General features: G+C 36.8%; 7 protein-coding genes across 9 annotated transcripts in view; 1 reads left to right on the forward strand and 6 right to left on the reverse strand.

Moving 5' to 3' along the window:
* LOC133314553 (LEC14B protein) overlaps positions 1-2,577 on the forward strand; it is a 6,502-nt gene extending 3,925 nt beyond the window's left edge. The window contains exons 8-10 of one of the 2 annotated variants that reach the window (XM_061516044.1): positions 1,190-1,348; positions 1,657-1,717; positions 2,069-2,577. In XM_061516044.1, coding sequence (XP_061372028.1) covers positions 1,190-1,348; positions 1,657-1,717; positions 2,069-2,269 — 421 coding nt within the window. In that variant the 3' untranslated portion in view covers positions 2,270-2,577. The remainder of the gene's footprint in view (positions 1-1,189; positions 1,349-1,656; positions 1,718-2,068) is intronic. The other variant, XM_061516053.1, reaches the window with a different exon arrangement.
* A 2,045-nt stretch (positions 2,578-4,622) lies between these two features.
* On the reverse strand, positions 4,623-6,197 carry LOC133314620 (leucine-rich repeat receptor-like kinase protein FLORAL ORGAN NUMBER1). Its single transcript, XM_061516124.1, has one exon. It carries the CDS (start codon positions 5,938-5,940, stop codon positions 4,753-4,755), a length of 1,188 nt encoding a protein of 395 aa, XP_061372108.1. The 5' UTR covers positions 5,941-6,197; the 3' UTR covers positions 4,623-4,752.
* Positions 6,198-12,044: 5,847 nt separating this feature from the next.
* Positions 12,045-16,344, reverse strand: LOC133314584 (histidine-containing phosphotransfer protein 3-like). 2 transcript variants are annotated; one of them, XM_061516089.1, is made up of 6 exons: positions 16,072-16,334; positions 15,563-15,693; positions 15,392-15,460; positions 14,982-15,053; positions 12,723-12,795; positions 12,045-12,371 (listed from the first exon to the last, which is right to left on the reverse strand). In XM_061516089.1, the coding sequence occupies exons 1-6, from the start codon at positions 16,135-16,137 to the stop codon at positions 12,321-12,323; spliced, it is 462 nt and encodes a 153-aa protein (XP_061372073.1). In that variant the 5' UTR covers positions 16,138-16,334; the 3' UTR covers positions 12,045-12,320. The 2 variants fall into 2 exon arrangements, with proteins under 2 accessions (XP_061372073.1, XP_061372065.1); XM_061516081.1 differs by lacking the exon at positions 12,045-12,371 and adding an exon at positions 12,379-12,605 and having other exon boundaries at positions 16,072-16,344.
* Positions 16,345-28,048: 11,704 nt separating this feature from the next.
* Positions 28,049-31,130, reverse strand: LOC133314536 (uncharacterized). Its single transcript, XM_061516022.1, has 3 exons — positions 30,681-31,130; positions 29,831-30,576; positions 28,049-29,738 (listed from the first exon to the last, which is right to left on the reverse strand). The coding sequence occupies exons 1-3, from the start codon at positions 31,128-31,130 to the stop codon at positions 28,049-28,051; spliced, it is 2,886 nt and encodes a 961-aa protein (XP_061372006.1).
* A 1,040-nt stretch (positions 31,131-32,170) lies between these two features.
* LOC133314546 (26S proteasome regulatory subunit 6B homolog) lies at positions 32,171-33,215 on the reverse strand. The gene is made up of 2 exons (XM_061516032.1): positions 32,800-33,215; positions 32,171-32,278 (listed from the first exon to the last, which is right to left on the reverse strand). The coding sequence occupies exons 1-2, from the start codon at positions 33,193-33,195 to the stop codon at positions 32,171-32,173; spliced, it is 504 nt and encodes a 167-aa protein (XP_061372016.1). The 5' UTR covers positions 33,196-33,215.
* Positions 33,216-47,832: 14,617 nt separating this feature from the next.
* Positions 47,833-53,278, reverse strand: LOC133314569 (autophagy-related protein 18g-like). The gene is made up of 9 exons (XM_061516059.1): positions 52,825-53,278; positions 51,994-52,452; positions 51,434-51,856; positions 51,079-51,324; positions 50,136-50,969; positions 49,901-50,058; positions 49,077-49,213; positions 48,323-48,826; positions 47,833-48,201 (listed from the first exon to the last, which is right to left on the reverse strand). The coding sequence occupies exons 1-8, from the start codon at positions 52,996-52,998 to the stop codon at positions 48,324-48,326; spliced, it is 2,934 nt and encodes a 977-aa protein (XP_061372043.1). The 5' UTR covers positions 52,999-53,278; the 3' UTR covers positions 47,833-48,201; position 48,323.
* Positions 53,279-57,004: 3,726 nt separating this feature from the next.
* Positions 57,005-60,065, reverse strand: LOC133314489 (receptor-like cytosolic serine/threonine-protein kinase RBK2). The gene is made up of 7 exons (XM_061515976.1): positions 59,056-60,065; positions 58,722-58,973; positions 58,467-58,621; positions 58,127-58,206; positions 57,910-58,045; positions 57,666-57,815; positions 57,005-57,482 (listed from the first exon to the last, which is right to left on the reverse strand). Exons 1-7 carry the CDS (start codon positions 59,405-59,407, stop codon positions 57,375-57,377), a joined length of 1,233 nt encoding a protein of 410 aa, XP_061371960.1. The 5' UTR covers positions 59,408-60,065; the 3' UTR covers positions 57,005-57,374.
* Between the last annotated feature and the right edge of the window lie 3,766 nt (positions 60,066-63,831).

A 63,831-nucleotide genomic window follows, 5' to 3' on the forward strand; every position in this document is an offset into this window, starting at 1 on the left:
ACTAATGTGGAGTTTATAAGGCCTTGGACACTCCCACCCTTTGAGCTAACTTTTGGGGTGGTGTATCCCAAGGTTCTTTACATGGTATCAAAGCCTCGCCGTCCCCCACTTTCTCTTGTGGCATTTCTTAGCACAGGTAGGCTGGGTCTGTTGCATTGTCCACTCTTCAAGCCCAATGGGCTCTTGTGTGAGGGGGCGTGTTGAGATATATAGTCCCACATTAGTTGTATGTGCAACTAATGTGGAGTTTATAAGGCCTTGGACACTCCCACCCTTTGAGCTAGCTTTTGGGGTGGTGTATTCCAAGGTTCTTTACAATTTTTTGAATAAAATTTAGAAAAAAAAACTTAAATATTGGTGGTATTGTTTACTTCTGCTGATGTCAGCAAATTTTCATTTTACATATTTGACCATGACATTATATTACAGAAATGGAGTAATGGGAAAGATAAAGGACACGTGTGGGAATTTAATAAGGAAAAAGAATGTTTGTAAACTGCCATGTGAAATATGACATGTCTTGCTATGCATTGAGTCAGTGGGAAAACAGCAATCAAGTATAGAAAATCGAGATGGTATCTTGTTCATGACTCAATTCTTGATAACATGTCTCTGGATTAAATAAGACTACTTACGGTCTAATTAGGATGAACTATAACTGATGAGTATTGCTACGCTGCTAATTGCAAGAATGATACTGGTTCCTTTATGCCTACATTTCCGTAAGGTATTGCGGTGGAGTTTGAATTTATCTTACATCTTAAATGAGTCAATCAGTTTATGCTTATGAAATTATCTTAATCAGATTATGAGGCTCATTAATTTTATTTTATTTTTTGAAAATGAGGCTTATTAATTTTGAATTATCTATGAAGCACTCTCACTACATTCCATCACAAAAAAAATGAAAAATACAGTTTTACAGAATTTTATTTTCTGAATAATGTGTCGTGTAGGACTCATGTTAAACTAACCTATCACCCATAATTCTTTGTCTATTTGTGTCTGCATGTCTGTGTGGAAAACTGAAAGATCTTATAATGATTTTCGGGTTTCATGCTTGCATGTGATATTGCTAGATTTCTAGCCTAGCTAATGATGCGTGTTCCTTTGTGGTATTATGTTATTTCTAGATGAAGTTGTTGCCAATGCAATTACATAATATAACATAATTTTCTCTTCATTCCAGCAATCCTGGGTATAGAACTTATGAGTGGGATTACAGGTGGATGGATTACCCACCTCAAGCTAAAGATTTGAATCACCCTTGTGATCAGTCAGTGGCTACATATAGAGGCCATTCAGTCTTACGCACTCTTATCCGCTGCTATTTCTCCCCAGCTTTTAGGTGAGCACTAAGCTGGCCTTGCTCTGTAATTATTCTTCATTTTCGTGTCATGGTCCCTTTGATCCTTTTCTTTCTTAAAGCTCGGCAATTGTTTGAGTCAATCGAACTATTTGTAAAAGTCTGCTTTGTTAATCCAAATTTAAGATTTTCTAAATACGTTAAAATGGTTTTAGTTACTTTAATAGTTTATTTGTGGTCAAGAAAGAAGTTTTTTTTTTTCTGGGGAAGAAAGTTCTGCCATGGTCATATTTTGACCAGCATGCAGCTTGCTTGAGCATATTAGCCTGATGCTTTCTTCAAATTTACAGCACTGGACAGAAGTACATCTACACTGGATCACACAACGCATGTGTTTATGTATATGATTTGGTATGTATTTTAGTTACCGCTGCTTTAGCTATACCTCCATGTATTATAATTTGGACAATTGTATTTAGGTACAAGTTAACAAATAGTATATTTTATGACATTATATTTCATTATATTAAAGGGGAATTCTCCCTTATAATTTTGTTATTCCGTTCTCTCTCTTTTATGCATGTTACATTTTTTAGAGGTAAAAATGTGGACTATGATATAGTTGAAGCATGAATTTTTGGACTCGAGCGACAGGACTATAGGGGTTTCTGTCTCCTTTACCCGTAAAAAAAGTAAAAAAGTAAAAATAGTAGTTTATTTTGGTTCTCTCTTATTGATGGTAACTTGGATATTTCAATACAGGTGAGTGGAGCTCAAGTTGCAACACTGAAGCACCATAAATCACCTGTAAGAGATTGTAGTTGGCACCCGTTCCACACTATGCTTGTTAGCTCTTCTTGGGATGGGGATGTCGTGAAATGGGAATTTGCTGGGAGTGGTGATATACCTGCCTCTTCGACCAAGAGGGTATTTAGAAGGCATTTTTATGAAAATTACCTATGATGTCACTCAAGTCAGTTATGAAATGATCTGGGAGAACCATACCATGTTATGAAGTTGTAAATGGAGTTTGACATAATAAGGTAGGATATGAACTACCACAAAATCTTGTACATAAATAACCACATTAATCGAGATTGCGATTGATGCATCTGTATGCAGTGTCTGTATTAATTTAGTAATATTGCAGCAGTGCATCAGTTATTGGTGTTGTCTCCATATCTAGACTTCTGCCTGGTGCTTTTGCTCAAGCATTCGCGGGTACACTTTATGCCTAATTATTGTGCAGCACATTTTTGTAAAGATCAGGAATAAGGTCAATAATAATACTTTAGTTATAATACAATCCTATATAGATTCATCAACGGTGTTTAACTCAAAAACTAAATTTTGTGAGTTAGTGGATAATTTTTGCACAGAACAGCAAGCTTTCACATATAGAATATAAGCAAGTATTTGGATCGTAAATGTTTCACGTGTCCATTTATTTCAGTGTCTGTAATAATTTAGTTATATTGAACCAATGCATCAATAATTGGTGCGGTCTCCTTCTGGTGAATCTAGACTTCTGCCTGGTACTTTTGCTGAAGCATTTACATCTACACTGTATCCCTAATTTTTGTGCAAGCACATTTTGTAAACATAAGGAATACAAGCTAATAATGCTTCTTTTTTCTTCAAAGTTAGGCTGTTCTCCCTGAAGCATAAAAGAACAGTAATAACATTTCTTTGCGTAAACGCCAGTCCCAAGATGCCTATATTGACCTTCATGAGAATCTATGTTTGTAGTCTCATCATTTGTCCTTGTCTTGATGACTTATTGTATTATATTCTTTGTCATGATACCTTGGTTCCTTGAATTTGATAAATCTCATAATAATTATAAAAGAGGCATGCTGATTATGCCTGTTGCTTAAAAAGCAAAAGTGTTACAAAATAATAGTTTTTTTTTTTAGTAAGAGAAAAATTCTCACATCAATGGCGTGAGATAGCTGCTTCTCCCTAAGGACCACCCTTCCAAAGATTGTAAAAATTTTGGGGGTCCTTCTGTCCTGTCTGGTATGCGGCAATGAACCGCAAAGATGTTACTCTAAGGAAAATGACTGAAATGTCTAGTAAATTCGGTACACACAGGACAATGAGGAAGGCAACAAAACATGGAGCGTTGGGACCTCTTAACACATGGCTGTAGTATTAGTTTTAAGAAATGCTTAATTTGGTTAAAGGCTGATTGAAATTTTAGTTAAAGGCATACGATTACTATTACCCAGAAGATTATCCATGTCAAGATTAGGGGTCACAAAAAATTCCCAAAGCATTGGCTAAAAAAATTAAGAGAAACTAGACTTCAAACTTTGTGATGATGGATCTAATAAAAAATTAGCAGATACAGACATGCATTGTGCTAAAACTTTTGACGTGTGATGTGATCTAGAGCATCCTATCTAACAAGGCAACAACCCGAGACTTACAAATGAATTAGATATAGTAGTGGCATTAGGTTGTTGCCGATGTGTTAGGTTGTTTCAGTGCTTCACTCATTTCACCTTCCATGTGACCCATCATAGTAATTATAATCCAACTCTACCTAAACTCAGTTCTTTTTTCCATGTTTTTTGTTTTTCACATTTGCTTTTTGTACTATGCTTCGTTGTCCCCACACTGAGAACAAGAAAGAAAGAGTCCAAGCCACAAAAGGCTTACAATTAACAATGCAAAAAGAGATCTCCAAATGAGTGAAGTATGCCAGTTCACTCACTTTCCATTGCAGCTGTCCCTACAAACATCTTTCCATTGCAGGGAGCAGCACCTCGTGCTCATGGAAAGCTAAAAAAGCTGAAGAAACGGTGATTGTAACCAGTTGCCACCACAACCCTTCTCCCAAAAGGATAGAAGCTGAAAAATTGTAATCATGTGTTAAAATTCTTCTAACAATTAGCAAACTAAAATGGATGAACTATCCATCATCCATTGTTATTGATACGATTCGTTTTTCGCTGCAAGTTTTACATCTATCCATAATAATAATAACAATAAAAAGCGTCCCAATGCCAAGGTATTGATGATAATAACTTAATAATGAAAGATTAATTCATTAGAGAAGGCACAACAGAGTTTCAACCAACGAAGATTAAGCATCATAATAATGATACGAAATATAATGATCAATCAATTTTGGTTTCATATTGCAATAGTAAAATTTATAATAATAATTGTTATCAAAAAAAAAAAAAAATTTATAATAATAATAATATAGAGAGCATCATAGTTTACATAACCTCGTCAACCAAAATAGCTACACAGTTTCTAAGTATTCACAATCTTCTTATTCATCCTATTCATATATCAACCTCAACAACACATTTATCGCAAAATTATCACAAAATTAAAATAAATAATGAATCAAAAGGCAAGAAAGAAGAGAAGAAAATGAAATATTAGAAGCAAGTGTATATGAATATAATTTTTTTGATATTGAAGATTCCTCAGCCCTTCCACTGGTTGCACTGCGCAATAGGCCTGGTTTTCTGTTTGCCAGCCCTCAAGGGGCAGGGAGTCTCTACGGGCGGGACCATACAATTATACTGTAGACACAGTGAGCTTCTCATTGGAATCACAGCCGTTGGGCTTATCTCAATTCCTGTCAGATAATTGTGCTGTAAATAAAGTATCTGTATGCTCGAGTCCAGTAACCGGTCCACGAAGCTAGCCGGGACCCGACCCGTGAACCGGTTGTTGTTTAGGTAGAGATTCTGCACGCTCGCCAACATTGGCGATATTTGACCCGACAACTGGTTATAACTGATATCAACGGTTGGGATTGAGACCTGATCCACCGGTTGGACCGGACCGGAGAACTGGTTCCTCTCTAATTGGAGATTGGTCAGCGGGAACGTGAAGATCCGACCCGGGATTGGGCCCGTGAACTGGTTCAGGCTAAGGTCCAGATAGTTGAGCTGGTCGAGCCGGGTCAGGAGCTGGTCCATTGGGCCATTGAGTTGGTTCCACGACAGGGAGAGGTACTGTAGAGACGGAGGGAGAGAGTTTGGAGCAAGCGAACCGGAGAGAGTGTTGTGCTTGACGTCGAGCCGGGTTAGGCTCTGCGACTCGAACCGGGGAACCGAACCGGAAAGGCGGTTGTGACAGAGGATCAAGTTTGTTAGCTCCGGCAATGACGCGACGGACGGAGGAATGTGTCCGGCGAGCTGGTTGTAGCTGAGATCGATGGTTCGGAGACTGCGCAACTCACCCAACCCCGCCGGAATGTCGCCGGAGATGAAATTGCGGTTGACGCCGAGGAACCTGAGGTTCTTCAAATTGGCTAGGGATTCTGGAAGAGGGCCATATATCCTGCCAGGAACAACGGTGAACTCGGCGAGAGAAGAGAGTTTTCCGATGGCCGCGTCGAGACGGCCGGTGAGACCGGGAGAACCGGCCCTGGGGTCGCCGAGGTTGAGGGCGATAACCTTATCGGAGTCGCAGTAAACGCCGGCGAAGTTGCAAGGGTCAGCTGTGAAATCCCATGAAGCAAAGAAATCAGAACCCGGCATGTCTTCGAGAGCCTTACGAATGGATTGCAGAGCGAGGAAATCAACTGGGTCCAAAATAGCGAGGTGAATGTGGACGAAGCAGAAGAAAAGAAGAGCGTAGAAAGCAACGATGCACTTCGCCATTGAAACCGGAAACTCTCAATGGACGAAGAACAAGTGAAGAGGGTTTTGTTTTTATAAGCGAATATTTGAAGGGTGGAACACTCAGCATCTAATAGAGAAAGAAGGCTTGGAAGAAAAGCAATTGCTGAATCTGAATCTTTTTTTTTTCTTCTTGTTGTTTTTGGCTTCTTAGAGAAGACACAATGCAATGACTACCACAAACCACACACGCTGCAGAGCATGAACAACTACTACTACTTTTCTTTAACTCTATTGTACTTACTCCACTCTTTCTTTTTCTCTTCCATCCAACCAGAGTAAGGTTATTCAATAACGATAATATTTTAATTGCCACCTGTTTTTTATTCTTTTTTTTCTTTCTTGGGAAGGGTTCCCATCAAACGGTTGTCCGAACCAGCCTACTTGGCTTCCATACCTCAGCCTTGGACGACACGTCATGTGACTCCCATGCGCTTTGTTTCTCTCGAACCACAAACCAAACCAATAGCTGTCAAAATGATTGGGTTTCGTTACTTCGACCTTCGGGGGCACCTATACTACGGCTTGCGTGATGACACGTGTACAGGAGAAGTATTAAAATATCGTGTTTGTTAAAGTAGTAGCAATGTAATTTTATAAAAAAAATGTAAAAGAATACCAAAAACCAGTGTTATGAAACCCGGACCGACCCGGCAACACCGGTCATATAACCGGTCCGGTTGAAGTAACGGATAGGTTATGCATCAAAACTGGTGCGATCCGCCCGATTTTCATGAAAATCGGTGACCTGGTCGGTTAACCGGTGACACGGTCCGGTCTAAAAAAAAAATTTTAATTTTTTTCAAAAAAAAAATCATAATGGATATATTTGAATATTTTTTGCTTATTGACTAATATAAGTTATGTACCTACAACACTAATATTATCTCAATTATGCACTATGCAGAAAATTTTGATTTGCATAGTTAGAGATGTCATTTTCTTAACGTAAAGTCTCGTATCACGATCATTATATTTTTGTTTGATTTTTTATTGGATAATAATATGTCATTTATTATTTTTTATATTAAAATATTTAAAAATTTTATCATTTTTTTAGATATTTGAGTATGTTTATAAATTTTTAATATAAATTATAAAATTGCATATAATTACCGGGTCATGCGGTTGAACCTGTGACCCACTGGTTGAACCAGTGACCCAGTACCTCGACCGGGTCAATGACCGAGCCGGTTTTAATAACATTGACAAAAACACACTAAAACAATATAATTTTATAAAAAATAATACAAATTTATATCATTTAAAATTAAAACACTGAACCCTTATTTAGTTATTTACTCTTCTAAAGACACCGAGCGAGACAAAATGCCCAAAACCCAAAAAAAACCAAAACGACAACAGGAAGGGAAATGGGGCAAGTGTGGGTTTAATGTGGGGATAATATAAGGAGTGAATGACAGCTAAATAATGACAGACCGAACTGGGATTCTCTAACTTCACCCAGTTGGTGTTCAAGGCTTCTTGCGAGAGCTTATATTTATTTCTGGGATGGCACTTGTCGTATTTCGCTAATATATCAAAATAAACATTAAATAATAAATGAGCGTTCCTTATTTTAATTCCAATTCTGTTTTAAGGAAGATCACAGTTCGAGACATGGCAAACCAATCGGTTGTTGATACTTGATGATGCATGAGTTCCACTATTAGCGTTATTGATTGTGATCTATTCGCTTGGACTTCAGGTTGCTGATGCATAGTATAAATGTCATTAATTAAACACTCAAATAAGTACAACCTCACCTCCCCTTTCTTTTTCACATTAAAAATCAACCTACTCAAATAAAGTGTGCACTTTAAATGAAGTGAAAAATTATAATCGTTCGTTAAAAAAATTAAGAAAATAAATTTTAATACAATTTCATAATTTATTATATTTGCACATGGATTTTATCATAATCTTCACTGATAATTTTTTAATTTATAATTATAACTATCATTATTTTATAATGTCTCTAAACTAGCCAAATTCCATAAGAGCACATATCAGGAGAGGAAGATACACTATTATCTCTTTTTCTCTTGGCTTGAAGATGAAGTAAGGTGGGTCAAATGCATTTTCAGTCAAAGTTATGCACGCTATAAAGCTTGTTTCGCAATTCACATTCTGCTTTGAGCTTTCACCAATTACCGTGTGGAAGAATGGGTTCATAACCCCCTTTTTTTTATTTTTTCCTTTCTTGGGCACAGAGTGTAAGTCAACATAACAGAATCAAATCAACAAATCATGTGATCCGCTACGTACTTGGGGAAAGTTCGTTTCGTTTTCCTAAATTGTCCACCTCTTTCCTCTACTCTACTTTTAATTTTGTTCCCCTTTTCATTTGCTATAACTGTTTAAGCTCTACTTGCGTTGCGTGGGTCAAATGATTTAACAACTGTAAAATCAAGTAATTTCAACCAAAAAAATAAAAATAAAAATTTTAAAGTAGACCCATATAGGCCTATTTGATTGCTATTGCCATTGTACTCTACAGTAAATTATTTTGCTACAATAGGCGGTTACGTCAAGAGCAAGTTTTATCGCAAACAATTTTTTTTTTTTTTTAGCTTTCTACATATTTAAAGGCGACTAATTCCTTTCCTGGAACAGAGCATTGAGGTTTTTTTTTTTTTTTTCACTAGCCCTAATGTTCTTGGTCAAAAAATTGAAAAAATGATCTTTTAGTCACAGCAATCCGCTCCTTGCTCACTTATCAACTCTTACTTCATACTTAATTATGATTTGTTAAATTGATGAGTATGAGCTAAATTAGGTAGGAATCGCCGAATCGGTGATAACATGGCATTAGAAGAAATTCCCACATAATGCGAGTGGCTCACACAAACACATAAATGTGGCATCGGATACAAACCAACGGAAAGAAGTGAACAAAACACAACCTGGCTAGATATTAATATTATTTGTGGATAGATATGTGTCTACCTCAAACTCAAATTCAGCCAAACCATAAAGACAAAAATAAAAAGCATTTTTATGAATGTAAAAGAATGACGTCTCTAAGTTTGGTCCCAAAACATACAAAAAGCAAACAACCATGGTGCTATAGTTTTCATAGCTATTATCTAGTCTAGTTAAAAGTTAAAACCACCCCACCTCACTTTTTATAGTAGAAGTTGGGTGAGGATTACACCAACCACAACAACCCGAAACACCCACTTTTTCTTGTACATAGCCTTCAATTTATGGAGTTTGGGTCTGTGGCTTTTGAGGCTAGAGTGGTGATTGCACTATTTCTCTCTACTGTCTTCATTCTGCATGTGTACCAATGTTGTTCTGTTGTCTTTTTCATCCAACTTTCTACTATGATCCTAAGGTAACAAGATTATGTTTTCTCACTATATATACACGCACAAACTCAGTGTGTTGTGCGGAAAATGTAATTAAGTTCGGTAGGATTGGCGAGAGTCTTATTTGAACCGATGGGAATACAAATACTTTAATCCAATCACGACATAAATAACAAGTTATTTGTATAAAAATATTTGATATGGCGGCATGAATAATTTGCTAATTATACTTTTTGAATTAAAATTATCTAAATATCCTCAAAATAATAATAAAAATGTTAAAATAAAATAAGAATAAATATGTATTTATATAATTTTTAAATTTAAGCGGGTTAATTGGGGATTGCCATAAACATAAATACGATGGAGTTTATGTCAATTTTCAATCAACACGAACACGAGTATAAATTGAAATGAACGCAAAAATGCCATACCTAAAAATTAGTTGAATGTAGAAAAAGTTTAAACAAATATAATCAAGGGTTTATTTTTTCTGATATTACTTTAGATAACTTTATCTAATGTTCATCAAAACGACGTCGTTTTGGGACGGAAATCATTGTATTTTGTAATTTTAATTTATTTCAGGGTTATAATAGTCTTTATAACTCTACTTTTTTAATTTTTCAACCCCAAAACGACGTCGTTTCAATGAACATTAGATAGAGTTATCTAAAGTAACATCGAAAACTTTTTTCCCTATAATCAAACCAAAATTACAAAGTAGTCTGAATATAGCATCACTCTAACCCTAATAAAAGAATGGAAGCCGTTATTTAATAAACTTTCTTATGAGTAATGGTATTTAGTGTCGTTTCATATATTAATTCATTTTTTTTATTTATATTGATGGAAATTGAACATATAACCTAATACAAACTACCCAAACTCTTAATCACTAGATCCTTAGTGGCTTTTTATATATATTAATTCTAATCAGGCACTAATATATATTTTTAAAAATAGTATATGAATAATTGTTTTTATTATTGAATATTTGTAACTACGAATGTCATTATTTTATTATAAAATATAATTAAGTTGATAATTTAATTATCACACATATTAATAAAATAAACTACTATTATAATGATAGCATATAGCGAGAAGGAATTTACAAACAATTATAGTTATATAGTGACTAAATTAAAAACTTTTATGGTATAAGGGTCAAATTCAAAATGACGTTCATGTATAAGGATATATTTTAACCCAAATATAAATACTATACAAAAATATTTATAAAAAAAAATTGACCTATAATTAAATTAATATCTTTCTTTCGACTAGGCTAAACATGGTTGGGAGGTAACAAGGAGAAAATTTTAGGAGAATAAACTTTCAAGGACTTAGTTATGTTTGGTTAAAAAGTAAAGGATGGAAGAAATTTTTTTTTTATTTTTTTCGAGAAATTTCAATCGGTTCATCGCTTTGTGATTAGTCCAATTCGGAGCGAGTCTGAGGATTAAGACTTTAAATCTTTTCTAAATATTATACTGGAGATGATCAAACATATATTTTCATCTTTTGTTGCTCAGTTTATTCTGAAATGAAAGAAAGAAAGAAAAATTCTGGAAAGTAGAATCTACCCCCTCTTGTAGGGATAAATCCTAGTTCAAGGGAGAGTTGGGCTCAATTCGTTCTCCATCTCGCTCCAGTGGCCCAGTGACATGGATGTCTGGCCCATGATAGTCTTGATTTACAAAATTCAGCCCAGTGTACTGGCCCACCAAACAAATAATCCGAATAGACTGGAATAAATTAGCGAAATACAAACTCATCCCAGTCAAAAATTAATTTCAAAAGGTTTCATTCTGATTTATCTGTGTAATAAATACTACTAATTACATGATGTATATATATATAAAAATAATACTTACATTATTCACATATCCCCTTAATTTATAAGGTAGAGTATGTTCTAGTAACTTTCTTCTTTGTTCCGGATGGCCCAAACACTGGTACAGCCCAGCCGGTCAGGCCCAATCCTCAGCCCGTGGACTCTCGCGCCCTCCAACCTTGCAGCATATTCAAGGGATACATCGAAATGCCCCACCTCGGGACGCTAACCACCAAAGGCGCCAGCCACAGGCACCATAAGGGAAAAACTACCCTCTGCCCAGTGCTGACATCGCCAGACGCCGAAGGCGCAGCGCTGCCCAAAAGGCAGTGCCAAATACGCCCAACACTGCTATCCTGGGAGTACATCCCAAGGAGGGTTGACCCCTCCTTACCAACCCACATCATATTCCCTATAAATAGCCCCCATGGGCACAACTTAAAGGCATCTTATGTATCATGATATTACCCATTTACTTTGAGTCCTATTGCTCACTGCACTTACTTATTGTCTTGCTATTGCTTGACATAATACCTCTTAGTCTGGTCTGTACCTAAGCTAAGGGTATCTCCCATACAGTGCCTTATCCCTAAAAGGAACATAGTGAGCTTATAGATCCCAACAGTACATTCTTTATGTCACAACTTCGTTTATCATATAATGATTAATCATAATAATCTATTCTACTATAAATAAAATCACCTCCATTTATTCTCAAATTATTAACTTTAGATAATTAAACATCTCTTACCGTTCAAGAGCTAGGAATTTCACACTTTCAAACTATTAATTCTTTGAATTGAACTAAAGAGTTCAAAAGCTAAACATTATAATTAGGGGTGTCGGTATAAAATATTAAACCAAATCCAACTAGAAAAGTGGTAGCGTTCCAAATTCCAACGAACCGTATCAGTTCAGTTCATTTAGTTTTTTCACACCCTAATAGATCCATTTTCTTTAAAGACAATTAACAGGCCTGTCAATACAAACTTTATCGGCTCATTTAGTACACACATGTAACTTTGAATAAGAAAGAATCGTATATGTAACAAACTAGGCAAGAAATGCTTATTTCCCATCATTCAAACTTGTGTTATAGTTCAGAGCGAATAATCCTGAAAAAAAGAAAAAGAAAAAGAAAACAGCTGATCCATCTAAAGCTTTATTTTGTTCCCATTTTCAACGGTTGGCCACCATGTCACCTGCATCTAATCTATTTTAGGAATAGAGCCACCAGCAGCCTTGATTTCTTGCTGCAGCTGCAATAATCAATACAGGGAATATAGTTGACCACTATATATTAGGATTCAAACCTCTTCAACAACAAAATGATAAGCATATGAAGCTGCATTAGTGTCCGACAAGAATTAAGAAATGCAGGTTGTGTGTCAGAAAACCAAAACCACTCCCCGTTAAACCCGACTAGCGAGCGTGGAGTAGAGGAAATCCTTATACGCAGCTTTACCCTTGCATAATTGCAAAGAGGCTGTTTCCTGGATTCGAACCCATAACCTTTCAGTCATGAAAGAACAAATTGTGTGTCGGGAAATAAAAAAAACTCTTCAACAAAAAATTTCAAGCCTCCTAGAACAAAATATTAGAGTTGTTACCAGAAGTAAGTATTGCAGATTTTTCTTCAGCTGAGAGTATTCAAGTTGCAATTGTTGCAGACATCTCACACACCTGCAACAACAAATTTTTTCATAGTGATTTGTCCAACATTCATAGTCAAGGCCATATTATCATGCTTAATTTTTTCTGAAATGCTCATAAAGAAGCACGCAATAAACATATTATCTATTCTCTATCATTTTAGGCTTAATGAACATGGTATATATATTTTGTAACCCCCGAGCTGTCAACATTTTCAAGATATTTACCAATATTGATCAATTAATAGTGACATGCAAATAACATACCTCCTAAAATATGAGCACACATGAAAAAGAGCTCACATTCACTGTAAGAATCAATTTGATCTCTTTAAGTTTTAAGCTAAGAAATCAAAGATTAACGTAGCATGTAATTAATACCACTCATTCATCAAAACACAGATATGAAAAGGTCTATGAACTGTAACAGCAGCTGCGTCATCTATCTGATATAGTTGAATTGCGATGGTGCATTAAAAAGCATGATGGACTTCGCAACACAATCATGACAAAAACAGAAGCCTTGAATTATGTCAAATATGAACAAGATCATAGATGAAAATATTCTCAGCTCTCATCAATTGTCATTACTTTTAATTAGTTCATATTCTAAAATCTTTCAGTCCTCAATATTATTTCAGTAGTTGATTTTAAATTTCCATTATGATCAAACAGCAAGCTCCCTTGTTCCAAAAGAGTAATTAAGCCCGGGTGATACTAATTTCAGTGGAAAGGGTTTGAAGAAGCTGACTTGGGCAAAACCATTGTAGTGAAAAATATATCACGGACTCAAATCACCTCTGTTCCTTCTCCTTGTCTCCAACATTGTTTCCTCAATAAAATATGGCAGACTAAGAGAGAAATGTAAACTTTTTTCTTTGTGATAGTATTTTATTAAAAAAAGAAGAAGAAGCCAGAGTGACATAGGATTTCAATCCGAAAATCACATATCTCGTTTAAAAAAGTAAAGAGAGTACATGGAAGAAGAAGATTAAAAAGAGATTATGTATCATCCAGAAGTTATTTAAATGTCTTCCTAACTTCAAAAATAAATCATTTTTTTAAAAAAAGAAAAAGAAAAAAGAGAGAAATGATCTATAACTGATTATTATAAACATTCTATATTAAGAATAATATTTTATAGCAAAAAATATCAATATATTTTATAACAAAAAATCTCAATATCAAGTTCTAAATAAATTTATAATTTCCCTTTCACATAACATCTAAAGTGGAGAATCTATATTTCCTTGTATAGTCTTAATTATAGTCTTGAATTCTTAATCAAATTTACTTTCTCACGTTCATTTTGTATCCAAATATAGTCTTAATTCTTTTACTTTCTTTCTATTTCTCTTTGATTGCGTTAATCTTCTCTTTATTTACAAATTTATACAATAACTATTAAACTCTAAAATTATGTCTTGAAAAATCTTCATCATCGTCCCTTAAATTTCGCACAAATTTTCCATACATTTTCAAAGTTGAGATTTATGTAATAAATACAAAATTCAAGAATGTTAAGAGTAATTTATTTGATAAAGAAACTTTCAAGAAATTAGCAGACTTCCAAACTATACACATTACTTTTCTTGCCATTTTTTTTAATCACGGCATTGTAGAAGTTTTTTTTTATCCGTGAATTTATATGTCTTTAGAAGTTTATGAGGTGTATTATAAAAAAGATTAAAAAAAACTATTTAGGGGATTCAGATTTAAAAAAAAAAAAAAAAAAAAAAAAAACTATTTAGGGAAATGCTTCCCCCAAATCAAAGGTAAAATCAGTAGCCTCCGAGAAACAGAGTAAAGGTCTTTACTTTCAAAATGCGTAGAAGGTTTGATGGGTTCTATATAAGGGGTAAATAGGCATCCATATTTACACTACATACCAAAGACTTTTGTCATTTAAATTTCAGAGGAACTTGAAAAAAAAAACACACTTTAATCAATTTAAGAAGTATTTGTATTTTGTACTTGTAGCGTTTTAAATATTTTCACTGAAATACATCTCTGGAAGCTTGTTAAAGCTTCAGAAATTAACATGTAAATTTCTATTAACTAGATCACCGAACAAAATTGGGGACCTATGAATCAATGAATATATTTTGTAATCCAAGCCATGTAAAAACAAAATAATTCACAACATATGAGATCCGAGTGTTGAAGCAAAACCGAAAAGTGCATGTTCAAAGATTAACGACAGCTAATAGAACTCACCCTTCGAGGTTTTTAGCCTCACAAAAATTTCTGAAGGTGGTGCAGACATTTTTAACTCTAGCAGCGCCAACACTGTTAAAACAAATAATGTCAAAAACAATAAAATATTCACGCATATATTAATGTAGAGTAAACACCCTTTTTAGTCTCTGTCAATATCTACGGAGTCCTTTTTAGTCCCTGGCAATAAAAAAGGACCAAATTGGTCCCTGAAATTACAAAAAAGGGTCATGTTAGTCCTTATGTCAACTCTCAAATATGTAGAGTGACCCTTTTCTTGTACTTTCAGGGACCAATTTGATCCTTTTTTATTGTCAGGGACTGAAAAGGACTTCGTATATATTGCCAGAGACTAAAAAGGGTGTTTACTCATTAATGTAATACACAAATAATAAAATATAATCTTATACCTGGCACTGCTTCCCTTGTACTGATGGACAGGATCATATACTTGTTGGAAATCCACAGGTATTTGTTCTCTGCACAAGTTAAACAGACACCAATTGAACATTTCCCTTCACATCATTCATATTAAATTAAATTTTATGTTGTCTTAGAAAGTTAATCAAAACAATACATACATAGCACGCGCCATGTTCTTGAGGAGATTCTCAGAATCATCAAAGAAGAGAGTCACGACATCGATCACAAAATTTGGACTAGTCTCATCTTGCAGTTTATAAAGCTGGGAAAACTGATCATCCAGAAACCCCTACACCCACAAAACAAAAGAACACATTCACAATTAAGTCCAACGAATCCAAAATCACCAACCAAATATTACAAAATTGAAAATAGTATTCATCAAGGTTTTGACTCAAAAATAAGAATTATAAATATAAATTTTTTTCCTTTCTCAAAAAGAATAATATAAGTTTTCTACAAGGAAAATGACCTCCCATCAGAAAAAATAGAGTCTCTCTCCAATAAATGAAACAGACATGGGGACCAACGCCAACGTGCGTGTTGTTGTATATATTTGAATGTAATTGAGAAAGAGAAATGAACAGTACCAATAATCGTTGACCAGAGCGAAAAACTATTGAAGTGAACCATAATATGTGAAACATAGAATCGAAGAGATAGGAACCTGTTGAAACATAAAAGCTTGGTGGTCGCGAAGCTTCCTCTGCAACTGAGTAACATCCATGGTCATTTCTCTCGCTTTGGTTTTGAGATCTCAAATTGATATGGATACAGAGAGAGTGGGGGTTTATGACTTGAAATTGAAATTGAATAGCTCTGAACGTTTAAATACTAAGAATTGGAAGTTCTGTCCCTGAAGTGATGGCGTTTGATTTTGGTACATTATGCGTGTCCGAATTCTGAAATTGAAAACGATGTTTTTTTTTGTGTCGAGATAGTTTTATTAGGAAAGGCAATGAATGGAATGGAATGGGTTACCAAAAATGAGGATTCCTCCTTTATTTGTCCACTTGCTGCTTCTGGTTAGTGGTTATGTATCCCTTTTTTGTTTTAAATTTTGTTATAAGAGGCAATTCATATTTGACTATAAAATAATTATTTATTTCATTAATAATTTTATAATTGATAAAAGGAAATATACTACTTTTGAGAAAATATTTTAAGCGTTTTGCATTCATTATTTGATATATCCATTCAATAGAAACAAGATATTAGCGATAACGCGTTGTCATATGACTCATATCAGCGCTAAGAGAAAAACAAATAAAGTCCTAGCGTATTAAATACACGCGTCTTATTTTGAATGACAATAGTCAATAATACGTGTGATGAGAGTACTTCTCTCCACTTTTGGATGAATAATGACACAAAAGAAGAATGTGTTCCTTGGCGATAGGTACAGATTTTATTTGGTGCTTTTGATTATAAAACTTCAATTAAAAATGTTAATTTTTCTACATGAAATACATAAAAAAAATTAATATATAAAATTATAGAATTTCATTAGCAGATTACGACCGCAACAGAGCTCAGCGTCAATAATGATGGTTGTCAAGGCAAAAAAAAATTATTTATTGTTTTTTAATAAATTAATTACGTATTTGTAATAGTTTTTGAAATAATGACGGATATTTTATTAAATGTGTCATATTGTGCAATAAATATGCAAATTTTTTAAAAACAGTAATAAATGCGTAAATATTTTATTAAAAAACAATAAATAATTTTTTTTGCCTGATTGTCAATAATAACAGTTATTAGAGTAATACCAACAGTATCAATTTGTAGAATATATAAAGGACAAGGATGATAAGAAATAAAATGTAAATTATCGAATTTTGTTTGATAAATAAATTGTCGATTCTAACTTTTGTATTTGATACTTGGAATTATAATAATTCTTATAGTCTAAGTTAAAAATTAAATTTAGTATATATATATATATATATATATATATATATATATATATATATATAATTCTATGGAATTAGACGCAGAATTAAAAGTTCGATTTTGATCTACCAAACAATAAAATTATAATTAGAAGTTCTAACTTCATTTTGTCTTATATATTAAATTAGGGTATACTTTATTAAAAATGGTTAAACTTTTTAATATCTTCTCTCTTAAAAAATAACACATTTCATTCTTAATGTCTATTTTATTATATTTTTAATTTTTAATTTAATTGTTTTTTTTATAATTTTAAATATTTTTAAAGATTTTATTTAAATTAATTATACATATCTTCCTTGTGTTCTATATTTTGGGTTTGAAATGGTTTGGTTTGGTGGAGAATCAAGGAAGTTAGGGTTTTGTCTCACAATGTCTCTCCCTCTCTATCAAGCATTGCATCTATCGGGGAAGAATAAGCAAATGGGGTGGGTTGTGATGTTCTGTAAGTTAACATAGTTAAGTTACTTTCCATGGGTAAAAGCTTATTTATCTATTCACGTTGATTCACTACCAAACTTTACCCAAGAGTCTGAAATATTTTTTTAGAAACATTTCTAACTTTACTTTTATATTTTGGATATTTTTGCTTACATATAATTTTTTCCCATAATTTTCATCGACTGCACTTTTTACCTCAAAAGTAACTCTAATTTATTTAATTAGATATTTTAGCTAATTCATCGCACTAATATAAGATTAATTGCCTAATTACATGCAATTAATTAAATCTTATGGTGAAACCAATTTTGAAAAATATGAAATTTTTTAAGCAATTCTGTTAAAGTCTGATCTTGAAGTGATTTGGTTCTTTTGAATTTTTGACACATCCCTAAATTTGTTGGTTGCACATTTGGTTTTTAATTCACATAAGATTAATAGTCATAACATTTTTTGTTCATGTGTCGCACTTGATGGGAGACAAACATCAAATAGGCTAAGGAAGTGAGATTAAATATGATAAGATAACATTTGTCTCATTTTATAAATGCAAGATATAACCTTTTAAATAACTTAGTGGTCATCTTTATAAATTAGTTTGTATGACCATTCATAACACAATCTAAGTAAAATTAATGTCAATTTTGTCTTGTGAAAAATATTTGTTATTGTAACCTTAGTAAAAAATGATTAATTGAATTATTCGAAATAAAACCATAAAGAAGTTGAATAAACTGACAAGTTCACATTTAAAAGAAAAACTTTTAATAATGTTATCAAAAAAAAAAAAAAAAAAAAAACTTTTAATAATTAGTTGTAGTTTAGAGCTTATATCTTGCCTGATTACATTTTTTTAAATGTTACCATACTAATTACAATTCAGGTATTAATTAGAAGAGGATTAAGTGAGAATGATAAATTGAATTAAGATTGTGAAAAAGCGCACACACTTATGTTGCAACCGACATGAGACATGATACGATATGCCGACACGCTAATTCTAAAATATATTAAATTTTGACACATTTGTACACATTTTGATATAAAATAATATTTTTAACATATATAATATAGTTTACATTTAATACATATAGCAGCTCATGATAAGTCATATAATCAATCAAATATTCAAATTTCATAACATAAATATAAAATAAAAATAATTTTTTATACCTTGTTAATTTTTAACGTCAAATTTCATAACAAAAAATATTTAATTTTAAATTAATTTTTCATGTTTAGTTAAAAAGATAAAATAAAATAAAATTTTGATTTGTTTAAAAAAAAGTTAATCATGTGTCAGAAAACGTTGATTATGTGTCGGAGCGTATCAGAGCGTTGACTGCATGTTGAAAAATATTGATTGTGTGTCAGACACATGTCAAAACGTTTCAGACACCGATACATATTTTTCACCAAAATCTGTGTCAATGCTTTTTAGTCACATACCGTTGATTCGTCAAAGTTTATATGCCTGCATGACAAAGCAAGAAGCCTTGCACACAAAAATAATGACAGAAAGACTAATAGGTTCCTAATAGGAAAACCAACTCATCAACCGATCCGCTTCAAGCAACGAATCGGATATGTCATCGACCTAATATCAACCCGATGAACTGGTAATGAACTGCGGTTCAACCGGTACCAGTTTTCTTCCTCAAATCAGTTTTTGAAAATGCATACAAAATATTTCATATTTTGTGAGCGAATGGGGATCAAACTAGTAAGGGTCGACCCTTGTCATGGGTTGATATAACCTAGTACTTTCCACTAAGTTACATTAGATTATTGTTTAAATTGCACCATTTAAAAATTTATTATATATTGAATATAAAATATAAATTTATATACATATGTTTGAGTCATGTAATTTAACCAGCGACCCACTAATCCGATACCTGACCGAGTGAATAAACGGTTTGAATTTAATAAATTTGCCAGATAAAATTGCCATGAAAGACAGAAAGTACAAAGAAAGAGTGTGTGACCTTATGAAAATTTGAAGAAAAGGCAGCATATGCAAAGAAACTAACAGTCAAATACAAATAGTGTCTGACCATTTTCTTTTAATTTTGAATAGTGGTTATTCAGTGTATGAAATCAAATCTGAATCTTGGTGAACCATTAATGTTATTGATTATTAGGGTTAAAGATTTCTCATACTACATATGAGATGAATTTCTTTTCTTACATACATAATAAATTTGTGAGTCCCATTAAAAAGAAAAAGAAAATTAATGGGACCCACATATTTATTATGAGTGTAAGAATAAAAATTATTCTCATATAGAGAAATCTTTTTTTTTTTGTACATAGAAGGGGAATAGCCCCAAAACAAAGGAAATGAAAACAAAACAAAAACAGGAAACTAACAGAAAAACTTAAAAAAGCACAAACAGGAAACATCAAAACACAAATTAACCAGGATCTAGACTATCAACCTCCAGAAGTTCAGCCAGATCCGGATGAGGAGAGGAGATTAGCTTTAAACCATATTCATCATCAACAGGTGATCGATTGGTTTGTGGAGGTAAAGGGAGGTCTTGACCGGTGGCCCACGAAGCAGGTGTTGTGCCATGGAGGTGTGGTGGCGTTCCGTGTTGTTTTTCGTCTGTGATGATCTAGACTGTTTTTTCTTGCGTTTATTTTTGCCAAAGTGTTTTATGCTAACTTTGTCTTTATTGCTTGTAGTTGGAAACATGGCGGCAGATGCGTTGAAGCTTGCACGTGAGGCGGCTGCTAAACTGAAGGGCCAGCAGGGCGTGGCTCCTCAACCTCAACTGAACCTTCCTTCGAAGAGGAAGGGTCTGGATAAGGGAAAGGATAAAGAGATCAGGGCTAAGAAGAAGAAAATTCATTCTGCCGCTGACATTCCTGCTGGGGAATTGGAGAAACGAGCCAAACGCCCGATCATTAAGGAGCCCACTGGGGTGGCGGGCAATTCTTCCGCCACAACTCTAGGATCTGGATCACCGACCCTTGGGGGGTCCGGGTTGAAACGGGGTACGGAAGCAAGTTTGACACCCTCCCAAGCTTTCAAGGTAGCACGCCACGAATCATCTGGGGGTGGGCAGTTTCATGATGGCGCCTGTGAAAGTGACCAGGCTATCAACCATGCTTCTGGCGACGGAGAGGGTGTCAAGCTTTCAAGGCTCTCCTCCTGTTTTTGTAGAAATTCCCGTGAGTAGGGCTCTCAGCTTGTCGGAGAGGGATCTTGCTAAGGGATTTCCCAACGTTGGGCGCCCTAAGATGGCGGTTCCTGAGCGTTTTGATCGCCAGCAACTTATGAATTGTACTCAGGTGGTTATTGGCCGCATCTTGGGGATGCAGGAGATCGCCCTTGCTATTGACGAACGGTGTTCCCTACAGGATGATCGCCTTGTTGATTTAGGGCGACAGATGGATGGTCTGACTGCTGAGGTTGGGCGCCTTGGTAAAGAAGTCGCTGATGGGAAAGCTTCCACCAAGTCTTTGTCTGGTTAGCTGAAGAAAGCGGATGATGAGGTTAAGCGGTTGACCAACGAGAAGGATGACTTGAGTAAGTCGTTGGAAGATTTTAGGAAGGAGAAGGAGGTTCTCCTGGCAGAGAAAGAACAACTGTCTTCAAATTTATGTGCTACGCAGGGGAGCCTCCATGCCCGAGATGAGGACTACAAGGAAGCTGCAGGGCAAGTGGCTAAACTGGAGGAGGCTCTGCCAACCTGATGTATCACTCTTTCAACAACGCCCTTCAGCAGGTTGCCGTCAGGTATCCTGATGTTGACTTGATTGGTTTGGATCCTGCTTATGATGTGGAGGGTGGCCAGATTATCGAGCACCTCGAGGGCGATGTAGTTAGAGTGATTGAGACAGCGCCAGAGACTGATGACGACGAACGTGCGCGAAGCATGCTTCCAATGACTGATACTGATAGTGATCAAGTGCAGGATGATGATGGGCGCGTCAGGTCGGCTGAGCCTGTTGTGACAGTGAGGGTAATGTTGTAGGCGCGGCTGCTTCTGAGCAGGTGATGAATGTTCAAGTTCAAGCGGTGGTCGCTCCGGAAGTTGAGAAGGACGTGAACGATCAGGCTAACTCTTAGGACTTACATTTTCTTTTTTCCTTTTTTGCTGTGGTTGGCATGTCGACCACGGTCTTGTACTTTTTAAAGTATCAATGAATTTCCTTTTCTAGCTTCATCGTCTAAAGAATTTTGCTATTAATGAATTTCGTTAAGTTAGGTGAGCGTTGGCTGGGGGTGAGGACCTTCCCAGTTCAACTATGACGAGGGTGAGAACCGTACCTTTAGTTGGGCGTTGGCTGGGGGTGAGGATCATCCCAGTCCAACTATGGCAGGGGTGAGAACCGTCCCGTTAATTGGGCGTTGGCTGGGGGTGAGGACCTTCCCAGTCCAACTATGGCGGGGGTGAGAACCGTCCCTTTAGTTAGGCGTTGGCTTGGGGTGAGGGCCTTCCCTTTAGTTGGGGGTGAGGACTATCCCAGTCCAACTATGGCGAGGGTGAGAACCGTCCCTTTAGTTGGGCGTTGGTTGGGGGTGAAAACCTTCCTAGTCCCACTATGGCGGGAGTGAGAACCGTCCTTTTAGTTGGGCGTTGGCTGGGGGTGAGGACCATCCCAGTCCAACTATGGCGGGGGTGAGAGTCGTCCCTTTAGTTGGGCATTGGCTGGGGGTGAGGACCATCCCAGTCCAACTATGGCGGGGGTGAGAATCGTCCCGTTACTTGGGCGTTGGCTGAGGGTGAGGACCTTCCCAGTCCAACTATGGCGGGGGTGAGAACCGTCCCTTTAGTTAGGCGTTGGCTGGGGGTGAGGACCTTCCCAGTCCAACTATGGCGGGGGTGAGAACCGTCCCTTTAGTTGGGCGTTGGCTGGGGGTGAGGACCTTCCTAGTCCCACTATGGCGGGGGTGAGAACCGTCCCTTTAGTTGGGCGTTGGCTGAGGGTGAGGACCATCCCATTTCAACTATGGCGGGGGTGAGAAACGTCCCTTTAATTGGGCGTTGGCTGGGGGTGAGGACCTTCCCAGTCCAACTATGGCGGGGGTGAGAACCGTCCCTTTAGTTGGGCGTTGGCTGGGGGTGAGGACCGTCCCAGTCCAACTATAGCGGGGGTGAGAACCGTCCCGTTAATTGGGCGTTGGCTGGGGGTGAGGACCATCCCAGTCCAACTATGGCGGGGAGAGAACCGTCTCATTCGTTGGGCGTTGCCTGAGGTGAGGACCTTCACAGTCCAACTATGGCGGCGGTGAGAACCGTCCCTTTAGTTGGGCGTTGGCTGGGGGTGAGGACCATCCCAGTCCAACTATGGCGGGGGTGAGAACCGTCCCGTTAATTGGGCATTGCCTGGGGGTGAGGACCATCTCAGTCCAACTATGGCGGCGGTGAGAACCGTCCCTTTAGTTGGGCGTTGGCTGGGGGTGACGACCATCCCAGTCCAACTATGGCGGGGGTGAGAACCGTCCCGTTAGTTGGGCATTGGCTGGGGGTGAGGACCTTCCCAGTTCAACTATGACGAGGGTGAGAACCGTACCTTTAGTTGGGCGTTGGCTGGGGGTGAGGACCATCCCAGTCCAACTATGGCAGGGGTGAGAACCGTCCCTTTAGTTGGGCGTTGGCTGGGGTGAGGACCTTCCCAGTCCAACTATGGCGGGGGTGTTGGCTGGGGGTGAGCACCGTCCCAGTCTAACTATGGCAGGGGTGAGAACCGTCCCGTTAGTTGGGCGTTGGCTAGGGGTGAGGACCATCCCAGTCCAACTATGGCGGGGGTGAGAACCGTCCCTTTAGTTGGGCGTTGGCTGGGGGTGAGGACCTTCCCAGTCCAACTATGGCGGGGGTGAGAACCGTCCCTTCAGTTAGGCGTTGGCTTGGGGTGAGGGCCTTTCCAGTCCAACTATGGCAGGGGTGAGAACCGTCCCTTTAGTTGGGTGTTGGCTGGGGGTGAGGACCATCCCAGTCCAACTATGGCCGGGGTGAGAACCGTCCCGTTAGGTGGGCGTTGGCTGGGGGTGAGGACCTTCCCAGTCCCACTATGGCGGGGGTGAGAACCATCCCTTTAGTTGGGCGTTGGCTGAGGGTGAGGACCATCCCATTTAAACTATGGCGGGGGTGAGAACCGTCCCTTTAATTGGGCGTTGGCTGGGTGTGAGGACCTTCCCAGTCCAACTATGGCGGGGGTGAGAACCGTCCCTTTAGTTGGGCGTTGGCTGGGGGTGAGGACCGTCCCAGTCCAACTATAGCGGGGTGAGAACCGTCCCGTTAATTGGGCGTTGGCCCGGGGGTGAGAACTGTCCCGTTAATTGGGCGTTGGCTGGGGGTGAGGACCATCCCAGTCCAACTATGGCGGGGGTGAGAACCGTCTCGTTAGTTGGGCGTTGCCTGGGGGTGAGGACCTTCACAGTCCAACTATGGCGGCGGTGAGAACCGTCCCTTTAGTTGGGCGTTGGCTGGGGGTGAGGACCATCCCAGTCCAACTATGGCGGGGGTGAGAACCGTCCCGTTAGTTGGGCGTTGGCTGGGGGTGAGGACCTTCCTAGTCCAACTATGGCTGGGGTGAGAACCGCCCCGTTAATTGGGCATTGGCTGGGGGTGAGGACCATCCCAGTCCAACTATGGCGGGGTGAGAACCGTCTCGTTCGTTGGGCGTTGCCTGAGGTGAGGACCTTCACAGTCCAACTATGGCGGCGGTGAGAACCGTCCCTTTAGTTGGGCGTTGGCTGGGGGTGAGGACCATCCCAGTCCAACTATGGCGGGGGTGAGAACCGTCCCGTTAGGTGGGCGTTGGCTGGGGGTGAGGACCTTCCCAGTCCCACTATGGCGAGGGTGAGAACCGTTCCTTTAGTTGGGCATTGGCTGGGGGTGAGGACCATCCCATTTCAACTATGGCGGGGGTGAGAAACGTCCCTTTAATTGGGCGTTGGCTGGGGGTGAGGACCTTCCCAGTCCAATGAGAACCGTCCCTTTTGTTGGGCGTTGGCTGGAGGTGAGGACCGTCCCAGTCCAACTATAGCGGGGGTGAGAATCGTCCCGTTAATTGGGCGTTGGCTGGGGGTGAGGACCATCCCAGTCCAACTATGGCGGGGGTGAGAACCGTCTCGTTAGTTGGGCGTTGCCTGGGGGTGAAGACCTTCGCAGTCCAACTATGGCGGCGGTGAGAACCGTCCCTTTAGTTGGGTGTTGGTTGGGGGTGAGGACCATCCCAGTCCAACTATGGCGGGGGTGAGAACCGTCCCGTTAGTTGTGCGTTGGCTGGGGGTGAGGACCTTCCCAGTCCAACTATGGCTGGGGTGAGAACCGTCCCGTTAATTGGGCATTGGCTGGGGGTGAGGACCTTCCTAGTCCAACTACGGCGGGGGTGAGAACCGTCCCTTTAGTTGGGCGTTGGCTGGGGATGAGGACCATCCCAGTCCAACTATGGCGGGGGTGAGAACCATCCCGTTAATTGGGCGTTAATTTGACATTGTTGACGAATTTGCAATCAATTTATTGAAAGTTTGTAACTCTGCCTCATTAAAAACATTTCCCAGTAAAACCCATGGGGATAAAAACATGGAAAAGGAAAAGAGTGCAGATGGAATTACATGATGATTTAGCTATAATATTTCTTGAGCTTGTCAGCGTTCCATGTCCGTGGTATCGCCCTTCCATCCAGCGTTTCAAGGGAGTAAGCGCCTTGTCCTAGTTTGTTGGTTATCCGGTAAGGTCCCTACCAATGTGGGGCGAGTTTACCTTCACGGGCGTTCTTCTTTCCAACGTCTGTTTTTCGAAGCACCAAATCTTTTTCTTGAAAATTCAAGGGGATGACTTTCTTGTTGTAATAAGTAGCTGACTTTTCTTTTGACTGTTGATCGGACTGGGCGGTACATCCTCTGAGCTCGTCAAGCAAATCTAACGTTTCTTTCAAGTTCTGGGTGTTGGCTATCTCAGTCACGTGCTCTCGTCGCCAGGAAGGTTCATCGATCTCTACCGGAATCATGGCTTCAGAGCCGTAGGTTAGTCTGAACGACGTTTCTCTAGTGGATGACTGGGTTGTTGTCCTATATCCCCATAGGACGTTGTCTAGATTATCTATCCAGGCCCCTTTATGTGCTTCCAACTTCTTCTTAATTCCTTTACTCAGCATTTTGTTGGCTGATTCTACTAAGCCGTTGGATTGAGGGTGTTCAACTGCGGCAAAGTGGTGCTGGATCTGTAGGTTGTTCATTAGTTCACGGAATTTGGCATCAGTGAATTGAGTGTCATTGTCTGTAATGACTTCTCCCGGAATGTCAAAGGGGTAGACTATACTACGCCAAAAGAACCTTCTTGCTTTCTGGGATGTAATGGTGGCCAAGGGTTCTGCTTCTACCCATTTGGTGAAGTAATCTATGGCGACGATCAACTACTGAACTCGCCCGGCTGCCATTGGGAAAGGGCCTAGAATGTCAATTCCCCACTTGTAGAAAGGCCATGGCGAGGTAATTGACGTCAATTCTTCAGGCGGAGCTTTGTGTATATCGGCGAACCTCTGACATTGCTCACATTTTTTGACGTGTTCTCGGGCGTCGTGCTCCATAGTTGGCCAATAAAATCCCGCTCTTAATGCCTTCTTTACTAGCGAGTGACCGCCCATATGGTGGTCGTTGATTCCTTCATGGATTTCTTCTAGCACATACTGGACGTCCTCCGGATTCAAACACTTCAGGAGTGGGGTGGAGAGTCCTCGCTTGTATAACCGCCCTTGCACTATGCAGAAATGAGCACTTTTTCGGACAATTTTCCTGGCTTCTTTTTGGTCAGGAGGAACGATCCCCTCAGCTAAGTAGTTGATAATGGGCGTGATCTAGGTTCTTTTTGTTGTTTCGGGGGCCGGCGTCGAGATGCTCATGACTATGCACGGGTTTGGCATATTGTGCTGGATGACGGACCGTTGTTGCCTGGGCTTTTGGTGCTGGCCAGTTTGGCGAGAATATCTGCCCGTGTATTTTCAGCACGCCTAATGTGCTCTACCTCAACACTTTCGAAACTCTGAATTAGTTCTTTGAATTTTTCTAGATATTTGCACATCAGAGGTCCTTTGGTCTGGTATTCCCCGGATATTTGAGACGTCACCAGCTGGGAGTCACTAAAGACTTTGAGGCATCGGGCTCCCATCTCTCTTGCTTGGATTAGGCCAGCTATCATGGCCTCATATTCCGCTTGATTGTTTGTAGCATTGAACTCAAAAGACAATGAATGTTCGATAGATACTCCATCTGGATTTTCGACTATCATTTCTGCCCATGAGCCTTTGGCGTTTGAAGAGCCGTCAACATATAGCTTCCACATCTCTGATGATGGCGTTACTTCGGATTGGTTCATGGGCGGGATGGCTTGCGTCATTTCGGCGATGAAGTCTGTAAGGGCTTGAGCCTTGATGGCGGTTCTTGGCTCATATGTGATTTGGTACTCTGATAGCTCAATCGCCCAGGACATCATCCTTCCAGCTATGTCAGATTTATGCAGAACTTGACGAATTGGTTGGTTGGTCCTGACCGTGATTGAATGGCATTGGAAATAGGGCCTCAACCGCCGTGCTGCAAAGATGAGCGTCAGGACGACCTTTTCTACCTGCTGATACCGGAGCTCCGCGCCTTGGAGAACCTTACTAATGAAATAGATAGGTTTTTGTCCTCCTTTGGATTCTTGGACTAGGGTTGCGCTGACAGCTTTGCTTCCTACCGCAAGATACAGATAAAGCGTTTCCCCACTGTCTGGCTTGGTTAATACTGGCAGGCATGAGAGGGCCCTCTTGAACTCCTGAAAGGCTTTTTTGCATTCTTCCTACCATCGAAAGGCGTTCCCTTTTTTGAGGAGACTGAAAAGTGGAAGGGATTTATGCGCGGAATTCGCCAAAAAACGGGTGAGGGATACTAACCTTCCTGTCAGCTGTTGGACTTCTTTAACTGTTTGCGGGCTTCGCATTTCTATGATCGCCTTGCACTTGTCAGGGTTGACCTCGATACCCCTCTCTGTGAGCATGAATCCAAGGAATTTACTTGCAGGAACGCCGAAGGCGCACTTGCTGGGGTTGAGGCGCATATTGAATTTTCTCAATCTGTCGAACACGCCTTAGAGGTCTGTCAAGTGCTGGCTTGGCGTTCTAGATTTGGCGATCATGTCATCGATATAAACTTCGATGCAATTGCTGATCAGGTCTCTGAATACTTCATTCATCATTCGTTGATAAGTGGCGCCTGCATTCTTTAAACCGAAGGGCATCATGGTGTAGCACTAGTTGGCGTTCTGGGTGATGAACGTCGTCTTACACTGGTCTTCTTCCAGCAAAGGTATTTGGTTGTAACTAGAGTATGCATCCATGAACGACAACATTTTGAAACCGAACGCGTTGTCAACCAGCTGATCTATGCTAGGAAAAGGGTATGCGTCTTTAGGGCATACCTTATTTAGATCAGTATAATCTACGCACATTCTCCACGCCCCGTTTGGCTTCTTAACCAGGACAGGGTTGGATAGCCACGTGGTGTACTTGATTTCTCGGATGAACCCTGCGTCGTGGAGTCTTTTCACTTCTTCATCAATGATCTTTTGGCGCTCGACGCCAAACTTTCTCTTTTTCTGGGAAATGGGCTTGGCTTTGGGGTCAATGGACAAACGATGGCAACATACTTCGGGATCGATGCCTGGCATGTCTGATGGTTTCCATGCAAATAGGTCTCTGTTGTCTCTCAGCAGCTTGATCAACCTGTCTTTTGTTTCGGGATCCAAGGTCGCCCCGATGGTTGTTGTCTGATGATTATCATCGCCCAGCACGACGTGCTCTAATGCACCGTCTGGCGTGGGCCTAGCATGCTCTACTCGCGAATCATCTCTTGCATCAAATTCTACCAGGAAACACTGATCGTGAGCTCCCCCTTTCTTGGCAGGTCCTTCATTGGTGGGCAGGTCCCCCACTTGTTGAGATGCTGGCTGATCTTTGAAAGTTACCTTAGTCATTGGTCGCAAGGATAAATTATAGCAACTTCTGGCTATTATCTGGTCGCCTTTCACCGTTACGACCTTATTGTCTCTGGCGACGAACTTCATCGCCAAGTGTGGATGGAAGATGCTCACCTCAAAGGCGACGAACATTCTTTTGCCGAGAATGGCATTATACGCAGAAGGAGTGTCTAGCACTAAGAACTGGATATCTGCTGACTTTGATGTGGGCGGCGTTCCGAAGGAGAGACGTAGACTAATCACGCCCAACGGCTTGGTTGTGTTGAAACCTGAAAGTTCTCCTGCGACCGGGGTTAAGTCATCAACTGTAAACCCCAGCGCCCTGAAACATGGCAAAAACAAAATATCAACGGAACTGCCGTGATCGACAAATACACGGTTAACACCATAGTTGGCAATTATGGCTTGAATGAAGTGAGGGTCATCATGTCCTGGGAGGACATCGCCTAGATCGCTGTTATCCCAAACAATTTTGGGCCTGGTCGGACTTGAGTCTATTTTACTAATGACTTTCCCAGCAACCGCCATACATTGCTTCAAGTGCTTTTTTCTGGCGTTCGACGTCTCACCGCCACCGCTCAATCCTCCGGAAATCATATTTATAACTCCGTGCTTGACGGTTGCGAGGTCTTCTCCCTCGTCGTCTCGCCTTCCTCTGTCGTTGGGGCTTGCTTGCGCTCTTCGGCTCCTTGGAGAGTCTTCTCTTCCGTCACGTTCATGTCGTGGTCGAGAGTTCACCTGCCTCGCTCGTCGTCTCTCTGGCGATTTACTGCGCTCCTTGTACCGCCTTCCGGTTCCCGATGGGCGTGCACCATCGCCATCTCTTCTTTGAGCACCGCCCTTAATGAGCTCATCAATCTCATCTTTGAGGTGCCTGCACTCCTCAGTAATGTGGCCGTTACTGCGGTGGAACTTGCAGTAGACCACGACTTCTCTAGCTGGCTGCTGAGGGCGTTGATTTCCCCTGGAATCATCTTTATAATCCGTCTATAGACGCTGTGAGTTTGGCGCCCTGTTGTGTCACGCCTCGAAGGGTAGTTGGTATATCTAGCTGACTTATGTCCCTTCTTACTATCTTCTGCTGGGCTCTTATTTTTGCTGGCTGCCTTCTCTTGGCTGTAGGCATCATCAGCTAGACTTCCCTTGTATTCTTCAACTCTCATATACTCCTGGGCCACTTTCCTAACTTCTTCTAGCTCAGTAATTTCGTGGCGCACTAGCTCGTAGGCAAACGACCCCGCTCGTAAGCCTGAAAGGAGTATATGAACCTGCACTTTTGGGTCTAAGCCCTGCACCTGTAGGGCTTCTTTGTCAAAGCGGTCTAAAAAGGATCGAAGAGACTCCCCAGATTGTTGGCGGATTTTCTCGAGTGAGTGAACGGACTTTGGCACGGGGCGGCTGGTTGCGAAGTGGGACTGGAACTTACTTGCTAAGTCGTCCAAGGACGCGATGCTTCCAGTCGGTAGGGTAGTGTACCATGTCAGCGCTCTCCCTCCCAGAAGGGCAGGGAAAGTTCTGCACATAAGGAGGTCCGTTTCGCCATGCAGCGTCATTGCTGCTTCAAACTTTTGGACCCATTCAAAAGGGTCTGTCTCTCCAACATATGTGGCGATGTTGGAGGGGCCTTTAAAGCCTAGGGGTATGGGAGTCAACCGCAGGATGTCGGTCAAGGGCTTGTTGTGCCCTGACGTATGAGTAGGGGTTATTCTGACGTTGTGGTTGTGGGCTTGGTGGTCTGGCTGTGAATGAGGTATATGTGGGGCCTCAATGGAGTAAGAGAGAGCTGGGGCGTGATTAGGGACCTGATGGGCGATATAAGGTGGTTGTCCGGCATTCTGGCAAGACGCTAGGGGTTGTAGGGAAGCAATATGGTGAGGTGGCATGGCATAGCCATGGAAAGGGTAACCAGCGATGTAAGGTTGGGGAAAGGAGCAGCGATATTGTGGGTGTAAGGTCCTTGTGGGTGTGGGGCGCCCATGGGGGCTCGATGAGTGTTATAGATCGCTACCGGTTGACTGCGGGCTGGTTGTGGTCGATAAGCGGTTGGGTGAACTAGAGGGGCAGCAGCGTGGAATGGCATTCCAAAGTGAACTCCCGGCGGCGGGGGCTGGTCAGGGACCACATTTTCTCCTTGCATTTCATGTATAGGTGCATGGTGACCTGGCTGAGCTATTCCGGCGTCAGCTGCTGGCAACTGTGGCCTGGCAGATAGTAGTACTGGTGGGACAGCCTCTGCAGCGTGTCGTGCAGCTAGGGCTGAACGCATGGATGGCGGGGAGTTGGAATGTACAGTTTGTACGTGACCATCAGGGGTGATAGCCCTGGCTTGTTCCGCTCTTCTAGTCGTGACGACCATGTTAGTTATTCAGATAGAAAGGACGTCTTGTGATCTTAGGTAGGAGGATGGGAATAGAAGTTTATAGTTTCCCACAGACGGCGCCAATGTACCGTTTGGAATCTATAAGCCCACTATGTTCCCTTTAGGGATGAGTCAATGTATGGATGGTACCCTTAGCACAGGTACAGACCAAGCTAAGGGGTATAGTGCCAAGTACAAGCAAAGTAATCAATGGATAAGCTAGGGTGATAAAATGACTCTAAGGAAATGGACAGTATAACGATACATAAGATGCTCCTGGGGGTGCCCCTGAGGAGCTATTTATAAGAGAAGATTGTGCTTACCGGGTGAAGGTTGGTGGGGAGAAGGTCAACTCTCCTTGGGACCATGTGCCGATGGCAGTGTTGGGCGTGATAGGCGCTGCCATCATAGCAGCGCTGTGACTTCTGCGTCTGGCGGTGTCAGCATTGGTCCCAGGGGGACAGTTTCCTCTTAAGGCATTTAGGCGACCTCTTTCGGGAGTTGAGGTCCCTATGTGGGATACTTTGGTGTTTAGCCTTGGGAAGTTACCATATTGGGGGGTACGCGTCGCCCCAGCTGGTAGGGCTGACGTGGATGCTTGGTAGGTGTTAGGCCTTGACTATTGGACCTGACTCTTGTTGGGCCATCCGGAACAACTTTCAACCCTGAACTTTCAACTCTGTTCAGCGATTTCCCATGTTTCCCCCACGAAGTAATGCAATCGAGTTAATCAATTAATCCAAAGTACCTTAAAAAAAGAAACATGATAATTTTCTTTAAAACATCAGTTTTCATTTCAAAAAAAATTGTCCAAAGCATCAGCTTATTTTCCACAAGTCTTCAACTATATCTGAAAATTGTAAGAGTGATTTTCAAAGAAGCTGCCGACCACTCCCCAAGTAAGTTTTTAAAGTTGCTTTAAGCCTTCTTACATGATAATGGAAGTGAAAAACAAGAAATTTTTAAAAATTTCAAAAATCATTTATGATCATGTAATTAATGAGCGTGCTTACATAAAATGATTAACAGCATGAAAACTATTGAATTAGATATGAACAAACCTCAGCAGCACTAATTTTGTCGGGACGAGAAACATAATCCTCCGGATCCACCTCATCACCCAAATTCATTTCGGCTATGCAAACCTGTTCAAAAGTAAAACATCAAATAATAGGCTAGCAAGCAGCTGAGAATAAGGTATTAAATAATTCACTATAAATGCATCTGAAGGTCCGCAAAACAAACAAAAATTTATCACTCAACATCAACGGTACCTTTATCCTAAATTAATCAGGGTCGACAGTAGATGAACCGAAATAAAAGATACAGAAGGGTTGAAAAAAGAAAAAAAAAATGAATAATCATAAAAGACTGAGAATATTAGTCTCAGAAAAGCAGAATTTATACCATATTGGTCTCAGAGAAGCAGAACCAAGAGAAAGAAAACTGAATAATCATTTTCATTAATTGGGTGTAAAATGAATACAAGACTGAGAATATAAGTAGCAAATGGTGCTAACAGAAAAGCCTAAAATTAAGCTCTCTAACAGAATGCTCTAACAGAATGCACACGCATAAAGCACAATGCACACCTATCATAACAGAATCAGCAAATGCTAATATAACAGAATCAGCAAATGAAAATACTATACTAATACGAACTGACATTATAAGTGAAATCGGGCTTCTCGGACTGGCTCAGGAGGGAGATGCTGGAGTCGGCCTCCGGAGGTAGAACATCGACGAGCGCGTTGGAGTGGCTGTGGAGGGCGACAGAGGCGGAGGGTTTGAGGAACTCGCGATTCATAGTGCTGATGATCCTCTTCACCTCTTCTTGCGCGCGAAGAACCTCGCGCTTCAGTTTCTTCCGTTTGTCCTTCCCGTGCTTCTGTTTGATGTAGTTACATTCTAGCTGTCTCTGCAACGACTTGATGCGGCTGGAGAGGTCATCTTCGTCGGCGCTTGGATCACCGCCTTGCAGGTAATCGGATTTCGTCGACGGAAGAAACGGTGGCGGTTCCGATAAGGGCTCAGGGTCCGACGCGATCGCTGAGGATCCCATGCTTGTTGATGAAAAGAGAAAAAGACAGAAAGACTGAAAACAAATTGCTAGAAAATAATAGGGTTCTCGAATCATTAAATATGCAACACAAAATAAAAATAAAAAATAACTAAATAATTATAATCGCGCGCAGCGAGAAATAATGTATAATCTAATATAATCTAATAATAGTAAAAAGGAAAAGTAATTAATAATTATTAAAAAATCTTAAATTATTAAAAAATAAATATCTTTTTTGATCATCAACAAATTTTACAATTTTCGTTTTCGTTCCTAACAAATAAAAATGTTATATAAATTTTAAAAAATTCAGAAAACGGGCAGCATAGGATCCAAATAACAAGGACAAAAATGACAAATAGTTTGGAAAAACCAATGAGAAGGGGAATAACCCAAAAAAACGTAAAGAATCACACTTGATATCCTTTAATCACGCGAATCACATAAAAAGGACCCATAGTTGTTGGAAATACAAAGGTTGTCCCCAATAATAAGATGAAGAGTAAATATTATTTTTGGTCTCTAACAAAAAACACGATTCTCACTTTAGTTTTTTACAAAAATAAATTAGTCAGTTAGTCCCTAACAAATTCAAAGTTAACCCATTTTAGTTCTTTTGAGGGACTAATATGGTTCTTTTTTGAATTTGCGAGGGACCACGATTTCAACTAAATGGGTTCACTTTGAATTTGTTAGGGACTAACTGACTAATTTATTTTTGTAAGGGACTAAAGTGGGGACCGTATTTTTTGTTAGGGACCAAAAATGATATTTACTCTAAGATAAAAACAAAACTATTATTTGTCTCCAAAGTTTGTCTCCAATAACAAGATGAATCACTACTTATTTGTCTATGTATAATCTAATATAATCTAAAAATAGTAAAAAGGAAAGTAATTAACAATTATTAAAAATTCCTAAATTATTAAATAAACAATAAAAAAAGGTCTACAATTGTTGATTATCGTGGCAACGCGACAAATCTTACTCGTAATTAGAATTTCAGCCAATTAATTTAATTAATTGTTTTCTTTAATTTTATACAATCAATCCAATTGATTAGTTTTCTAAATTTCAGCCAATTAATTAATTGATTTCCTTAATTTTGGTCGATCGATCTAATTGATTTGTTTTCCCGATTTCAGCCAATTAATGTAATTAATTGGTTTTCTTAATTTTGGTCAATCAATCCAATTGATTTGTTTCCTCAATTTCAGCCAATTAATTTAATTAAATTGATTTCCTTAATTTTGGTTAATCAATCTAATTGGATGTTTCCTTTATTTTCTCTATCTTCAATAAATCTAATTTAATGACTATATTTAAATTCAAATTTCAAATTTGAAATTCAAAATTAGAATTTAAATTAATTTTATTTAAATTCAAATTTCAAATTCGAAATTCGAAATTAGAATTCAAATTATTTAAATTCAAAATTCAAATTAGAATTCCAATTAATTTTATTTAAATTCAAATTTTAAATTCAAAAATCGAAATTCGAAATTATAATTCAAATTATTTAAATTCAAATTTCAAATTTCAAATTCAAAATTAGAATTCAAATTAATTAGGTTACATCATAGATCAAGTCCAACTTGACCCATGATGTCACATACTTTCTCTTGGCCCAATATGTGAGCTTTTTCAACTTAGGCCAATTATGCCTTATTGGGCCCAAACCACACATGCTAGAATTTAAGACAACTTAAGGTGTTTGTGTGCGACCCATCAGGCCCAACATAGCCACTGACATCAATGGGCTTGGGCCCATTAGACCCAATCCATCTAATGACAACACAGAGCAACAACAATGCTTTCTTGTCTTAGAGCTAGTTGAATTCATCGAATGATCAACCTGTTATACCTATTTTGTTACCATTTTAAATGTCTTTTCGTCTCGGTTTATCCATTTCATTGACCTAGGTCAAGGAAAACGTATCAACCCCTACGGTCTAGGGTTAGCTTTTGCCGAAATAGGGAATCTTCATTTACGGACTCTAAAGTGCGGGCCATCTCATGACTCCTTTACTATGCATAGATTCCTGAGTTCCGTAAACGTCATCCCGGTTTCACCGGTCTATGGATAACCTAATCTCTCACAGAGATTGACAAATTCTTTCAGCCTGTCACACTAGCCTTGAGTCCTTAGGACATGCCCAAGAGTATACCTACGAGTCTTCATGTTTTAGGCAGACAAGGTATACAATCAAAGCAAGCCTTCCAAAGAACAGGTCTATAGGACAACGTCAGTTCTAAGGATAGACACACCCAAATAATAAGAGACATTACATATTGATACTATCTATGAGATTTCCTTGCAGTGTCTCTTTGTGGGTCAGTTCAGAGCGAGCTATTCTCCAATAGGTCCACCCACGAGTCAGCTAAGACATCTCCATATTTGTAGCTCACGAGGACTCTACCTTACATCTCCATGCAAGTAGTTGAATCATACTAGTCTTACCTGAGATCTCCAATGCCCATTATCGGTATCTCCAATGCCCATTATCGGTATCTCTAAACTAGGAACATATTTCTGGCAATGGACGTGTGGTGTCATTGAGCCCTCATGATCATTATCTCTATCACAAATCCTCAATGTGACACCCGATCCATTCCAAGGGCTTTATCCAGTTACTTATATTCAATATTTGAGACATGCAATATGAAACAAGATAAAGAATGCTTTTATTCATAAAATTTATTCATAACTAGTAAAGAAGTACATGGGTCCATCTGACACTCAGATTGTCTCTAGGACACCTATGTACTAACAAGAAGCTTAGCCCGAGATTCATTGGGTCATACCAGATACTTGGTAGGATAGGGCCTGTTGCCTACCGGAATGCCTTGCCTCTGAACCTAGCCAACATCCATGATGTGTTTCACGTGTCGCAGCTACAGAGATACATAGCTGATCCCACTCACATTGTGCAACCGGATGATGTGAAAATACGGGAGAACCTCAAGACTCCTATAGGGCCACTCAAGATTTTCGATCGCGGTAAAAAGAAGTTAAGGAGCAAGATCATTTCTATAGTCAAAGTGCAATGGGAAGGAGAAACACCGGAGGAGTGCACTTGGGAGCGGGAGGACGAGCTTTTCCGGCAATACCCCGGGTTTAGGGACATGTATGTCGCTAATTTTGCGGACAAAATTCTTAAAAGGTGGGGTGAGTGTAAGGACCCGCACCGCTAAATTAGGAAATTATTGAGTTCAATATGATTTTGAAAATATTCCATAATTGATATAGGATAATTAAGAGCAAATTATAATAATTAATAATAAGTCTCTTTTAAGTAGAAAAGTGTAAACGCCGAATATTTCACGGTATAAGTAGATACCGGTGAAGTGACTTAAAAAAATAGAAATAAAAATTTAATATTCCTAGAAAAATGTCTAAGTTAAGAATATCAAATTTGGGATGAAAATAATTAGCAATGATGTCAAAACTAATACCGTTTGTTTTGCAGCATGAATGAGTACCGATGAAGTGACCCGAAAAATTAATGTAAAAATATGAATATTCGTAATAAATTGACTAGGTTAAGAATATGAAGTTTGGTAGAAAAATGATTAGTAGAACTAATACTATTAGTTTACGTGAGTGCGTTTATATATAGAAAAAAAGCATTAAACCCGAGGTCATTTCTACACACTCCACATTGATCTTCATGGCTACCACTTGCTCTTCACCTTAACACCATAGTCTCTTCTTCAAGAAAAACCCAAGAAACCATTTTTCCTCTTATTTCTTCCTTTCTAAGCTTGTGGATACTTGAGAGCAAGCTATAGGAAGAAGAAAGATTACTTCTTATGAAGCTTTGTTTTTGTGTGTGTGTGTTGAGGGGTTGTCTTCCTTGGTTTAGGGTGTGAGAGCCATTGTTGCACTCTTGTGAGCTTCAAGAACAAACTTTTGTGAAAAAAAGGTCCTAGCTTGAAAGTGGAAATTCCACGCATCACCTTGGCAGTAGCTTTGGATCACACCAAAGACTTCAAATCCCCTTCCTTTCTCTGTTTTTAAGAGCTATAAGGTGATCCCTAACTATTCCTTTTTCATTTCCACTAAAGATAACTTGTTTCGTGACTTTAAAAAGAGAAACTTTAATGATTTGAGTTAAGAGTTGTTTATCTATGTATAATCATGTGGATCGAACTTTTGTTTGGTGGAAAATTGAGAGTTTGAACCCTTAGAAGCCATGGAAGTCATGATTATGCAGAAAAATCTGTAGATTTCACATTCTATCCGCGTGGTAATCAATTACTTTACACATGGTAATCGATTACTGTGAAGGGTAATCGTTTACCTCAGGCAGAAAGTACCAAAAATCTTCCCTTGTGCGTTGGGAGCCCCAATTACGGTATAGTACCCTAGGGAATCAGTGTTATGGTAGAAAATGCGAATACATGTAATAAAGAAATATGTAAATTAAAGATTGTGGATTTAGAAAGAACTTGCAGGCATTAAACGAAAAAAGAAAACGTGGTTGTGGATCCGACGATGCCGTTGTTCTGGTCGACCATCTCCATAAACTGGTTAATTACGAGAGGAACTAATTGGATCCTCTTCACCTCTTCTTGCGCGCGAAGAAGCTCGCGCTTCAGGTTCTTCTGTTCGTCCTTCACGTACTCTTCTTGGATGTAGATACATTCTAGCTGTCTTTGCAACGACTTGAGGCGGCTGTAGAGGTCATCTTTGTCGGCGCTTGGATCACCGCCTTGCAGGTAATCAGATTTCGTCGACGAAAGAAACGGTGGCGGTTCCGATAAGGGCTTAGGGTCCAACACGATCACTTAGAATCCCATGCTTGTTGATGAAAAGAGAAAAAGAGAGAAATACTAAAAAAAAAATTGCTAGAAAATAATAGGGTTCTCGAATCTTTAAATAGGTGTAACACCCCGTGTTAACCCGGTTTGTTAACATATTATTGTATTAAGCCACGCTTAATTTAAAAATGCGGAATATATTTTTCTTTTCAATCATGACGTCATTATACTTAACCAAGTTGATTACTTAATCATTTTCATAAAAACATCGCATGTATGTAAATTGCAAATAGACATCTAACTGAAATACCTCAATATATAGATATAAATGTGAGTATATAAGTCACGAAACTACAACACGTAGTCTGGACAATAATCCTGATAATTTAAACAACTCCAAGCTAACCTAACGAAAGTCAGGTCAATGTGGCATGGACAATCTCCATGCTCACCAAATAAGGCATACAAGCCCAACATAATCACAACAACAAAGATATAATAAAACATAATCATAAGATGGCATATCAGCATCCAGCATATAATCAGATAAACAGCAATATCAGCTAACTCAGCTCCGGCCTCCTGCCACCCGAGGTCTCAACCCCTGGGTTACCTGAACCTGAAATATGTGCCCCAAACGTGGGGTGAGATCTCTAAACAGAAATATCAGTAAGACAAGGGGTCCTCAAGGATCTTCCACCCCAAGCTCACTTACATGTGCAATATAAGTTCAAAAGCAGTTCAACAGTATAAGTTCCAAAATCAGTGCAATGCAGCAGATAATCATGTCATGTGTGTTCTAACAATTCTACTGATCAAAGAAATGCAGAAATACGTCTATTACCCACATAAATACCAACCCATGGCTTCCTGTTTAGACGGAACACCACATACATATCATATAGCATTTGCACTTAACAATTCAATAGTATTTCAGCAAAACAATACATGTAAACACATCATGCGTATAACCATCCCCCCATGGGACATGTGGAACAAACAATGGCTAAACCGAGGACACGAAAGCTTACCTTGAGAGCTAACAATCCAATGCCAAGAGTCCAATCAAAGCTCAACGCCCAACACAGCAGAATCACAATCTGATTTGGGACCAGCAATCATATCAATAACCATAGCTCATAAGCATAAACATTAAGACAACGCTTCTCTTTTACGTTTCATGTCTTAAGGCTTCTCACAAAGTCACAAGCCCTTAATCCCTTGATTCTGACTTAACTTAGTCATTACAGAAGTTTGACTTACACAAACTAGGGTCCACAAACCCATAACTCAGTTCTGTATGAACAGTACCATTACTGTTTACGCAAACCCAGAATATCCAGATATATGTCGGGGGCATATCCGGATATCAATATCCGGATATCTCTCTGCCAATATCCGGATATCCAGATCCCCATATCCGGATATCAATATCCGGATACCATATCCGGATATTTCGCGACAGAATGCAGTTTCTGCATTTCGCGAGATATCACTCCAAAGGTTCATCTTTTAACCCACTAAATCGTTAAAGCATGCATTTATACTCTGTTCAAGGTTCATATATCATTTGGTTACTTGTTTAACTCATTAAACATGCCAAGACACCTTTTTAATCAACTAAAACTCATGATCAAAGGTTCAACACTTACCTCAAGCTCCAAAACAGAATGGAAGATGCTCTTGGAGCTCCCTATAAAGCTCCTAGGTTCTGACTTCTCAAGGTGCACGAAAATGGCACACAAAGATGAGTTCTTTCTTTACAAAGGTCACCCCTTGGACCTCAAAATGCCAACACCAAGCTCTCACAACCTTAAACTAACAAGTCAGCCCCTAGAATCACTCACCAACAGTGGCTGAACACTTCCCAAGGCCACTCTCCACACTCACAAACCACAAGCACACTCACACTAGGTGTTTTGATAAAGAAACCAAGAAGAAAGATGGCTTCTTGGCCTTCAAGGTGAAGAGGAAGGCAATGGAATAGTAGGGAGAGGGCTGATCAGCCACCAAGTCACGTAGAGGATGTGTATGGCCTAGGGTTTTGGGCCTAAAATGAGTATTTATAGTCACATGAGTCTTAATTGCACAGTATTAGCGTTAATTGCTACGCTTAGCATTTTGATCCCAAACTTTAGAATCTGGACCTACTCATTTTTCTAAGATTTTTCATATTTTTATTTTATTTTTCGCAGTACCTTTCCGGTACGCGCTTTTCCATAGCCAGTATTAGTTCTGGCACCAGTTCTCATTATTTTAACTTGAAACTTGAAATCACAGTCCTACATATTATTTTAGGAATATTCATGCACTTATTATAATTTTTCGGGATACTTCATCGTTACGCATTTATACCGACTAGCAGAACCGGTATCTGCACTTTTCGTCCGAAAAGTGACTTTCAACATTAAATACTCACTTACTATAATTATTTAAGCCTCATAATAATTATTAGGGTCGATTATGGATTTATTTCTTAATTTTACATAATTAATTAATTAACTTCCTTAATTAACGGTGTGGGTTCTTACAATAGGCAACACAAAATAACAAAAAACTAAATAATTATAATCACGCGCAGCGAGAAATAATGCACAATTAATGCATAATCTAAGAATAGTAAAAAGGAAAGTAATTAACAATTATTAAGAAATCTTAAATTATTAAATAAACAATAAAAAGGTCCACAATTGTTGATTATCGTGGCAACGCGACAAATCTTACTCGTAAGCCTATTTTGAGTTGGTATTCAAATTTGAGCCCAATCTAAATCAATCAGACGAATTCATCATCTTCCCTCACTAGGAAAAGATTCATCATCGAAGCTGCGTTGTCTTCATTTATGTCAACTTCTTCAGGTGGTAATACAGGTGGCAACTCTTTTGGCACAATATCACCAAATTCCCTAATTAAGGGTAGAACTTGTGAATGAAATTCTTTGATATGCTTGGAATGTTCACTAGGAAAAGATTCACCTTCGAAGTTGCGTCGTCTTCATTTATGTCAACTTCTTCAGGTGGTAATACATGTGGCAACTCTTTTGGCACAATATCACCAAATTCCCCAGTTAAGGGTAGAACTTGTGAATGAAATTCTTTGATATGCTTGGAATGTTCATCTGCATTTGAACTAAACTGATTTGAAGTGGAAATAATGCGAGTTCTAATGATCCCAAAAGAACTATTGCCTGCTGTTTAGTTCATTGATCGCATCTGTGATCTGTCATAGAAAATCCTGCCTCATGTAACGTCAAGTCTCATTGCCCCGGAAGATGTCTCAACATTTAGAATGGGAGATTGGAAATGGCAACTCTAATTTTTTCTGGAATGACTGCTGGGGTTGTTGGCAAAATAGTTTATTCGACCTTGCCTTTCCCAAGCCTTCTCAATCTGACCTTGTTCTCAAAGTTAATGAGATTGTGGAGTCCACAATAGGTGACTGGAATTGGACTTATCTCTCAGCTTTTCTTGATAATGTAACTCTTTCTAGATTGGGAATTATTGATCCCCCTTTTTCAAGAGATGTTGTTGATTACTTATAGTGGAAAAGAAGCAGCCCTAGTAAGTCTCTTGTGAAAAAATGCTTACTGTCATCTCACTGAGACCAACATCAATGTTGTTAAGCTTTGGTCCTCTATCTGGAAGTGGAAAAGACCTTATAGGATTGCAGCTTTCATATGGATGGTTGTTTCAACAAACTCTCGGTTAGATACAGAACTTGTCGCTGGAGTAGAGGTGTTTAACTTTGACTTTCTTGCCACAACTTTTCTGAAACAATCATCCACATGCTTCGTGACTACAATTTTGCTAGAAATATTTGGAAGAGATGATTTGCTGGAAACATTCCCATTAATTTCTTCTCCTCAGATGTGAAGCTTGGTTCAAACTCAATCTCCTCCAGTCCATCTCTATCTCCTTTTGGCCTTCCTAGAAAGAAGTTTTTTATGTGACATGTTGGTTTCTGTAGAAATGGAGAAACTCTACTGTCCATGAGAGGAATTTTTCTAATTACTATATTCTCTTTTATCTGGCTGATATGAAGAAGTGCAGTGGAGCTGCTCCCTTTTCAGTTAACTCTAACCTGCCTAGTTCCTTTTGCATTTCACGGTAGATTACCCACCAAATTAATGTCAAACTGTTTGTAGATGGAGCTTTCAGTTCTTCTAGCAATAAAGGGGCTTGTGGTGGTTTTATTTGTTCTTCATCAGGAGATTGGATGGGTGGCTTTGCCTTTAATATTGGCCCTTGCACAGCCTTAGAAGCAGAACTGTGGGGCTTACTTCAAGGTTTAATTATTGCTAGTAATCTGAATTGCGCTGATATTGATTCAAAGGATGCTTTATTTTGTTTAAGGGAAAAATATTTCTCCAGTCACCGGAGATAAAGTTATCTCCAGTGAGCTCAAAACGAAGTCGTTTTGGGTTATAAGATTAAAAAATTATAATGACAAAGACTAATATAACCCTGCAATATATTATAATTACAAAAATACCTTGATTTCTGCCCCAAAACGACGTCGTTTTGAGCTCACAGGAGATAACTTTATCTCCGGTGACTGGAAAAATCCTTTACCCTTTGTTTAAAGACTCAACCAGCTCATTGTGGTTACTCTTCACTGTTGAATCGAATCAGAAGTGCTACTCAAGTGCTTGGTTGTATTCACCCGAAATTAATTCCTAGAGATCTTAATGGTTGTATTCACCCGACAATTTGGTTGTATTCTCTTCAAGTTGAGGATCTAATGTTTTTCTCCTCTACCCCTCTAGTATTCTTCCTTTTTTGAAATGTAACTAGATCTAAAAAGATGATGGAGCATATTGTTTCTGATATCCAACATCTCACTTTGTAGTTTTTTTCTTTGGGCTTTGCCTTCTACTATTATAAAAAAAAGTCACATTAAACAGGAATTAGCTGTTGTAACCAGCTCAATCTTATTAACATCACTCTACCCACAAAGTCTATTTTTTTTTCCGGTAAACCCAACAAAGTCTATTTAACTTTGCATCATAATTCACAACTCATTCACTCAATTAGTTGATTTGGATGAATAGAGAAGTTTCCTTCCCTAAGTTCAAATTCAAACCTGAACAGCCAGATCTCTTAGAAAACAAGCCGAATTTGGTTTTTTGTAATATAAAATACAAATTATATCTAGAAATAAATAAAATATCCAAAGAGGTGGTTGGGGGTTGGGATTGAGGGTTTAGGGTTTTAGGGGGCGTTTGGTACAGGAGAAAAAAAAAATTATCCTGGAATCACAATTACTGAAAATATGGTCGGGAATTGAGTTTTCCGAGAATGTTATCAAAATATTGTTTGGTTAGTCAAAATATTACCGGAAATATTAAGTAAAGATTACTGATTCCATGTTTGGTTGATTGTGAAATATTTATGGGAATATGAGTTATTTTACAAAAATAACCCCATAGTTTTAAAAAAAAAATAAATAAAAAATATGACCCATTTGTACATATTTAAGCACTGACAAGAAAACGAGTTCCATTTCAGTAGCACTGGTGTATAACTCAGTCACGCTTTAGACGAAGCTTCACTTCCGAAAAAAATAATTAAAATGACTTATTTCATAAGCTCACATGAGAACCTCAGGACTAAAATGACAAAATATTAGGAAGAAGTCATTCCTTTTTCATATATAAAGATGAAACATGCAATACTAGAATTTTTAAAAAATTGGGGAGGGGGGGAATTGAACTCTGGGAGCCAACAAGTAACACGACTCACCGACGAGAACCGGTAAAACAAAATCGGTTTGTTGCTGACCAACAAATCGAAGTAAACACACCAACTCTGTGAAGCTTTACTGCCGACAAACAAAAGGAGCGCACGATGAAATAGGGAAGTTTCGATGAATATATGCAGGGTATTTTTGTCTCAGATTTGCGTTTCCATTTTCCGTAGAAGTGGGATTTGTCAAATACCACATTTTTTTTTGTAATCGCAAATGACACTTTTCTTTGTAAATGAGAATACCGGTAAACCAAGATGTGTGGGTAAAAATTTCGGTTACCTTGTACCAAACATGTCATTTTATGATTACCAATGATCCTTTCCCAGTGATATTTACAACCTTGTACCAAACACACCCTTAGGGGGTGTTTGGTTGAAGAGAAATTTTTTGAATACTAGGGAAATGTAATTAATAGGAAAATGGTTTGAAAGTTAATTTGGTAGGAAAATATAAAAAAAGTTATTTGGTTGGAAAAAAATTTACCAGACAAATTAGGTAAGATTTATAAAGTCTATGTTTGATTTGAGATAAAATATAGATGGAGAAATAAGTGACAATTACGAAAATGTCCTTTTTTATAAATAACTGTAAATTACGAAAGTCTATCATGATCCTGAAAACAATTTTTTGTTTTTTGTTTTCACAGGATGGTGGCATCATGGTGTTATGGATTGGATAATTTACAGCTTTCGTGTATGTGAACTACGTTCTCTACTCTTGGATGAGATTGTGTAAAACAAAAGAACTGTGTTCAATTATGTTATCATTCAGTACCTTAACGTACTGGCTTGAGGTTTTTAATTTCCAGCTTAACGTACTGGCTCTGGAATTGCAACAGCTTTAATCTCCGGTTAGTCATCTTCTTACCGCTGAATAGTGGGTATTTTTCATGAGTTTTCTTGTTACCCTTCATGAGTTTTCCCGGTGAGTCATTCTCTTCCCGTTGACGACGAGCTCTTCTTACCGCTGAATAGTAGCATCCTTGTGTCACGTAGTTACACAACAGCCATAATAAGTGCAGAAGTGATGGACATTGTATGTAGTAAATTGGGTTTTCATTTTTTTTTTGATGCACTTGTTGTGGTATTTGTGCGTATAGTTCACTGTTCTTAACCACGTAATCCCATTTGATGTTTTTACAGCTAAGTAATATGGTCTGCGTTTTTGTGAGGTCTGAAAAAGTGATTATAAAACATCTGATTTCAAAGTCAAGTCAAGTTGTTTTGTGGTGAGAGTGGATTTCTTTGTGATTGATCTGAATCAAGTACAGACAACAAGATGGATGGAAAGGCACAAAGCACGTACATGATTGCAACAGATTTGGCTTAATCACCTAAACAGAAGCCTGCATGTGGTCCATTTGGCATATATGTATATCTGTTGTGTAGAGTTAATGATACAGCCTCATTCCAGTGGTTCTGGGCAAGTATTTTGATAGCATTTGAAGTCTATCTTATGTGTAAAAAGACATGATATGTATGAACTAGTACAAAGGCAATGTATTGTGAATTAGTATATTATTCAGACTTCAGCCCAATTATATGTTATGGTGCTTGATTATCATGCATTCAATTTTAATGTAATAACTACCAATGGACAACTGAAACAAATATACTGCAATGAGGTACATAATTAACATTGCACTCAATCTTGTGCAATGGTATGTTATGCACCTCTTTGGTTCAGTGCGTTCCCATGCCTTCAGTAGATGGAATAATTAAGCATGAACGAATCAAATGCACATTTTGTCCGGAACAAAATGGACTCCATAATCAAATATTATTATTGATTGATTCTCTGAAATACAAATATGTTATTGAGGAGTTACACAACAGAATTGTACATAACTCCATACTGTCATTTTTTCTTTTGAAAAGAAAAGGAAAAAAAATTGTTCTGATAAAAAGACAAATATTTAAATGAAGTCGTTGTTTGGTGGGGACAAGTATGAGTATAAGCAAGCAGACACTTCAATGTTGCAATTTCATTTACAAGTACCATTGATAAACATAAATAATAAGCCTCGTTCAAAATTAAAAGAGAATGACAAATACATATATCTCGGATACTTCAGAAAAGAAGACAAAGGAGAATGTGAATTGAAGACAAAAAGAAAAAGAAAAGGACAAGTTGAGGGGAGTGCTGCAATATTGCCGTGAAAGACCAGAAATCAATCCCAACGAGTCAATTGTTGAACCCCAAGTAGGACCAGCGCCAAAGCCAGCAGTTGCAATAGTTTGGCCAGCCTTAACCTTCCCACTTCGAACTGCTTCATCTGCTCGTCATCTAGAGGGTACGCTCGTCATTTGCTTTTTGCCCAATGTGACCATTTAGGTATATAAGATGCAATACCACATCTCAAGTGAGAATATTTCGCCTGCTATTTTGATCAGATAGACATGCAAATTGTTAAGGTGGCATAATGATTTAGGTAGGCATATATTGAAAACGTTTAAACCAAACAAAGGCACCCAATAATCCCACTTCTCAAATACCTATCTATCTCATCATAATCCTCCAACCAAACACACCCTTAGGGGGCGTTTGGTTGAGGAAATATTTTTGGAATAGTAGAGAAATGTAATAGATAGAGAAATAATTGGAAAGATAGATAAAGTGAGATAGGTAGAAAAATGTAAAAAAGAGCTGTTTGGTGGGAAAAAACTTTACTGGAAAAATTAGGTAACTTTATGAAATCAACAGTGCATTAAAAGCCAGATAACCGGTTTTCCGAAAAATCCCACCTTCAAATTGGGTTTCTAAACAGTGCGGATATCTATGTTTCTCATAAATCTAGACAAATTGGATAGATGAGTTTTTGGTGAAAATACGTTGAAACAAACATGATGTTTCTAAAAGTCATACTTGAGAAACATAGATATCCGCTGAAAAGCTCCCAACCAAACACCACCTTAGGGTTTGAGGGTTTTGGAGTTTTGGGTGTAGAGTTTGGGTTTGGGTTGATTACAAATTATACTCTGTTTTTATTTTTATTTTTAAATTTTTAAATTTTTTTGTCACCTTTCAAATACTCTCTTTAATTGTAATCAGATTGTTTCTGCTATTTACTCTTCTTGTTATTGTGTTGGAGTATAACAAAACAATAAAGTAGTGATTTTTTTTTAAAAAAAATTCAGTAAATCCATTTTTTTTTTTTGGTTTAAAAAAATAACCGTTCCATGTATAAATAATAAATTACATTTCGCTGGAGAAATCAAACATTTGCAACTTGCATTTTGAAGCTTCTATAAGTTGTTTAACACCCCATCTAAAATAAGATCATTTCTTGCTGTAGCAGCTTCCAGACCTTTCGAGGTGAAAGAAAAACTATCATTCTTAAAACAAATGACTATGTATGAAATGGTTAATTGTCATTGAATACTAATACAAAATTTTCATACGTTAGGTTTTTTTTTTTTTTTCTGCATTTTTTTCGAAATACACATACCTTGAATAAATTGTGTTTGTTTTTATTATTATTAAATATGAAACAATACCACAATAGTGGCTCACCAAACAACAAACGTTTGACTTTGCGTGGTGGTGGAACTGTTAGACTGGTAGAAAATAATGTGATCCAACCTATTTATCTCCTTCAATGCGTGGTGGCTCGAGAGAGTGAATGGGATTAAAAAGATAATCTCAGATTCTCAGCCATCTCTCTGCCTTCAGAAGACAGGCAGCATAGGATCCAAATAACAAGGACAAAAATGACAAGTAGTTTTGATAAACCAATGAGAAGGGGAATAAATAACCCAAAAAAAAGTAAAGAATCACACTTGATATCCTTTAATCACGCGAATCACATAAAAAGGACCCATAGTTGTTGGAAATACAAAGGTTGTCTCCAATAATAAGATGAAAACAAAACTATTATTTGTCTCCAAAGGTTGTCTCCAATAACAATGAATCACTACTTATTTGTCTATGTTAAAAAATAAAACTAATTTTTTATTTTAAAAAAGCAAGGATTTATATATGAATATTATAATCATTTTATATTAAGAATATTTATGAAAACAAAAAAACTCAATCAAACTTAATAAAAATTGAAGAATTAAAAATGAAGCAAAACCTGATAAAATGATGCAGCACTATTGACTAACCTTTTAAAACTTTTATTTCTTTTCCTTTCCAAATTCAAGAATTAAAAATATATATTACACATGTATCAACAAAATATATATTACACAAATTTCATGCCCAATTCATTTTTACATGCAAGCTTGATAAAAATTCAGCTTAGGACTGTTAATGCAAACCCAACACACACCTCACAGGCCCCAACTTTAGCAAACCCACGAGTTTTTGAATTCCCATCTACATAATATACAAGGGTCAGAGACAAATCAGCCTAGATTGTTGCTCGTGAATCATTTGGTATTCACAACATGCACATTGCTTTTTACATTTTCCTAACTGAGACTCCAGCGAGAACATATGATGAGATTAATTTATTGACGCTGGACTTCCTCTTCAATTGCAGTAATCAACCTAAAGAAGAATAAAATTCATAAATTCATTGATAAAAGTCGATATTTTGATGATACATGTGAAACAATAACAAGAAAGAAAGAAAATAGATGCAGCTGCATCAAGGGGCTTATATTTTTACCTTACTCCAAAAAGGCAAACAAGCCACCAAGTACTTCATCATTCTCCCCATCCTCCTCCGGCTGTTCTCTTTCATGGTGGCTACTGCCTCTGTCAACATCATCAGTTACTACTTCAGTTAACACATTACTTTCATCGTAACCTAGTGTCTTGCATGCGTTTTCCATTACAGAGGTCATTCCCACAAGTTTATAATTATCTAAAGCATGTTCTTTCATGGCCAATGCTGAACCCTCACCGATCCCAACACCTTCTACCGTATCTCTTCCTTCAGAAGTTATCTTTCTCATTTGCAATAATGGACTGCCATTGATACAATGACCATATAGAGAATCAACATGCTTCAAGTTTCCAGATAGAGATGAATCTTCCAGCACAATCTTGTTTTGCTGGGAAGGCTCCACATTGATGGCCCCCATTCTTTCCAAGTAGATCTCACCAAGCATTTGACAACTAGATGAAACTTGATCCAAGTCAAGCAGATTTTCAATCCTTCTTGATGAACCTAGAGAAAATTACAAACATCAAATTGATGGGTAATTGAAATAATTTTTTTGAAGAAATACTTCAAACATGATGTTTGTGGTAAAACAGAAGAAATCGCATAAAATGATGTAGAAACTTTGTAAATTTAAAGCATTCTTTTAAAGGAAGATCCAAAAATAGTTGACATATACACCCATATTTTGTAGAAACTTTGGGTCTTCAATGGTTGTATTCTTATTTGCACCTCAGTAGTTACAATACAATCTTACCTCCTTCGGAGCTTTCAGTGGAGCTCAGTGATGCTGGTTTTGAGTGACAAATAACTGTCATGTCAGCAGTTTGCTTGTCTTCAGCCTGATAGGGAACCGGAGATGCAAGACCCAAATATTTTTCCCCAGTAAGGCCTCTGAGTCGAACAAGTAAGAATATAATGAAAATAAAGACCATTGATAATCATTGGCAAACCAAAAACACAATAGATGTCACTAATGATAATGTATGTATTTTGCTAGACGTAATACCTAACTTGTTGAGGTAATAGTTCCCTACAAATGTCTTCAATTTATAAACTGAATGCAAGCAGCAGATGCTTAAAATATGAATGAACACATTTAATCTACAACACATGAAAACAATTGCAACATTTGATAATATTGATGTAATTTTTGTCCTTTATTCCCCAAGGGGAGCATGTCGAATTTTGTTCAAGATTCTAAACAAAAATTCAATGCAGATAAATAAAAAAAGAGAGATGGTTTCTCTCCTTCAAATGCAAAGCCAGCAAGCATGATTAAAGGTAAGGCAATACAGGAAAACCAGTTCATCTACAACATGATAAAGCACGTCAGTTGGAGGTGAATATGCAATACCAAGGTTACAGTTGAAAACCAAAAACTAAAATCTCTCAAAATTTAGATACACATGTTCAGCAAAGCCCCTTTTCTTTTCTTTTTTTATCATATGCCGCTGTCACAATCAATATTAATATCTAAAAGTAGTCTTGATCAGATAGCACATGATGATTTGACAAAGTAATGACATGCCACACAGTTAGCCAAATCTGCCTGAAATAAAAAAGAAAAACAGTCACCACCTCTCATTCCAGCTTGGTCTGATGCTATGAAAATGGTCAAAAACAGGCAACAACTCCTTCCGTCTTATTTCAACTTCATGAGCAGAGATCTTTTCAATTTCAGACTCTCCACCAGCACTAAAACTATTTTTTACAGAATTCATTGTGTAGAAGCAAATCTGAAGAGACATGGAAGATGGTTAATAACCGATGCCAAACACGGTATAAGAAAATCAAAACTTCACATAATAAATACCTTAGACTTTTGCCATATTTGCATCCTTCCAAAATTCGCTTGCACCTCTGCATTAGATAGATACCAGTGAAATCTCTCTTGGGGTTTCGCTGCAGAAGGTTTTACCGTCTTTTCCCCAACACTACCACTTATATCCAAAAAGTTCAATCCATAGTCATCTCCAGAACATATTTTATCTTGAACTCTATTGATATCATCTTGTCTATCAAAGGTGTTGCAGCAAGGATCCCCTCTTTCCGGCCATTCTGACCTTCTGCATACGTCCCACCATTGAATAGGCTCAACTTTCACTCTAAACTCATCCTCCAGCATATGTAGGGTTGAAGCTGAATGGGTCCTCGAACCACTTTCACTTGGTTCTGGACCAACAGATGGTAGAAGTTCATGTTGAACTACATGACCTGACGGTGTATAGACTAACAGATGCTCTAAGGATTTTGCTTTTGAGTTAACAAGCTGCTGCGAGAGAGATAAGGAATTATGAAAAATGGCAGCAATAGCACCAGATGGCACAAAAACCTTTCCCGTTGCATTTGCATTAGAATTATGAACGGTATTAAGCCATCCAAAACTGCTATACTTTATCCGGCTAACCACAGAAAGGACAACAGGGGCCGGAGGAGGCAAAAGCTGCTGATAAGAAATGGAAGATGAAGTAGACCACCAAGGTAGAGACAAAACTGGAAATAAGGAGGGTTCTTCATCCTGAGAACTGGTAATTTGGAAACCAGTATCACCTCCAAAGGGTGACAAAACAAACAGATGGCAAGTCCCCTTGGACGAGACAATTGCAATCCACTGACTAAAATGACTAAAACAAATGTCCTGGATCATCTGTCAAATACGAAAATAAGAAGATGAAAACGGCATGAATGCAGGCCACAAAGGAATCTCAAACTTCAAAATAAATAAAATAAGCATGTCACAACTAAGAGATACTAACAGCTGACGTTATTCCACGGTGAAGTCTATAAAGATGCACATGAGAAGAGCTCCAGTCATAGCCTGGAACCCCTGAACCCTTGCGTGAGCATGATGGCATTATCCGGAAGATATTAATATTATTTCCATAGACTGATGCAGTGACCAGAAGGGTACCACTTGGGTCAAAACATAGTGCAGATATAGGACTAGAGTGAGCTTTAAATTGTGAGATGATAGCTCTGGAAACAAAATCCTTAACAATTACCTGAAATCAACCATATGAACCAAGAACAAGTCAGAGATTAATATTCTCTGCTAAAGTATACAAATGTCTAACTAATCAATTAGCTGTGCCACGATGAAACAATACCAACCATTCCTGCATTATCCATATCAGTTCCTGTAACCCTACCAATTTTCCAGCCTGAATTTGATGGTACTGGAGAAGTAGAACCATCAGGAAGCAGGTCTTGGCAGTATTTGATTATTCCAGCAGCCAAATGTTTACTGGACTCCATTGCATAACGAGCCATCAAACCACCATTGCTTGGAGATGTTGACGGACTAACTCCTGGAGAAGGACTAACTCCTGGAGAAGGACTTAGGTTTTGTGGGCTTAAGCATCCTACATTTGATGGCAGTGGGTTGTTGGAAGCATATGCTAGCCACCTAGGACCCACAGCCATTGGACCATAACCCACATTAACGCCTATTGTCCCTTGTCCCACTATCTGAGGAACAGGATAGGTGAGAACGCTGATTTTATTCTCAAGAGTTGATGCATCAAAGCAGTGTATCTGCCAAAAAAATTATGGAGAAAATAAATCAATCATACATGAAACAAAAAATAGGTCCTCTATATGTCTTATTTGACAATAATGCTCTACTGTAAGTATTCAAAATTCTAAAAGACACTGGAGGAACCACTGCATACTTGTGTTGCAAGACCAACAGCTACTATCCGCGAACTGCATCTGATCATACAAACCGCGGATCGAAATCTCAGAACATGAACATAACAGTGAGACTTCAAGGAGTAAAACTGAACAGATGTTGAAGAGTTGACACCATTCCCAGGCTGAGTCTCTACCATACCATCTCTTCCTAAACCACTCAAATGGCTACTGTTTGAGCCAATACTGCTAGTGTCATCACCAACAACAACCAGCAATAAAGGATGCGATTTTCTGAATCCCTCCTGACCATCAGAGCCAAGAGGGAAAGGCTGCATCTGTAAGAAAGAAACCGGCCCATCACGCTTTGAGACCAGCTCACTAAAGCTAGAGGCATCCTCCACATCAAGTACTTGAAATCCATTCAAATAACCAAGTAAAAGAACACGTTTACAGATAGACTGATCAAGCTCTAGTATATCAAAACCAGCCCAGGTAACCTGTCCACCAAGAAGTAAAAAAGTAAAATTTTAGTTATAATTATTGGGAAAGTGATGCTGAGTCTAATCATATCAAGAACTTTCAACTAGAACACTAAAACATAACCCAAATTGATGATTAGGTAGAGAGTAAAACGTTGGGAACACTGTGTACATAACAAGTAAAAGCTAATAAAGCAAGCTTAGAAGCTAAAATGAGTAACTAAATAGAGTTTTTAATATTTGTAACGTGTAATAGAAGTTGCAATATTTTTACCTGTTCGAGGTTATTTATTCACTACAATAGAAGAACGAAGTAAACTCACATGACAGAACAAATTGAGAGAGAGGTAAACATTTGTTGCGTATAGTACAAGGGAATTGAATTGGAACCTGATCTTTGTGATCCTCGGAAGAAGAGGAAATGGAAGCAGCGACGGAGGCGCCGGCGGAGCGGACGGTTGAAGCGACGGCGGTTGCATTGGTAGAGACAGTTTTGAGGCACGAAGAGATAATCCTCAACGAACTCGGAAACAAGCCGTTATTCTTCCCCTTCCCTTTCTTCATCTTTGATTATTGATTATCCTTCAACTACTCTTCCCATCGACACACACTCACCGGAAAAAAAAAATTCCGATTGCAACCACCGTCGCAGACGCTTTGACTCTGTATCACAGAGAGAGAGTTTGAGTTTGCAAGAGCATCGCACAGACACAGACTACGGTTTCGCTTTCTCTGTCATCCATGGTTGCATCTTACTACTGTTACACACTCCTCTGCCTCCGCCTGTAATTTTTTTCTATTTGCTGATTTTCTTTTCTTTTTTTCTCTTCTTCTCTCTTCTTCTTCTTCTTCCCTTTTACTTTTTTTAAAAATAAAAATAAAATTTGTTATTTGTTTTTTAAATAAAAATATAAAAGGCTTTTTTGAATTCCTGACTTTGCTTCCCGAAATGGGTAAATAAGGATTGGATTGGGCTTGCCATGCACACAACACGCAAACTAAATTCGACAAAAAAACGAATTAATTTCTGAAATAATTTGAAACTTCAAATAAGGAAACTTCAAATTATTTAGGTTGCGCTTTTAATAATTTCCGATTCGCCATAGCTGTTTTTAGATACGACGATGATATTTTATTTTATATATATATTTTTTGGGTAGGTTATATTTACTACCTCTTTTTCTTATTATCTTTTACTACTAAATCTTAACTGTTGATTTTCGTCAATCTATCGATTGTAATTTATGGATCATATTTATTAATTAATTATTAATTTCTAATAAATTATAATCGTTAGATTGACGGAAATTTAATAGTAAGAAGTAGTAAGAAAAATAGGTAGTAATTATAACATTTCCCATTTTTTATTATTGTTTAGCATCTTTTATCTATTTTTTAGTTTTTAAATTATTAATTTATTATTATATATTAAATAAATTATTTTTTAATTTGTTTAAATATATTAACCCCATGCTATTAATATTTTTCAAAATTTTAAATATAAACTTTTTAAAATTAATTATAAGCATTTTTGTAATTTTAAATATCTATATATTTTAGATTATACCTGACTTGATTATATATATATATATATATATATATATATATATAGAGAGAGAGAGAGAGAGAGAGAGACACACACACACTTTTAAACATTTTTCTTTTAAATATTTTTATTTATATATATTTTTATATTTCATCTAAATTTAAAAATACATGTATGATGCACGGAAATTAGCTAATCATTTTTAATTTTTTGTATTAGAACTTTTTCTTCTCAAATTATTGTCATGTACACTCTTGAAATAATCACTTATCAATTTTTATATTACCTTCAAAATATTTTTAAAATAATTTTTTCAAAATTAAAATACTTGTACAGTACACAAAAAATCGCTAGTTATTTATTTTAGGAAAATTTTAAGATATATTTTTTTGGTTTTGTATAATTAAGAGCTCGTTTGAAATGTGACGTGCTTTTTTTTCATTTGTTATTAAAATAGATTAAATATTCTACAACTCTATAATTTCATCTAATTTTTAAACGGGTCTCTGTAATTTAAAAAGTTTCTAATAAGGCCTCTATACTTCTTAAAAAAATTAAAAATCCTTATTTAGTAACAACCGTGAACATTCCCTTAACTTTTTATTAAATTATAAGAAATGATTAACATTTATCTTACTGCATCTTCAGAGATGAAATTATCTTTTTATATTTTTTAAGAGAGATAAAAGAATAAATTATGGATGAGAGAGAGTGAAGAAAAAAATTTATAATTTAAAATTTTGAAAAACACACTACATTCATCTAAAAAGACCATCCTTTTAAATGACAAATACTAAACTTTTTTTCTAACTCCAAAATGATATTATTTTAGGATTTAAAATAAAAATAAAGATTATTTTAATAAAATACATAATATAATAAAAAAGTAAAATTTTCAAAATATTATTATTTTTTATTCTAAATCTTAAAACGACGTGATTTTAAAATCGTCGAAGATAATTTGATTTTTGTCAAATAAGAATCTATTTAAAATTTTAAGAAAACTATAAATATGAATTTGACAGCTACTTCTTTTTTTTTTGTTACGTGAGGAAGGGGCAGGGCCCAACCAAAGGATTTGACAGTTACCTTAACTGAGTAGGTTCATGTACTTTATTTAAAGAGTAAATACTTTTTTTTGTCCTCAGCAAATTTTACGACGTCCGTTTTAGTCTCTAGTAAATAAAAAGGCTCATCGTGGTCCCTAAAAAGTGTAAAATGGATCCATTTAGTTGAAATCGTGGTTCTTCATAAATTCAAAAAAGACACGTATTAGTCCCTAAAAGGACTAAAATGGATTCATTTTGAATTTCTTAGGGACCACGATGGGCCTTTTTATTTGCTAGGGACTAAAGCGGACATCGTAAAATTTGCTGAGAACCAAAAATAGTATTTACTCTTATTTAAATTTGTCAAATAGATAAAGGGCAAAGATTTTTCGGTCAACGGAGATAAGTTATCTTCGGTGAGTTCAAAATGATGTTATTTTGGGGCGAAAATCAAAATGTTTTTGTAATTATAATATATTGCAGGATTATATTAGTCTTTATCATTATAATTTTTTAATCTAATAATCCCAAAACGACGTCGTTTTGAGTTCACTGGAGATAACTTTATCTCTGGTAACTGAAGAAATACTTTTCCCTAAGTATAATGGGGAAGGTTATACTTACAACCTATTTTCGTTTACAACTTCTTACAACCATATCTTAACCGTTGATTTCCGTCAATCAACGGTTAAGATTTTCGCAAATCAAATTTATTAATTAATTATTAATTAGCAATAAATGATAACAGTTGATTGGCGGAAATCAGCGGTTAAGATATGACTGTAAGAAGTTATAAACGAAAATAAGTTGTAAGTATAACTTTTTTCAAGTATAATTTAGTAAAAGCTAATAACCATTAAAAAATATAGATATATTTAAAAAAGTTTAAAATTATAAATATTTTGTTAAATTTTTTAAATCATAAAGTGTTGTTTAAAAACTCAACCAAAATACAAAGACTTATAAAATGATCTAACCACTAAAATAATAGAACAACGAAAGATGAGATTGGCTTTGGAAGGATTTTCGTTCTTCAATTTCTCCCTCCCAATTTAATGCTAATAATAAAAAAAATTAAATTCCAAAATGAAACGTTAGTATGTAACTGTGTAAGTAGCTAGTTATTCGATGTATATGGGGGAAAAAAGGCTAGTTATTCGAGATTCAGTGTTCAACATCATGGGCTTATGGAGCCTTGTTTTCTTTTTCTCCTTTTTATTTTGAAATCGGAAAACACAATTTTTTAAGTGTTATTCACGAAATAAGATGCCCTAGAATGTTTTTTGTAAAATATTTCGTATAAAAACCAGGTTTATATTTTTCTTTTTCTATTATGCACAAGAGGGGTCAATCCATCGAAGAAAGAAACTCCGACAACGCCATATAGCACGAAAGAACCTAAATCATATCAAGAATTCCCCACCAATGGGGAAAGAAGAGGTGCAGATATTGGACGTTGATATTTGGCCCTAGAGGTTGGTTCAAAATAATATATATAAACTTCTGCATCATTTAATTAAAATTATTAGATTTTTCTTTCTAATGCCGAAAATAAAATAAAAGCAATTATAATTAGATAATAAAAATGATAGAGATATGAGAAAAATACGTGTCTGGAATCTGGATAGCATTATTTAATATTTTCTGTATTTAGTTTCTTCTTGATTGGTCAATCACCTATCAATTAATAAATAAATGAAAAAAATTTATGCGATGTCTATTAAATTAAAATTGTGTGGCCTCAATTCATTAACATATAATGCTGTATAACGCGCTGAGGATGTTTTGATTGTCACATTCCAAGGGCTGGTAAACGTATTATCGAAGATTAGGCACTTGCAATTGTCTGCAACCTAAAGAAATTTTTTGCAATCATCAGTTTCCAAGAAAGATATCCAAATCTTAAAACAGAATTTTTTTATTTTTTATTTTTAGTACAGAAACGGAAAACTTTTACTAGGATATTTTTTCACCGATAAATAAGCATATGTATTATGTAAAAGGAGAGGAAGGGCGAAACATAAGTATTTGTTTTTTACATCATAAAATTAGGGAGACCCTAAAACCTTATAGACGAAAAGAGGTACCATATGAGTTAACTCTCACATGTAATACAATATTCCTTTCATATAAATAACCAAGTATTTGACTCTCCATTACTAATAAAAAGAAAAATCTATTATGTACACGTTAAAGGAAAATAGCGTGCTTCTTCACAAACTGCAAAAATTTCTGTTTGATGAGGCAATTTCTATCCGCAGAAACTCAATGAAAAGAAGGAATCAGAGAGATCACAAACTCCATAGTGTGGCAGCTGATGATCATGTGATTCCCGTTCCTTTCAACTAATCAGAATGAAGGAGTTCTTCCTGGAAGACTTTTCGAAAGAATGGCATTCTAGTTTTCTTCATGCCCTTGAAGCAAGTAAGGTTGCCATTCAGAAGCTGAAGAACCTGCATCATAAGCTCATTTGCTTAATAATGGACATTATATAACATTAGTACTATGTGACATTATATATATATATATATATATATATATATATATATATATATATATATATATTTGGATAATACTATGTGACATTATATTGTCACAAACAATCACGCATCATTGCTTATTAGTTATTAACGTGCCTGTCTCATGGAGGGGCGACGAATTGAGGATTGTTGTATGCATAAAGAAGCTGCCAAAAGCATAAGATTAATCTGCCTAGAGTCATAGTCATCTGCTAGTGAAGGATCAATCAGCTCCATAATATCATTCTTTTTCAGCAATGGTTTTGCCTGGAAAATTATTAGGAGGAAAAAGTCAATGGCTATAGAGAGATAATCTTTCAATTTTTCAAGGTTGAAAATGTGTGTAAATAAGGTACTATACCCACAAAACAAGGCTTTGTTGTGAATAGTCAAGTGCTCGCCGCCCACTGACTAATTCTAATAGTAGTACACCAAAGGCAAATACGTCCGTTTTCTCGTCTACTATGCCATGAAGCAAGTATTCAGGAGCAAGGTAACTGTGGCAGTCATAAACGGAACCTGAGTTAATAGATATCCACGAAAATTTATAACAGAAAGTAATTCTGAAGGTCACAAACCCAAAAGTTCCTTCGAATTTTGAAACGGTGTGGTGAGTCCAATTCTCTGGCAGCCATTTTGCTAGCCCGAAATCACATATCTGAGCAAAAAAAAATCGTAATGTTTCAATTAATTTCTAAAATATTAAATGTAGAATTAAAGTCTACTTATGTAATTAAACTTACAAATAGACTTTTTTAAATTGAGGTAAGTTAGAGGAGTTAATAATGTGAAATGAAAGAGTTTTCATCCATCACATAAAATGAAGGAACTTTCCAAAAATTGTTTTGTCTTTTGGGGTATAGGAATTTGTGGGATCAATTACAGGATCAAACATATACAAGAGAATCCAAGGCATACCTGAGGCTCGAAATTCTCCGTGAGCAAGATATTTGCAGCTTTTATATCTCTATGGATAATTCTTCTTTGACAACCCTCATGAAGATATAATATACCCTTTGCTGTTCCTAATGCAATTTTTTGCCTAATACACCAAGGTAGTTTCTCCTTGGAACCTGACATGGGAACAAAGGAATGAAAGTTTTGATTAAAATGGTAATAATTGGCTCAATACTCAGTAAAACAGGAAAATCATTCAAGCCATAAACCACTAACCATAAAGCACAGAAGCTAGGCTTCCTTTTTCAGACAATTCAAGAACAAGATGCATTCCACCGTCCACACCATAACCAACCAACTTAGCAGTATTGGGATGGTTTACATGCGCCATTACACCAAGTTCTGATAAGAAGTCCCCTATGATTTCATCAGCTGTTCCTCTTGTTAACCGTTTAATTGCTACTAGCTGACGATTTGGCAAACACCCTTTGTAAACTTCAGCATAACCACCCTTTCCGATCAAATTTTCTGTGCCAACCAATGAAAAACTCAAACCAAGCAAACTCAATGTTCCTTAATGAGAAATCTAGTTCTGAAGCACGTTGCATACCTTGGTTAAAATAATTGGTTGCAACTTGTATATCATGATGAGTAAAGATCTTCCACGGTGACCAGCAGGGGGATGAAGTTGCATCTGAGAGACAACTTGGGAGTATAGTTTCTCTCATGCTTCTGCTCATTCTTCTCGAGAGATTGAAGGAACTGAGAGGATGCAATGTGGGTACAGGGTTCTTTGGTTTGGTCCTCAACAATTGAAGAAACGCATGCCATATAGAAGCAGGTTTTGAAATGTCTTGAGACTCAGAATCCACTGTAGGCTCTTTTGATGAACTTGTTTCTGAATCTGAGCTCCTGAAATAGTCCTCAAGGACAGTAATAGGAGAATCCACCTTTTCCTTCATTTTTTTTTTAGACCCGGAAACACACTAATAAAAGATATTATAAACCCACCATGAAAGTGAGAAATCTCATGAGGAAGGATAAATTATATTCAACTTAAGGAATAAAAAATGGATTTTTCTCAGAAAAGATGATAAATTAAGAGCTACCCATCAAACAGAAAATTGGACTGGATAGGAAAAGAAAGATTGGAATATCTACCTTGAAAAGTTTTTTTTTTTTTTCCTAGAAAATCAATTAGGGGAAAAATAAAGAAAAAGAAAGGAAAGCTTCCTGCAGTATAGGAATCAAAGAAGCCCGAGGGAAAAGCCAAAGCAACAAGAGAAAACCATATTATGAAGAGACCCAAAATAGAAGACACCAAATTACGTATTAGAAACAGAAAGGGTGCTCTGCAACCACATAGCTTCAGAGCATATCTGAAACTCACAAGGTGAATACCTGAGCAACTTAGAAGGATGATATAAATTCAATAAAAAAAGGAAGAGTAAAAGATAAGTTGGGTTGCTCAATGCCACCGCTGATATCGTTTTCAATTCAAAGATGGAACAGAGAAACAGAGGAAGGCAGAGCAGGAAACTGTGCAGAGAACAGAGACGCAGATATCAGAGGTTATTTTCCTTAACCTCCCCGCTTCAGCAAACAACTATCATTGCCCTTTTCAATGTTTCGTTCTACACATAAAAAGAAATTTAATATTTTGCAGACAGAAAAAAGAATAAATAGTAATTAAATAAATTATTTTGGAGTGCTATCTTGGTTACTTAGACTTTTTTTTTGGTATGAATAATTAATATTTTATACGTTTTAGAATATCAACGGGCACCGTGTAAGATAAGAAATGAAATTTGAGGATGAGGATAATCATTATGCCATTTGGAGTTTGGATTGTTGAGGACGACAGAAAAACTGGTAAAGATGGCTTTATCCATCACAAAATGGCTTTTACATCATAAATTTTTTTACGCTTTTTATTTATATTTATTTGTTTGGAAAATATTTTTTATTATTTTCTTATATAAAAGTAATAATATAAAAAAAGTATAGAAAAAGTAATATCAAATAACATCGTCTTTATCCTTGTCACGGACCCACGGTAGCTTCGTTGGTCAGAGAGTCAGAGACGCCTCTATTGTGTCTGTACTCTGTGGTCTCTTCTCGGATACGGCACGTGGAAATGGTGGTTATTATTGCTCAGCAAACCAACCTCAAACTTGGCTTCATTAGTCAAGCTGTGAAATAATGATATACAAACTATGAAGAACACTGTTATAGACTTATCTAATCAGACAAGTGAAATTTATTTTTAGTCAAGTTGTGAAATAAAGATATAAACTTGGCTTCAAATTATTTTTTTTAATAGTATTAAAAAATTTATAACACGTCCTTTTCCTAAATTTGGAATCGCAAGCAGCAATCAATTGCAGTCGCAATTCGTCATATTAGATCAAGTCAGAGATGGCTCTAACATGTTAGTTGTACTTAAGTGCCGAATTCACTTGTTTAAGTTCATGTTTGCTAATAAGTTTTGGGAAACTAGGCAACAAATATTCTGAATTGATTTTTAAGCATTATAATTTTTATTTTTTATTTTTTTTGGTAGGTAAGTTTATTTTTCTTTTAATCACAATGTAAAATTTGTTTATATCATTACGAGTGCCGCCAGATCCGAGACTTTTAATGATAGGGCGAAAATAAAAAATATTTATAATAAAATATGAACTTAATAGAAAAAAATTATATATATATATATATATATATATATATATATATATATATATATAAAATCAACGTCAGTTCACTTAACTCTTCTATAATTGACTTTGTGGAAAAATTTAAAATAATTTCTTTTTCAACATATATAAAACGTTATAAACATAAACAAACGAGTAAAAAAATTTCTATATGAACTAACAATTAATTTTTTTTTATAATTCTTTCCAACAAGTAAATATGAAATTAAGGAAACTAATAAGATGAGTGAAAAATATATATGTTACTGTATTACTATTCATTACATAATTAAAACAATTTAACTTCTTAAGTAAATATTATTATAATCACTCTTTTGATAATATAAAATAGTTTTTATAAAAATATGAAACTCAAATACTAAACTATGTGCTGCAACACAAAAGTCATACTTGTTGGTGAGGAATGCAATAGAGGAAGAGAAACGTAAGTGAGATGTTTGAGAAATAAAAAGAGAATTTCGTTAATTATAAAAATATAGAATAAATTTGCTAGCCACAAAATGAATTTTGGCAGAATGAAGAAAACCTTATCAAGGAAATATATCAAAATAAATTTGATATGAAATACAGAACATTCTCTTAGATTCCATCCCATTCATTATATAACAATTTTATTTTAAAAAAAAAAATTTGTTTTATAGACCTTGTCTAGAACTGATTTTTTATTTTTATTTTTTTTAAAAAGGACAAAAAGGAAGACCACAAGTTAGTTATATGTGTGCCCACATTATAATTGTGGTCATTATTATTGCCATCATGTACGAGACCTGAACACTCCTTCTCCTGGTAGGTTCATTGCTTCCCATTTATTAAAAGACTAAGACAGGGTTTGCCTTTTGTTTTTGTTTTTGTTTTTGTTTTTGTTTTTATCCCCATAAAATACTACGGGCTTGCAGCCAAACGCACCCTTACGTATAACTTCCACCAGCTAAGATGTTACATAATTAATTAATTAATTAATTACATATAAATGGATACCTAATCAATTGTCACTTGATCATTAAAATCTTCTGTCGAAACCACGTAACGTACGTAGCCTCTCACCAATTACCCCTAAGTATAAATATTATAATTGATTCGCTATCATTTCAGCGTAATTAACACAATCACTATGCACAAACCAAACCCCTCAGGCAAGAAACTGAACTATAACACTCAATTCCTTGTTATTATTACTCAACATTCTTCACCAGCAAATCATCTGCTTGGGTCCACAGTGAAATCATACCTCCGTATTAAATCATTTGTATATACTAGTTGTTTTATTCGACTAATGCACGAATTATTTAAATTAAATATTTAATGATAAAATTTTATTAAATGAACAGATATTTATTACATATTTATATACTAGTTTTTTTTTAAAAAAATGTTCAAAATATTTTAAAAAATTAATATTTTGTTAAAAATATTTTTTATAAAATATAATCGAGAGACTCATATTTAAAATATAATAATTATTTTATTTGTCTATAATAATATTCAGATGTATTTTTCTACTTTGTATACATAATTTAAATAAAAAATATTCTATTATTTTAATATGTTAATTTAATTCTTTATGAACATGAAAAATGTTTATGATTATTATGCTGCTTTATTTTATTTTTTCAAAATAGTTTTCTAAGAAGGAGAGCCTCTCATTTTATTATATTTTGATAAAAAAAACTAAAAGATATTAAATACTGAACAAAATATTTTTGATTTCTGAAAATCATAATTCTTGGAAAGAGTAAAGAGATTCAAATTCAAAATCAGAATAGTATAGAACCTTTAGTATTTCAGATACAAATAAATATATATATATATATATATATATATATATATATATATATATATATATATATATATTTATTTATAATGTTACTTTATATTTATAAAAAAATTATGCATCTTATATTAATGTTAATAGTTTGAATAAAATATATATGATTAAATAAAATTATAATATTATTTAAATATAGTTTAGTGAAGCATATGAAGACCACTAAATATGTGAATTAATTAGCGCAGAATTATTTCAGCTTAAAATTCGAAGGCTAGCTAGTAGGAACCCACGGAGATAATAGAAAGGGGATTTGTGTATTGCAGCGTTTGGAATCCCATAAAAATACATTTTTCATAACCCACCGATAAAATTTTCACACATGAAGTTATTTAAATATTTTATAATTATAAATTACAGAATTAAAAATAAAAGGAAAAAATTACAAATATGTCATAAAATAACATTTTTAGGGTGTTTTAATAATAAATTATGTATTTTAATTTATTAAAAATAATACACTTAATTGTTATTTTAAAAAATTAAAAGTTTATTGAAGATAAAAGTTAAAAAATAAATAAATAATTAAAATAAATTAGTCATATAATTTTTCGGTATGAACATTAAAGATTAGGTTGGTTTGATAGCGTTTATAAGTGATATGAACTTAATTCCATATATATATATATATATATAAGCTAAAATGTTTTTTCTGTGACGGCAAAAACCATCTTCTTCTACTACTCTCTCATTAAAAAACGAGTCGTTTCTTTTCTCTTGTTTTCTTTTTCTAAAAACGGCGGGGCCCATTTTTCTTGAGTCAACTGCAAAAAAAATTGTTTTACAGTGACTGAAGAGTATAAAGCCCATATATATATATATGTGTGTGTATGTTATATTAACGATT

The sequence above is a fragment of the Gastrolobium bilobum genome, unplaced genomic scaffold (assembly GCF_033153095.1).
Source record: "Gastrolobium bilobum isolate Gb01-03AN ecotype WA unplaced genomic scaffold, APGP_CSIRO_Gbil_v1 utg11741, whole genome shotgun sequence".
Classification (NCBI taxonomy): domain Eukaryota; kingdom Viridiplantae; phylum Streptophyta; class Magnoliopsida; order Fabales; family Fabaceae; genus Gastrolobium; species Gastrolobium bilobum.

What these genes read in the sequence shown, in the direction of transcription:
- LOC133314620 (XM_061516124.1), bottom strand. Translation starts at nt 5,940, where the DNA reads ATGGCGAAGTGCATCGTTGCTTTCTACGCTCTTCTTTTCTTCTGCTTC.
- LOC133314584 (XM_061516081.1), bottom strand. Translation starts at nt 16,137, where the DNA reads ATGACCATGGATGTTACTCAGTTGCAGAGGAAGCTTCGCGACCACCAA. An exon ending in AAGAACATGGCGCGTGCTAT is followed by an intron (nt 15,461 to 15,562) that starts GTATGTATTGTT and finishes TAACTTGTGCAG; the next exon opens with AGAACAAATACCTGTGGATT. An exon ending in ATCTGCAATACTTACTTCTG is followed by an intron (nt 12,606 to 12,722) that starts GTAACAACTCTA and finishes GTTCGAATCCAG; the next exon opens with GAAACAGCCTCTTTGCAATT.
- LOC133314536 (XM_061516022.1), bottom strand. Translation starts at nt 31,130, where the DNA reads ATGGTCGTCACGACTAGAAGAGCGGAACAAGCCAGGGCTATCACCCCT. An exon ending in TCCCCAACCTTACATCGCTG is followed by an intron (nt 30,577 to 30,680) that starts GTTACCCTTTCC and finishes ATCGCCCATCAG; the next exon opens with GTCCCTAATCACGCCCCAGC. An exon ending in GATAGTAAGAAGGGACATAA is followed by an intron (nt 29,739 to 29,830) that starts GTCAGCTAGATA and finishes AGATGATTCCAG; the next exon opens with GGGAAATCAACGCCCTCAGC.
- LOC133314546 (XM_061516032.1), bottom strand. Translation starts at nt 33,195, where the DNA reads ATGGGATCCTCAGCGATCGCGTCGGACCCTGAGCCCTTATCGGAACCG. An exon ending in AGCCCGATTTCACTTATAAT is followed by an intron (nt 32,279 to 32,799) that starts GTCAGTTCGTAT and finishes ACTTTTGAACAG; the next exon opens with GTTTGCATAGCCGAAATGAA.
- LOC133314569 (XM_061516059.1), bottom strand. Translation starts at nt 52,998, where the DNA reads ATGAAGAAAGGGAAGGGGAAGAATAACGGCTTGTTTCCGAGTTCGTTG. An exon ending in CCGAGGATCACAAAGATCAG is followed by an intron (nt 52,453 to 52,824) that starts GTTCCAATTCAA and finishes CTTGGTGGACAG; the next exon opens with GTTACCTGGGCTGGTTTTGA. An exon ending in AGACCAAGCTGGAATGAGAG is followed by an intron (nt 49,214 to 49,900) that starts GTGGTGACTGTT and finishes TGTTCGACTCAG; the next exon opens with AGGCCTTACTGGGGAAAAAT.
- LOC133314489 (XM_061515976.1), bottom strand. Translation starts at nt 59,407, where the DNA reads ATGAAGGAAAAGGTGGATTCTCCTATTACTGTCCTTGAGGACTATTTC. An exon ending in AACCAATTATTTTAACCAAG is followed by an intron (nt 58,974 to 59,055) that starts GTATGCAACGTG and finishes TGGTTGGCACAG; the next exon opens with AAAATTTGATCGGAAAGGGT. An exon ending in GTCGCCCCTCCATGAGACAG is followed by an intron (nt 57,483 to 57,665) that starts GCACGTTAATAA and finishes CTTATGATGCAG; the next exon opens with GTTCTTCAGCTTCTGAATGG.